This window comes from Rosa chinensis, chromosome 4 (genome assembly GCF_002994745.2).
Source record: "Rosa chinensis cultivar Old Blush chromosome 4, RchiOBHm-V2, whole genome shotgun sequence".
Lineage (NCBI taxonomy): Eukaryota > Viridiplantae > Streptophyta > Magnoliopsida > Rosales > Rosaceae > Rosa > Rosa chinensis.
Genome location: NC_037091.1, coordinates 24,723,497 through 24,795,585, shown reverse-complemented (window position 1 = coordinate 24,795,585; position 72,089 = coordinate 24,723,497). Strand labels below are relative to the sequence as shown.

The window sequence follows — 72,089 nt, the reverse complement described above, 5'->3', positions numbered from 1 at the left end:
GTTTATTGCTTGAGAGAGAGAGAGAGAGAGAGAGAGAGAGTTTAATAGAATAAAAAAACTTTGTGGCTGTTGTTAGTTAGGAGAGAGAGAGAGAGAGATAGGATGCTAAGCCCAACAAGAAGCATAATTGCATGCTGGCGTGCTGCTTCTGTTTTTTGTTGGATAATTGAATACTTTTTTTTTTAAAAAAAGCTTCTCAGACATATGAATGGATAATTGAATACTAGTTCAACACTATCTCTATTTAATTAAAAAAAAAAACTTAATTATATATATATATATATATATAGTTAAATGTTATAAAAATAAAAAAAATACAAAACCGCCTAGGCGCCGTCTAGGCACCCGCCTAGGCGTCTGGGCGCTAGTCTCCTATCTACCGCCCGACTAGCGCCTAGCGTTTTTTCGAACCTTGATATATATATATATATATATATATATATATATATATGTACGTGAAATATATATCTTGGTGGAATTGTGTGTGTAGTTCACTATCGTTGTGCAATATGATGTTGAGGGAAATAAATGATTTTGGAATGAAAAGATGGTTTGTCGGCATTGAGGTTTGAAAGAAGTAGGTATGATTTTGGTTATGGTTTTGAGTCGAGGAAACAATAATTGGAAAATGATTTCGTTATTGTTTTGAGATTGTTGGAGATGAGGAAACAATTTTATGTAACAACCTGTGTGGTGATATGTGTGACGATCTGTGAGATTATTTGAGTGATGATTTTGTGTAAATGATGTGGGTTGTTGTTGAGTGATTGATGTTGTGGTGATTGGTGATATCAATGGATGATTTTGTATTGTTTCTAGTTTATTTCTATTATTGACTTGTTTGTTTTCTTTCATAATCTCATGAACTAAATTATATGCAGGGATTACTGTTTTCTGAATTGATTAGTTTTAATGTAGTCTCCTGAATTAAACTATATGCAGGGATTACTATGATTTTGGATTGTGTGCTTTTGGTGATCTCCTGAACTAATTTTCTAAGCAGGGATTATTGGTTTTAGTTTTATTTGTGAGTGCAGTTGTGGATGAGACTCGTAATGAGTCGAGAAATGTTTTATCATATCATTGTAGTGATAAATGCTTCCTATCGAGAGGAAATGAGTGATTTCTTTGATTTGTTGTTAAGCTTTCAAATGATTTGGTTTGTCATGGTGGTGACTTGTGTTTTCCTTAAAAAGAAAAAGATTTTGCTTTTGGAAAATAATCATGGTGTTGGTTTGTTGTTTTTGAGTTGGAAATGTGTTTTGTGGTTATTAGGGTTTACTCACACAATCTTGCAAAAGCTTACCGGGTTTGTCTTTTCAACCCAGTGCACTATTCCATAGTGTAGGGGTTATTGTGCAGGTCAGAGTAACGAGTAACTTTCGTCGAAGCTGAGGCCTTGTTGCTGTCGTAGCGTGGACGTAGAAGTGTACTTTTGTTTTAGTCTTCCGCAATGTGGTAAGTGTGGTGGTGTGTTTACTTATTGAATTGTTGTTCAGTTTAATTGTAAACTTTCTTTAATGTAATACGTGACTCTAAAGAATGAGTCGGTATTGACATTGTGAGCTTGGTTTGTTTTGTTGCTTAGTTTAAATAAAAAAATTTCTAAGTGTTTTTTTGTGCTTGTTAAGTTATCGCGTTTCGGGTTCGAATTTCTTATTCGAAATTCGGGGTATGACACAGAATTTAGTCCTTACACACACACACATGAGATGCCTAAAGTAATATTTACATTTTTTTTTTGGAATCAAACTCGAAGGCATATAGCAATATATACATATTTTTTACTTCTAAATCTGGAAATTAATAGAAATATATATCTAATTAGTAACCAATTTACAATTAAAAATATTTTTACCAACAATTCTCAATCTGAAATAATCTTTATTACTAAAAACAAGAATATTTTCATCACACAATTCATTTTCTGTAACTTCATGCTTCACACTAGATATATTTCTTATACTTTTATTTTAGTAATACAAAATTAGGTATACCATTTTTTTTTTGTGAATAAATGGTATACTATTATTTAATATTACTAAGTATTTGGTTTTTATACTCTATTTTGTTGATTTGAATTAATCATATCTACTTTTCCATCTAGTATAAAAAAAGAATTGAGAATATTGAGTTGAATTTTATGAAATGTCAAACGATTTAGCATATACTAATTCATCTTATATTACTATAAGTCAATATGTTACAATGTTTATTCAACATTTTCTTTTGAAATATAGTAGAGAATTGATTAAATAACATTACCAAAAGTCTTATTTAAAATTTTCGGGTTTTTATCTAAATTTTCATCATTTTTCTCGAATATTTATCGATATTGATATTTCCTCGATATTTTCATCGAAATTTCCATTTTTTGAAATTTCGGACTGTCGATATATCCTCATATTCGATATTTTAGTCATTGCACCGTATGCAACGGCGCCATACTGTCATACTTTTGCAATACCACTGATGCTTGGTTAAATCTCCATGGTCCCCCACGAAGGACCTTGTTGCGATCCCTAAGGAGATCAAAAGCCAGAACGAACATACTGTGTTCACATTTTTGAATCTTGAAGCCTTTATCAAGAATCCATTATCCATACCCTTCTGAAGAAACGCCTCAGATCATTTAGAGAGGCCGGTTATTTTGTCAAAGATTTGGCTAGCAGATCTAACTATCGGGGACGACGTTGTATTCCCCCTCCGCTCGCCGTGAGAGATCAATGATCTCGTTTCCGACCAGTGCCAGTGATGCAGCAAATGACGTAGCAACATCCTCAATGGAAGCCATGATGCTTGTGCATAGGAGGAAGATGGCCGGAGGCCGTCAACAGTGTTTACGGTTTAGGTGCGTACAGAGAGGCACGTCTGCCTTTCTCGATTATAATCATCAATTCAACTAGTCTTCCCTAATTTAAAATAGTTAATCTGAAAGTAGAAAAAACAATGCAATGCATTATGAGCATTTACCGTATATTGAAGTATATCACAAATATTTGTGAACTTCTCATATTTTGGAGTCCTATCCAATGAAAAAAGAAGAAAAGGCAGGGAAAATATATGATGGCCCAGGTTCCAGAATAAGGGGGTCGGTCGGGACATAAAAGAAGAGAAAGTGCATTCGATAATGCCGAACCACTCACAGTATCTAACATTTTGATTTCCTTAAATACCTAACATTTTGATTTCCTTAAATAAATAGCTAATCAAACCCAACTATCATGGAATCATTGATTAGTACATTGTCACACTTAATCATAAGCATGCAGTCTGCAAAAAGATACCTACTTTCTCCAGCTATATATTCAATATAACAGCGTGTATACAAGTATGACTTAGAGAAATTCGTACCAAAATTAGCAACATCCATGTGCGATGTGTGTTTAGGCATTTGTAGTGAGAATATGGGATTCTCATATTCTCCAACGTTTTTCTAAAAAAATTCACTGTGCGAATTAAACGAGGCATAAGAGAATGAGAACTTAATGAATTGAAGGCAAAAAAAAAAAACATAGAAGGATGCAACAATATATCTTGTAAAGCCATAGAGTATCTCATCAACTCCCTGTTTTTCTTCTCAATCGAAAAAAAACTCCTTTTTCTTAGTTCTAGTTCATGGGCCGACTGTAGACTTATTCAACTAGATTGTCAGGATTCTATAGCTTAGGGGGCAGTAATGTTAGAATGTTTAAAGAAAGAGTTTTTCTATTGGAACCTCCAAATTTACTCACTTGACCTCTATGCTTTTTACACCTCCTATCAAATTTTCAAATACTAAATTTACTCATTAAACCTCACTAAAGTTCCTCAAATAACCTCACTCATATAATTAATTTACAAACAACGAAGATCTTTATAATAAAAAAATTTAGTCATTTCAATGATTTAATTACTCTATAAATCTTAATTACATCTCCATTCTTTAATCAGACAACATAAATCTCTTATTCAATAAAAAAAAAAAATCAAACACAAGGTATTGAGTTTTAAAAATTAATAAAAATAAAATAACATGAACTATTATGTGATTTTTTTTATTTACTTTTTCTTTTTTAGCTGTTCAAAAAAAAAAAAGATTAATAATTTTTCTCAATGTTTCTCTATTTTCTGTACCTCATGATTAATTATTTAAATATTTTTTTTTACTTATTTTTATTTGCTAGCTCTTTTTTTTTCTTCTTCTTCTTTTTACAAATATAATGGATAGATTTAGGTTTAGGGCATAATACAATTTATTTTGTTCTCCCTGACCAATATGCATTCAATATGCATAATTGCATATCATACATTTTTATCTTAATCATAGTTTTATTTCTTAATAAATATATATATATATATATATATAAATGCTTTAATGAGTATGTAGTGAAATTGGAAAATGAAAATAGATAGGGAAAATAATAAAGAATGCAATCTAATATTATTGAATTGGAAAGTCTAGAGAAAATAAATATAACCATTTTTTATACCAAATTATTGTCCCTAATAATCATTTTATAGTAGGTTATATATGTCATTTAATAATTCATAATAGAGTGAGGTCAAGTGAGCGGATTTGGAGATCTCAATAGAAACTCTCTTAAAAAAATGGTTAACTTTAGGATATGTATTGATAAAGGCGACTAGTGTTCCAACTTGTGCGAGTTTTGACACTTCCAAAGGTATAAGGAAGGGAAGATTAATCTGGTAACTCCAAAAGAGTGAATTAATCTTGGGTTTTGCCTCACCAAATTTTCTTCATGATCAATCATTTTAAGGACTAATGCTAACTTGAAAACATAGGCGAAGAATGTTTGTTAGGGCCGTCTATTTAGTTTTCTCTATTGTGACAACCTCGGGTTTAATTGACAAATAGGATGTAAAGAGGAATGGGTACCCCTGACAACTTTAAGAATCATAAGCTACTTGAGGTTTTTAAATGGTTTCGTACCCTAGATTTTTGATACTTCCCAAGGTTTAAGGAAGGGAAACAATATCTGTTAACTCCAAAATAGTGAATCTTGGGTTTTGCCTCACTAAATTTTGCTCATAAAATGATTTATCGATCATTTTAAGGACTAATGCTAACTTAAAAACAAAGGCGAAGAATGTTTGTTGGGGTTGTCTATTTAGTTTTCTCTATTGTGACCAACTCGGGTTTAATAGACAATTAGGATGGTAAAGACCTACCCTGACAACTTTAAAAATCATATGGTACTTGGGGATTTCTAAATGGTTTTGTCGATAAGTAGAACAATAACTTGAAGAAGAGAAGGTTGAATTAGCATATCTTCTCGCCTCCTAGAGTGTCGATTCATTTTTCTATTTGGGGAATGCATTTTGTTTGTTTAATAAGGTTTTATTTTGTTTTTATTTTAATTTAATCTTATTTTATAAAAACACATGCCTTTTGGTACGTAGATCATGAATCTCAATAATCACTGACTTTGTTAAGGGTATACTTTCACCTCAGATTACTTGGTCTAATGATCAAGTGAACACCATTATTTGATAATATTTCTAATTACATCGGGTGTTCTCCTTGCTAGGTTTGGAAATTTGGAAAATTTGCTTAAATTAGAATTCGGCTTAAATTTCCTCAACAATTTGATTGTCTACTCACACTCAACATCCGCCATCACTAGACCAGACGAAGTCGACATCCCAAGTTAGGTTTGGCGTCGCTGTATGTCATTAGACCTAGGGTTAGCTTGTTGAATCTAAACGACCAAATGCTTTTGGATTTTAAGTTTTTTTTTTTTTAGGCAGATAGTTGAAGTTCTAAAATAGTAAATTTTATGAATTATTGAAGGTCGGAGTTGAACTGAACTTCATAAATGAATTTATAATGGGTCTGGTTTACAGCAATGAAGAATACATTAACGGGTATTAAGTTGATCAGATATGAAGTTCAGGCCCGACTCAAGAAAGCCCCAGGCTCAATTGCAATTCGGGCTCACATGTTCAAAGAAAAGAATGTCTAAGATAATTTGCTCTTCTCTCTATCTCTGATCCACAATCCATATTTTTGCTTGTTCACCGATTCTGCCGACTTATATTTGTCTTCACTAATTGCGGCTTCCCTCAGTTCAGTTCGCTGCTCGTTTTATCCCTATGTGGATCTTCATGCTCTCTGGTTCGATTTGGTGGTTGTTAGCTCTAGATTTCCCAGTAACAGTAGGAGAGAAGAAGTCGGTGTGTCTTGGTGTTGGAATCTGGGCTTACCAATATGGGTTGCTTGGATCTATTGCGCGCTATGGCGTTTTTTTCTCGTGGTGGCGCTGATCAATTCGGTGGCTTGGGGCTTGGGTTGCCTTTCATATTGGACCTTGCATGTTTCTTTTTGTCTTCTGTGTAGGTATTTGTAGAGGCATATGAAGTAAATCCCTTTGTTCTATTTAATGAATTTTTAAGGAAAATTACATAACATAGTACCCACGGTGCATGTGAAGCATCATGTGCAGCATGACCTGAAAATCAATCTTCTTAGTCTCTGCAAATCTCCGGACTAGAATTTCTGTTTTGTTTTTAGACTTGGACATATTTTGCCGTACTATATTGACATTCAAAACAATAATCAATAGTTTTTTGCATGCCCAAATCGCTTTGGAAACTTTGACAATTAAGGTCAGATGGGACAAAAAAAGTTGTTTAAATTAGTTACCGTAGAAGGTGACTTGTATTAGTCATGCATCATGGACGTGATATAGATTTCCACATGCAAATATTGTCAACTTCCTTGACATTAAACATCACTTGGTGCTTAAGTTCAACTAGCTTTTCGGTTTTGGTTGCTCATTTTAGTCTGGCATGTACTTGCTACATAGTTAAATCAGTTTCATTCAACAACTATGAGAGAAATGTACTCGCTACATACTTAAATAGTTTCATTCAACAACTATGATAGAAAACAGGTCTCGAGGGTTTCTGCTTCAAATTAATGTTTTTAATTTTGATAGATTAGCTCTTGGTTGTACAAGATGAATTTTCTTGTAAATTTCTTTTTCTGTCGAAAGAAAACAACAATGATTGAAAACGTGTATTTCTCCATCCTTTTGCTTAAATGGGTAGGCAAAATAATGGGCACCGGAGGGCAACAAAAAGTCTTTACCTTAGTTTGTTAAGCTGTAATATATCAACTATGGACGATGACTTTCTTCAAGATTTTCGATGGCACCATTGAGTTCCTGTATTCTCTAGCCGAGATCTCGTCTATTTCTCTTCTTAGTAGTTTCCGTCGAGATTTGTCTTCCTTTGAGGTTTGCTTGACCTTGTGATTTATCTTACCGTCATAGGGTTCCGATCTACATTCTGGCATTGGGTTGTGGTGTTATGGTTTAGGTTTTTGTCCAATTAAATATATTAAGGGGAGGAAGTGGTGGCAACCTCGGTGGAAAGGAGATATCTCTGACTAGAGAGTTGAGACCCTACGGGTAGATTTGATTTCGACAGTATGGATGGAGGATTGATTGCCTTGGTTGGTTATGGTGGTAACAGCTCTGCTGCTTTTTGGGTGGTGGTTTCTTTTATTCTTTACTTTAATCGGTACATATTCTGGTAAAGTTTTGTACTTGTATGTTTAGAATCTGTTTTGGTGTATTTGACCAAGAAGCAACCTAGAGATCACTTCATAGTGCCGACGCTCCCTCTTTCGGAAATTGATGACCCCGTCACATAAACTACGATTCTAGTCTCCAATTAGATTGCTGAAAATGCGTTTACATTTTAATCTATAGAATCTATTCTCATAACTTAAAATTTTATACCATTTTCATTTTACAAAGAACTTATTTGAAAAATCATTGTGTGAAACATCATAAAATAGGATTATTTTCTTTGCTTTTTAGTTTTTGGTAAAAACGTTAAAAAAAAAAAATTACGAAGAAATTGACTGTGATTTGCGGCCTGTTGATTTAAAAAAAAAAAAAATTCATATTACGAAAGTCTCATATTTAAATCTCACTCCCATAGAGTAGCTAAAAAAAAAAAAAAAAGCGTAGGTAACTTGAAGAAAATCACCCTAAATAATCGAAGAGTCTTAGCCTAAGACACATGCATTGAAGTTGAAAAATGGAAAAGTTTCGTCAATCCTATCTTGATATGCATGCATTCTCGTAGGATACCAATTTTCGTTGCGCAAATCCCCGAATACGATCAGAGAACTTTTCCATCACAATGATCCCAGTCTAGCATGGTCCCCAAAGAAACAATATTTATGTCAACTCCCTTTCAATAGTTGTTCTTACTCATTAGTTCTAGGTTCACAAGGAAGTTCTGATAGTAGGTAAACATAAATCAATTAATCGCAGTCAATAATGTTTACAATGTGTCGATTTACACGTTTAATAGTTTAGGGGCTCAATGTCTTCAATTTCGATTCCCCGGCTTTGGTTTTCATGACAAATATTATGAATGAATAGGAGTATAAGACAATGACCTGGATTCACCTGTTAATACAAAAATATATTTGAGATTAAGCTTTAAAACTTAAAAGACAATAATATATTCAGTGGCGTAGCCAGAAACATGAACCGGGAAGGTTAGGATTCATATTTTAATTAAAAAAAATTTCATCAAATAACATAAAATTTATACACTAATTGTTATAAAAAAAAATTCCTATTTAAGTTTATATTGTTTAAGGATATCTCTATTTGTGTTTGGCCCAAACTCTAGGTTACTTGACCTAGTGGTAATAGGGTTAAATTAGAAGGATCTAGATTCCTATTCAATGTACGATTACTTTCCTTGTACGATTGCGATTCTATGTATTGTAATCCTCTATATAAAGAGGCCCCTATTATCAATGAGAATATACAGCAAATTCCTCTCAAATTCAGTTTCTCTAAAACACGTTATCAGCACGAAGCCCTAACCCTGAAAACCCTAATTTCGTAACCTCCAAAATCCTGCAACCACCGCCCCACATATCGAAGCCCTACTCCCAAGGAGCCCAGAACCGGCGGCGGAACCACCGGAACCGGCCGGAAAACCCCTGAACCGGCCGTCGGAAAAATCGAACAGGCCCCTGCCTTGTGCCTGCCCCTGCGAGCCCTGCCGAGCAGCTGCCGAGATCTGCCGAGCCTTGTGCCTGCATCTGCCGAGACCTGCCGACAGCCCCTGCAAGCCTCCTGCCGAGAGTTGCTGAGACACCTGCCGAACCCTGCGCACCCCTGTGCCTGCCCCTGTCGACATCTGCCGAAAGCTCCGCATAGCCCCCGCCGACACCTGCCGAGACCTGCGCACCCTTGTGCCTGCATCTGCCGACAGCTGCCTAGCACCTGCCGAGCATCTGCCTGCCAGCCCTGCACAGCCCTTGCACAGCCTCCGCACACCTCCTGCACAGCCCCTGTAGCAACCCTGCCTAGCTCCGGCCACCAGTTTCCGGCCACTTTTCCGGCGACCTCCGACCACCATTTTCCGGCCACTTTTTCGGCCATCTTCAACGACTTTTCCGGTCAAGGTTTTCGGCTATTTTTCAAGGTAAACTTTTCTAAAAGTTCCCGTGTTTGAAGTTTTTTTAAATTTCTTCTTCTTTTCTCGGGGACTTCCAACATCCCTTCTTCTACCCCCCTTTCTTCTTCATAGGGGAGACCAATAGCCGAACTGTGGGGGTTCGTGCTCACTCCAAGCTTGGAGCTTGTAGAGTCCTCCAAACTTAGAGTTTGTTGAGAAGAAAACGATCGACCACATACATCGTCGTTTCGATCTAATCCAAAACCCTTCTTGGAATCGGATTTTCTTGGAAGCGACTACGCTCAGAAAAATCCCTAATTTCTTGGAAGCGACTACGCTCAGAAATTATATAGTTTTTCGTGGTAGCCTTCTTCGCTCCGAAACTAACCCTATTTTCTTGTTGTTTTTCAGGATGAATAACCTGAACAAGTTGAGCTTCGCTCCACTAGAGACAACAGGCGCAGGATACCACAAGTGGGTCCGTGATGTGCGCCAGCATCTTAAGGCTGATGGGATCCTAAGTACGATCCAAGAGCCAAGTTAGGACGTACGTACTCCTCAACAAGCTGCTGCTTTTGAAGCAAATAGAGCTACGAGAGAGGCGAATGAAGCTAAAGCCATCATTCTCATGACAAGGCACATGAATGACGCGCTCCAAAATGAGTACTTCAATGAGGAAGACCCAAGAAAACTATGGGTGGAACTCGAGCAGCATTTTGGCAACGTCCGTGATTCCCTGCTTCCAGACTTAGAAGTGAGATGGCATAGCCTCCGCTTCTGTGATTTCAAGTCTGTACTTGACTACAATTCAGAAGCACTTCGTATCAAGTCTATGATGGAATTCTGTGGGCAGAACATCACTGATACGATGTTGATCGAGAAGACTCTCTCCACCTTCCCCGTCTCTGCATTGATGATAGCCAAAAACTATCGAATTGATGTCAATGCTAGACGCATCACAAGATTTCATGAGCTAATTGGCGCCATGAACGTAGCTGAAAAGCACGACAACATACTTGTGAAGAACTATAACTCTAGACCCGTGGGAACCAAGTCAATTCCGGAGTCTAATTATAGTCGCGCCCCCAAGGGAGGATGCAAGGAGCGAAACCCTAAGAGTAGGGATAATTCTGGACGTTCTGGTCCATATTCTCGCCCTAAAGAGGAAGGAAATCGCCAAGATAGGCGTACACGGAACCGTGGAGGTAAACGTGTAAAGAGAGAGAGAGGCCAAGCCTCCGGTTATGGTGGTAACGCCACCAAAGGCAATAACCGTCTACAAAACGCCCCCAGAGCACCTCGATCAAGGGAATCTGACCATAATGATGCTTGTCTCAGATGTGGATTAAGTGGACATTGGGCAAAGAAGTGTACTGCATCCCAGAATGTTGCAAACGCATACAAGATGTATCGTGAAGCAAGGGAGGCACATTACATGGAACAAGAAGGTCAAGATGGAGATCTCGATCTAAGGGTGGAAGACTGCAAGGATCAAGACCCAGAAACTGGCGATTTTGATTAAGTCTTTCTATTTCCAAGAGATGTAGGCAATTGCCATATTATTTTTGTAGTAGATGCCAATGCTATTAGTCTTTCTTCAAAGTAGGCGCATGCAATGTGAGTGTGATGTCTAGGAAGGTTTTGAGATCAGTGGTACTTAAGTGAGCCTCGCTCCACCGACATCTCTCTACTCACCTGGTCACATTTACATTGGAATTACCGAAAGGAGTTAGACGACTACCATTGTTTTGCATTAACTAGTTTATTGGATTAGATTTCCTTTGGTTAAAGAAACGATGATGTAATTCCGTTTGGCTTATTAATAAAAGTTGAGTTCTTTTCTTTATGACTCCTTTTTTAATTACGAGCTTTTCTTTTAGGAATGGATGAACTTCAATGTCTTGCGGATAGTGCGACTACGCACACCATTCTACGACATAGGCAATTATTCTTGGAGATGTTGCCTACATATTCATCTGTGACTACGATGGCTGGGCCATCAAGTTTAGTTCAAGGACATGGAATTGCCCAATTCCTTTTGCCCAATGGCACCTTGATTAAAGTCACTGAAGCTCTCTACGCTCCTAAGGCGAATCGAACCTTATTGATCTTTAAAGATATTAGAGCTAACGGATTCCATGCGGAAACGCATAGTGAGAACGGAATAGAATTCCTTTGCATTACCTCTAATGATTGCGGAAGAAAGCGCATCTTAGAGAAGCTTATGTGTCAATCTAGTGGACTTTATGTCACTACAATTCGACCTATTGAATCCAATAATGTCATAAGAGAAGATCTCTTGGATTCAGACACATATTGGCTTTGGCATGACAGACTAGGACATCCTGGTCGTGATATGATGCTCCGTATACTAAAGACTTCACACGGACATCCATTCTTTAGAGTGAGAAGAAGCAAGAATCGAAAATTGATTCCAGGACTTAGCAAGACCGCAACAATTGCAGCATCTGGAGCTGCAGCCGTCTTGGGGTGCCATAGGGCCGCCCAAGTCCCATGTGGTGACGCCATTAATGGCGCCAACCATGAGCATAATGCCATGGTTGTTCCTCCTAGTGGCCATGACGCCACACACACCAATTTCCATGGCTCTAACGCCATAATGGGAGATGTAGTCACACACTTTGCTTCTAGTAGCGCTACAGACGCTCAGGCCAAACCAAAATCCTCATTGGTTGCTTCTAAGGCCCCTCGCTCTTTCTGCAAAGCCTGTTCCTTCGAGAAATTAGGACCGAGACCGTCCTACGCAAAGGATCCCAAAATACTCATTCCGTTCTTACAGAGGATCCAAGGGGATATCTGTGGACCAATTCAACCACCATGCGGACCTTTTAAATACTTTATGGTATTGGTTGATGTATCGACACGCTGGTCACATGTCGCGCTACTGTCCACTCGAAATGCTGCTTATGCTAAACTCCTCGCCCAGATTATCCGTCTACGGGCTCACTACCCTGACCATCCTATTAAGTCAATTCGACTTGATAATGCTGGGGAGTTTACATCGAAGACATTCGATGACTATTGCATGTCACTGGGGATTGATGTAGAGCATCCAGTTCCCCATGTTCATACCCAAAATGGTCTCGCAGAAGCCGCTATCAAACAACTACAGATGATAGCACGGACATTGGTTATGCGCACCAATCTCCCTGTTTCTGCTTGGGGATATGCAATATTGCATGCAGCGACGCTAATTCGTCTACGACCCACTGCCACCCAATCTTACTATGCGTTACAGCCAGTGACTGGATACGAGCCTGATATCTCGCACTTACGCATCTTTGGGTGTGCCATTTATGTGCCTATTACGCCGCCACAGCGTACTAAGATGGGTCCACAACGACGAATGGGCATTTACGTTGGATATGAATCTCCAGCGATAGTCCGCTACCTTGAACCCTTGACAGGCGATCTCTTTACCGCTAGATTTGCGGATTGTCACTTTGATGAGACAGTCTTCCCATCGTTAGGGGGAGATAAGAACACATATATTCAACAGGAACGACAGGAATTGTCGTGGTCTGTCCCCACTATGTCTCATCTCGATCCCCGTACCGCACAGTCCGAACTTGAAGTGCGAAGAATAATCGAGCTCCAGAACGTAGCAGACACTCTGCCTGATGCGTTTTCTGATATTGCCAAAGTGACGAGATCACACATACCTGCTGCAAACGTGCCTGCAAGGATCGATGTCCCAAATACTGGACATCACGCCTCTCTTGTGACACCAGGAGATGGCGCCATTGCCCAACATAGCAATGATGTGGCATCTATGGCTGCAGGTCCCGCAAGAAAGCGCGGTAGACCGATTGGTTCGAAGGATACTCGCCCTAGAAAGAGAGCGAACGAGGCACAAACAAATCCTTTGATCATCGATACTCAAAATCCGTCCCATGACAATGTTCCGGATTATGGTTATGTCCAAGAGACATCTTTGGGGGACGCCTCATTGTCAGAACCTATCCCTGAGAACGTAGAGATCTCTGTTAATTACACTAGTGTACATGGGACGTGGGAAAGAAACTCCATCATCATTGATGATGTATTCGCATATTCAGTGGCGCGTGAGATTATTGAGACCGATGACATCGAACCACGCTCCGTCGATGAATGTCAACGTAGAGCCGATTGGCCAAAGTGGAAAGATGCGATCCAGGCAGAACTTGATTCTTTAGCGAAAAGAAAGGTATTCGGACCAGTTGTGCCAATACCGCCCAACACCAAACCAGTTGGTCACAAATGGGTATTCGTTAGAAAGCGTAATGAGAAAAACGAGATTGTAAAGTACAAAGCTCGCCTTGTGGCGCAAGGTTTCTCACAACGCCCTGGAATCGACTACGAGGAATAACGTTCCGCTACCTTGTCAGTTTGGTGGTTTCCGAAAAACTGAACATGCAGCTTATGGATGTGGTTACTGCGTATCTATATGGGGATCTAGATACAGAGATATACATGAAGATTCCAGACGGAATTCAGTTACCCAAATCAAGTGGCTCTAAACCACGGAGCGCGTTTGCAATTAGATTGAAACGCTCACTATATGGATTGAAACAATCCGGACGGATGTGGTATAACCGTCTAAGTGACTACTTGATTGGAAAGGGATATGTCAACAATGAACTATGCCCATGTGTGTTCATAAAAGGGACAAGTTCCGGATTTGCAATAGTAGCAGTTTATGTCGATGACATGAACATAATTGGCACCCTTAAAGAGTTAAGGGAAACCGCTGAACACTTGAAATCTGAGTTTGAGATGAAAGATCTTGGGACAACACGGTTTTGCCTCGGTTTAGAACTTGAGCACCGTAGAGATGGTATCCTGATTCATCAATCAGCTTATACCCAAAAGATGCTTAGGCGTTTCAACACTGATAAGATTAAGCCTTCAAGCACCCCAATGGTCGTCCGTAGTCTTGATCCAAAGAAAGATCAATTTCGTCCAAAAGATGACGATGAAGAAGTGCTAGAGGCAGAAGTGCCCTACCTAAGTGCAATAGGCGCATTATTGTACTTAGCACAATGCACAAGACCGGATATCTCATTCGCTGTGAACTTGCTAGCTAGATATAGCTCTGCGCCTACACGACGCCATTGGACTGGTGTTAAAGATATCTTTCGATACCTAAGTGGTACGATCGATATGGGCTTGTTCTATCCCTTCAGAGAGAAGATGGATTCGGACCCATCAAGTGCCAGGGACGCCACACATGGTGGACTGCGTTCCCTCTCCCCATCCCAAAACGATATAAGTGTTTTGGAAGGTTTTGCTGATGCTGGGTACCTCTCTGACCCACACAAAGGTCGCTCCCAAACTGGTTATATTTTCACCATGGGAAAAACCGCGATATCTTGGAGGTCTACAAAGCAGACCTTAGTCGCCACCTCTTCGAATCATGCAGAGATTATTGCTCTTCACGAAGCAGTTCGTGAATGTATATGGCTTCGATCCATAGTTACGCATATTCGAAGTAATTGTGGTTTGAAGTCTACCACAGATGAGCCAACGAGCATTTATGAGGATAATGCTGCTTGCATTGAACAAATGAAGCAAGGCTACATCAAAGGCGACAACACCAAGCATATATCGCCTAAATTCTTCTACAATCAGCAACAACAGAAGCTCCTCAAGATCAAAGTAAACCAGGTTCAATCTGAGGACAATGAGGCGGACTTGTTTACTAAGTCATTGCCCAAATCCACGTTCGAGAAACATGTGGCAAGAATTGGCTTACGGAAATTATCTGAACTCCCATGATCGTAGTCATCAGGGGGAGGCGCAGACATCAGGGGGAGATGTCTACATGTTCAGCTCGAAACGTGAAGGGTGTGTTGTGCTCTTTTTCTCCTTCGACCGAGGTTATTTTTGTCCCACTGGGTTTTTGTTACTCGGCAAGGTTTTTAACGAGGCAACGAGAGAAGCACCACGTTTGGACAACACAAGGGGGAGTGTTTAAGAATATCTCTATTTGTGTTTGGCCCAAACTCTAGGTTACTTGACCTAGTGGTAATAGGGTTAAATTAGAAGGATCTAGATTCCTATTCAATGTACGATTACTTTCCTTGTACGATTGAGATTCTATGTATTGTAATCCTCTATATAAAGAGGCCCCTATTATCAATGAGAATACACAACAAATTCCTCTCAAATTCAGTTTCTCTAAAACATATATATCATTATTTTGATATAAGAAAAATCACAAATCATTACAATACTTAAACAATCCAATTGTTTAAGGAAAACAGAAATTGAGAGATAATTGAGTCGTGTTTTCATTGATAATATGGGCCTCTTTATATAAAGGATTACAAACACAGAGATAGAGTTGTACATGGAAACATAATCTTACATTGATTGGATATCTCCTAAGATTCTCCTAGAATATCTCTAATATAAACCCCCTTGTGTCTGAGTTTGGGCCAGACACATATTCTGGATTTACTTGAACACCCCCCTTGTGTCGCCCAAACATGCTGCTCCTCTCGTTGCCTCATTAAAAACCTTGCCGAGTAACAAAAACCCAGTGGGACAAAAAATAACCTCGGTCGAAGGAGAAAAAGAGCACAACACACCCTTCACGTTTCTAGACCACACATGTAGATATCTCCCCCTAATGTCTGCATCTCCCCCTGATGACTACGGTCATGGGAGTTCAGATAACTTCCGCAAATGTTGCTTCCAACATGTTTCCCGAAAGTGGAATTTAGGCAATGACCTAGTGAGCAAGCCTGCCGCACTGTCCTCAAATTGAACCTAGTTCACTTTAATCTTGAGGAGAGTCTGTTGTTGCTTATTATTCTTGGTGTGGTCGCTTTTGATGTAGCCTTGCTTCATTTGTTCAAAACAAGCAGCATTATCCTAAATGCTCGTAGGCTCATCTGTGGTAGACTTGAAACCACAATTGTTTGAACATGCGTAATTATAGATCCAATCCATATACATTCACGAACCACTTCGTGAAGAGCAATGATCTCTACATTGTTCGAAGATATAACGACTAGGGTCTATTCTGTAGACCTCCAAGATATCATGGTCTTTACCCATGATGAACACTTAACCAGTTTAGGAATGACCTTTGTCTGGGTCAGAGAGATACTCAATATCAGCAAAACCTTCCAAAATGCTTATCGTTTTGGGATGGGGATAGTGGACGCAGGCTAGTGTTGGCGGTGTTCCTGGTGTGTGATGAGTCCGAATCCATCATCTCTTTGTAGAGATAGAATAAGCCCATATCAGTCGTACATCTCAAGTATCGATAGATATCTTTTACACCAATCTAATGGCGTCGCTTTGGCGCAAAGCTATACTCTAGATAACAAGTTCACTGCAAATGAGATGTCCGGTCTTGTGCATTGAGCTAAGTACAATAATGTGCCTATTTTACTCAAGTAAGGCACTTCTGCCTCTAGCACATCTTCGTCATCATCCTTCAGACGAAACGAAGAGGATCATTTTCAGGATCAAGACTACGGACGATCATGGGGGTGCTTGAAGGTTTGACCTTGTCAAAATACCTAAGCATCTATCAACACGATGCTCAAGTTCCAAACCGAGACACAATGGTGTTCTCCCAAAATTCTTCATCTCAAACTTGGATTTCAAGTGTTCAGCGGTTTCCCTTAACTCTTTAAGGGCTTCTAATAAAGATCATGTCCAACATGAACCGCGCGATAGGGAAATGCGTGGGCATATCCCTTCTCAATCAAGTAGTCACTTTAGTGAGTGTTTCAACCTTATTGTAAACGCGCTCCGTGGTCTAGAGCCACTTGATTTGGGTAAATGAAATTCACTATGAACTTTCATGTATATTCCGTATCTAGATCCCCATAGAGATACGTAGTGACTACATTTGTAAGCTGCATGTTCAGTTATTCGGAAACTACCAAACTGACAGGGTAGTGGAGTGCAGTGACATCCATTACGAGAGAATATGTCTCATCGTAGTCGATTCCAGGGCGTTTTATGAGAGCCTTGCGCCATAAGGCGAGTACCATTTTTTTCTCATCAGGCTTTCTAATGAAGACCTATTAGTTAACAGGTTTTATGTCAGGAGGTGTTGGCATTACTGGCTCAAAAACTTTTCTCTTCATTAGAGAATCCAACTTAACCTGGATCGCATCTTTCCATTTAGGCCAAATCTCTCTACGTTGGCATTCATTCATTAACGGAGCGTGGTTTGATATCATCGGACTCAACAAACTCATGTGCAATGAAATGCGCAACTACATCATCAATTATGATGGAGTTTCTATCCCACGTCTCATGTACACTAGTGTAATTTTCAAAAAGAGCTCTATATTCTCAGGAATAGGTTCTGACGTTGAGGCGTCCCCCAACGGTAACCTTAATCCAGAAGATTCTCATGAGATGGAGTTTGAGTCTTGATGATCAAAGGATTGGAATGTGCCAAAGTATCATTCAACCCACGGGCCTCCCACGCATCTTAGCTAGGGTCATGGCCTATAACGCCAGAGTGCCACTTTTTTTGGCATTGGCGCCATACCTACGTCCGTGTAGGATGGCGCTACATCCTTTCGTAAAGACGTCCTTCCTTGTAGGCATGTTTGCAGCATATTTGTGTGATCTCGTCACTTTAACAGGGATCGAGATGAGACATAGTGGGGACAGGCCACGACAATTCCTGTCGTTCCTGCTGAACATCCGTGTTCTTATCTCCCCCTAACGACGGGAAGATTGTCTCATCAAAGTGACAACATGCAAATCTAGGGGTAAGGAGATTGCCTTGTAAGGGCATTAAGTGGCGGACGATTGTAGGAGTCTCAAATTCAACATAGTTGCCCATTCGTCTGTAAGGACCTGTCATAGTGCGTTGTGGCGGTGCAATTGGCACATAAATGGCTCACTCAAATGTGCTATCACGCCCCTGATTTTAAACAAAAAAAAAATCGATATATAATCCCATAATTATATATGCGTGATCGTTCAGCCATCAATACAAAATACCTGAAACTTTTCCCTTTTAAACCAAGTACAAATTGATGCCCTGAACCCACTATGTCAATATTGACCCGCTTCACAGAGTCATATATTACAATGCTTACGAATTAAATTGTCAATAACAAAATAAAACGTAAATGCTCCTTAGAGCTGACTATACAATGGAAGTCTTAACAACGGTAAAGTCACAAAATTGTCTTCCTACTGTAATGCTGCCAGCACGCAACCTCAGCTTCAGCCACGATTATCCTGACCTGCAGGATTAACCCTACACTAATGAATAGTGCCCCGGGTTGCCACACAACAAACCCGGTAAGCTTATGAAACTCTGAATGAGTAAACTCAAAACCACAAAGCAGAAATACATTCTTAAGTTACCTCAACCTAAACACGATATGCACATATCTCACATCTATAGTCATCAATTCCATATCCTTCCACATTGTGCCTACATAAGTCAACTGGTGCCTAAAGCCTCATGCTCAGATTCTTAACGTAGCATCCAATTACACAAATTTCAGTCAAACAAGATTTCCTCAAGCAATGTTTGACTCCATTCTAACGCCCTATGGCGCATTCCAAATCACACTCATTCCCTCCCCACTAGGAGCCTTTGTCATCAACATGACATCAAAGGTGAAAATCAATGAATCACCTTCCTATCCTCACCATAGAGTACAATTCGTCACCACTATGGCTCTTAAGATAAATCAAACCATCAATCAATACAATCAAGAAGAAACATGTCAATCACATTTCAAAACAAGCAAAACAATTCATGGTAACCCCTGCATATAGTTTAGTTCAGGAGGTCACATTAAGTCAAGCAATTCAAGTCATAGTAGTCATCGTAACCCCACACTCTGACGTCCGTAGGTAACCCCGACCATCACAGCAGTCTTCTCGATCATTGTTAACTTAATAACATTTAAGGTCCACTACCGAGCAGTCATCACACTGATCATTACACAGATTCCACCGGTCATCACATAGATATCCATCATCGTACTGATCATCACACAGATTCTGAGGGTCATCACACAGATAGCAATCATTATAAAGATTCATCACACTGATTTCATTACACAAATATTCCTACACAAGCTACCATATCTTAAATCACCAATTAAGATGGTCGTATTAGACCCATGGTATCTCAACAAATGAAATTCTTTTATCACGATTAAATACTTAATTTCACCATTTCCAACGATACTGAACTACGTCTTATGCTGCCCATATCACAACAATTGCACCAATACATATATATTTCACGTAAATATATATATATGTAGTCATCACTAGTACAAAAATTGAATCAGACGATGGCTAAAAACTGTCGTCTGATGCAGAGCTGGCTGTCGTATATCTCGCTGCCGTATGATGAAATATGATTTAGAGAACTGTCGTTTGAAGAACTTGACATCCATGTCGACAGGCTGTCGATAGCTTGTCGACATCATTAACTGTCGTGTGAACGTCACACTTAGACAACGGGCAACTTAAGAACCCGTTGTGTGACTGTGATTCAGAAGTCATTTTTTTTTATAACTGTTGTGTGACTGTCATTCACACAACTAAAACATTGATAGCATCCGTGATCTGTATTACTCTCACACAACAGTTTTTATTGTATGGCTGTTGTGAACATTTTGTACGTACAACAGAAAATGAAATAAAAAATCACCAAATGAACAGTAATTACCAATATATATCTAATATTGTTATAATCCACATAATTGTACTGAAATGTATTAGACAATATTGCCAAAAAGGAGCACTATACTACTCCAACACCAAAATATGGAGCACATCTAGGAGGATCAAATCGACTGATTCTATTTCCTCTATAACATTCTTCACTGCATCAACATGCAGCTGATTCTTCCCGACGTTATCTTCATCTTCAAGTTCTCCAATTGTTGCTTCAAAGTCAATGTTGGACTGCTTGACCTTTAAAGTACAGCAACACATGGCACCTAGATAGATGAAAATGACAATAGGAATGGTTAGATGAGAAACCTTAAATGAACTCAGCTTAAACAAGACTGAGTAACCTTTCCATTACTGGTTGAGATACAATTACAAGTTTGTCAGTTTTGAACAATGTTAAAGATCTATTATATGCCATTGATAGGTTAATTTATAATAGAATGGATGCTTAGGGGTGGGTTTGGTACGGTACCGGACTTTGAAGCCCAATACCACCTACCGTACCAAACTAAGTTGGTACACAAAATAGCCTACCATTACCGGCCATAGAAGTCGGTATACTGAGATCTTGGTTGGTTTCGATTGGTTGGGCCTCATACCGAGTTTAAGAATGGGGTAGATTTCAGCTCCGGCCCAACTAAAATTTTAAAAGCCCAAACCTGTCAGCATATGAAAACTGCAATCCTCACATGAATTTAAACGTCCAACCTGCAAATGAAAAATAAGCTAAAAACTCTCATACCTCAACTTCACTACTTGAGTTCATCACTTCAATTCATCCCCTTCACCACTCCATAGTTCATACAAATTTTAAGTCAATAATTCAAAGTTCACACTTCACACTTCACACAAATGAATCAAAATATCAAATGATACAATAACTAATTAAGTGCAATAGTTGAAAACTGCCGTGCTCCTATGTTGCTCCAGGTTTAATGAGGCCTTGATTAGTTGATTCCTTGAATTGTTGAGATTAGGAACAACACCTGAAAATTTATAATAAGAGATGACTTCAACCTATAACAAATTGAAACAAAAATTGGAACAATAATAGATGACTTGAACCGATAACAAATTGGAACAAAAATTGGGTCACCATAAAAAGCTTTATTGTAAACTGCTGCTTTTGAAAGAAAGCTTTTGATAATTATGCAACAGTACAAGAAACAACAGAACCAAGATTTTGGATTAGAAACTCCAAATAGAGCATGTTAGACCAAACAAGAAAAGCAACATATAAAGTAGGGAAACTCATACCAAAATGAAATTGTCCCAAAAGTGGAGAATTTTTTTAAAATGTTGTGGTGCATGTAAAATTGTAAATGAGTCTTGTGTTTTCATTTTCTAATTCATTTGTATTCCATTTAAAATGCTCTGCAACTCTTACTCAGATAAAAGCTCTTATAAAGAGAACAACACATAGTCATGAAAATTCAAACAGAGAATTATGCATATATCGAATTATACCTTCAATTGAATAGAGTCTTGCTTACAATTTAGAGTTCCACCATTGAGAGCCACAAACTTAGTCCATCAATTGATTTGACTTTGCCTTCTTCTCCCTTAAACGTCAAACTTAGTCCTCGGTGCTCCTGCTCCAAGCACAAAAGAAAAACCATGAAAACCCATAACAAATTGGTAAATCTCAAGATAATATATAACATATCCAAGATCAAATTACTAAAATTGGGTAGATCGAACCTCAACTCAACAATCGAAAGCTTCTAATCCAAAACAATTAAAGGTCGTACTCACCAGCAGTACTACAGTAATTGTTCGACTGATGTGAATCGAATCGATTTGGCATGAGATGAAATAGAATGGGTCGAAAGATTCAATTCTTCGAAGAGTTTGAGAGGCTCAAAACCTCGCACGGGTTCGAGAGAGAGAGAGAGACTGAGGGAGTGAGGGATTAGGGTTTGGAAAGTTTTAATCTAATGGTTGTTAGTTAATATGCAATAAAACTGAAGAAAATCAACGGCTATGATTGATTATATAAGAAATATTTAAAATATTTAAATATTATATTAAATATGTGGTACGGTATACCGTATTTTTGGTGTATTCAATACCGCTACCGTACCAACTGCACCCTCTTGGTTCGGTAACCGAGATTGTTGGTAACCGACAACCTTGGTTCGGGACGGATTCGGTTAGCTGGTTTGGATCGGTTGAATTTGCCAGCCCTATGGATGCTTGTGTGGCGAAAATACACGCACCTTCAACTTTGAAAACATGCGAACTCCTTTTGCGACATCAATAAACGGTAGCTTTTGTGGTGTGGTAACAATAACAACAACAGTAAATGGAACTACCTGAAAATCCAATACTTTGTCCAAATAAAAAAGTAGAAATATTGAATACAAAAAGATTTGGGTAAAATATCTACATATAACATACTAGATATAAAATAATGGTTAATCACACAAATATAGAGGAGAATGCATAATTTGATTAATGGAATTCGTAACATACAGAACTCAACAGAGAAAGCAAGAGAAGTTGCAATTGCAAAACAAAGTAATTCAATTCAAACATAAAACAATAACATTCTTCTACTTCAACTAAAATCTGATTACCCAAAACACTAACACTTCTTTCATTATTCATGCATCTGTTCTAAACAATAAAACTCACTATAAATTTTCTCTCAAGATAAAAAAAAAAAAAAAAAAAAAATACTTACAGTTGTAGGCAATGTGGAAAGATGTCGGATATATATTCAACAGTTGGCAAATCAGCATCTCTCTAGGCAAAAGAACCAACTTCATCATTTTCAAGTTGCTCTCCTTGTAAGTATACAAGACTCGGCTTATACGATTCAAGCAATTTACGGAACTTCTGTTTGCGGTTAGTCAGAGTTTGAACCTACATTCAAAGAGTCAAGACATTGTAAAATTAGAAACTAAACTAAAACATCCAATTCACTTAATAAGCTGAGAACAAAAACGTGCTTCTAATAACATTCAAGGAAGAAGAACACTACAAGTTCCCTGATAATGAAACATTGTTTCCCTGAAGACCCCCAACAGAGTTGGCGCGTAACAGCAAAGAAGCTCAAGCTCCTCACACAAAACTTAAAAGCCCAAAAACCATCACATCCCCTATTTTACAACACTGAGATAGGCCTCAATTTCCAACTTCCTGATAAAAAATTCCAACTCTAATCCACCTAGTAGCTAACATTCAAGGAAGAAAAACCAAATCTACTGAGAATGATCAACTCCCAGAACCAAAATCTCTCCAGAAACCCAGCATGTAGTATCAACAAGATCTAGAACCCAAAACAAAAGAGACCCAAAAAAGGAAGAATTTACCAACTTTGTGTCACTGAAACAAGCAATTGAGGAAAAAGCCCCCAACTTTGAATCCCAGAAAACTTGAAATTGAGAAAACAAGGAGACCCAGATGAGAAAACGTGGAAAAATCAAGGAAGCTGAGAGAAAACTCACCAGCCCAGAAGATTGAAGAACAGAAAAAATTGAATGAGACCCAGATGAGGAAATCTAGGAACTTGAACAATCCAGAAGAGAATGGCGACAAAGAATCACAAATATTAAGAGAGAAGAACACCATGAAAAGTAAACAAGCTGAGAAGCAACTATCTAATTTCCTCATAACCTAACCATATCAATTTATCAAGCAAACAGAAATTGATCGACTGCAAAGCCTTAATACATGCTCACCCAGAAACCTTCTTAGACCGAATTTCGATATTTTTGCCTTCAATCCCAAATCCACAACTCCAATGTTCGAATCCAATATTGAAACCACAAAATTCAAATCTTAGTGACCCATAACTGAATTTCAAATCCAATACCGAAAAGTCGTCTCAACCTGAATCGCGATCAAAATCTTGAAGCCTCTCGAAAATAGACGCAAATCCCTAACCCTAATTAATCCGACTCCAATTTCAAAGTCCTGGAAATCTAAGGTCTCCAATCTCTGATTCAATTTCTTCAATTTTAGGTCTCAGAGACAAAACAAGAAGATGATGAAGAACAGGCTTCAGAAATTGCAAGAGCGAGAGAGAGGAAGGGTTTTTATCGGTGAGGTTGTTGGATTTGAAATTGGCCTAAGCGCGGTCGGAGTAGAACTCGGAGTTGTTGGGGTCGATGATGATGGCCTGGGTGTAGAGGTCAGTGGTGAGCTCAAAGTGGTCGTCGATGAAGGCCTTTGCTATTTCCCAGATCGAATAACCCATTAGGTTTGGTCGGGGCTTGTCGAAGAGAGAGAGTGCTTGGGTTGGGGTTTGTCAAAGAAGAGATAGGGTTTGTGTCGAGAGAGAGTGAGGCGCAGGGCGTTATCGAGAGTGAGGAGTGAAGGTTTTGGATTCTGGGTTGATCTGTTGTTATTTTTGTTATTTTTTTTTACTTTAAGTGTAGGGTTTCAAACTTTCAAGCCCTGCTCTATGAATTTGGACAAGCCCTGAAAAGACTCACACAACAGAATTTTATAAAAATGTGGTTTGAATACATGAGTTTTAAATTTGAAATTTGTCTCCTATCAATTTGACTTCCCTCGTTGGGGAGTTGGAGAAAAATGATGGTGGGAAATCTCCTTCCTTTCTGCCAAACATATTAATCAGACCACAGTTTTATCATTTCTCATCATATGATTAATACATGTTGGGGGAAAATTTGGGGTTTGAGATGAGGTTTGGCACCACAGACATGGTGGGAAACTTGCCGCTCAGTTTTTTTAGGGTCATACAACAGTTTTATCCTTAAACGTCTTGTGAACTAGTTCATAATTCCATATCAGACGATGAGTTTTATAAAAACGACGTACAAAAAAATAAAAATCAATCAGATGACGGAAAACTTTGATGCGTCGTTTGATTGAATTTTTGTAGTAGTGCATTCACTCAGGAATGCCACTAATACCAACTATAGTTATAGTTAACCTAATAACTCAAAAACAATAGGGAAATCTTGCTCATAACGAATATTGGTCATGCTCATAACAAATATCATGAGATTTACTCACCTCAGAATCCCGCTATGTCTTCACACATTAACCAAAGCAAGCACAATCGCCGCAATCCATTCAACAAGTCCAACAAGCACCTGAACATATAGGGTCTCAATTGAGTGCACGAATCACAAAGTGATTAAAGTTCGAAACCCCCATTTTGAACTAAAACCCCCAAAGTAACGCCAATCGAGGCCGAACCACATCCGAGACCTCCCTAAGTCTCCAGAACACTTCTACGATCGATGTGACAAAACCACAAGTCGATCAGATAGTCGGATCCTCAAGGATCGAAATTGTAAAAACCCTAACATGCTCATACGATCTCTAAAAATTAAGTGTTGTATATTGAAATGCTCGTATCAACGAGTAGATCAAAATCAGGGACAGAAACTATCCCAAAGGTGGCCGAAAACAGCCGGAAAACACCACCACAGTGGCTGCGCCACCGCAGGCTCAAAGTCAGGATTTGGCAAAACCCCCAACACAAAAGTTCTTTATCTCAACTCCAATTACAACTTTCATAACTAGCACAAAGTCTGAATCAAAGCCATATGACCGGAATTTACCTCAAAAGTTTTGAATTCCGATGAACCCTAGAATCCCAAATTCCAAAATTCGATCTCCACAAGTTAAATCGATGCAAACCACCTTAAGAGAAAGCTTCTACGTCCTCTGATCTCTAAAAGCCCCCAAGAATCACCGGCAAAGGTGGCCGGAATCGCCAAGTCTGATTAAGGCGATTTCAGCTCCACCGTGGCTTCTTCTCGACCTTGTAGCGCGTACCACAGCTCGACCTACGCTCGATGGCTTCCATAGACGTGTAGAGGAGGATGTGGTGAAGAGAACCCACTTTGAATCGTGTCCAAAGGTGGCCGAATGAGGGAGAATGACGCCGGCGAAGTGGAGAGGCGACACGGGCTCGGGAGAGAAGAGAGAGAAAATATTTCCCAAATTGGAAACTCTGATTTTTTTGATATTTTTCCGGAAAAATCTCATATATACGAAAATGGAAACTTTTTCCAACGACCATAATTTCTTCATACGAACTTCGATTTTCGCGTTCCGCATATCCACGAACTCGTATCGATACGTTCCACAACTTTCGTGAAGGAAGTTTTCAGAGAAACCCAATGTATAAAAAGTCAACCTTTGCAACCCCCATAAAACCATATTCTTCGACTAATAATTCGTCCGAAACACTTCCGCTCCGTCCACGAGCCACGAAACAGTCCAATAACCACAATTTAGATTCTGAAAAATCCTCAGAAAATAATAACGAATTTCTGGGGTACTACATGTGTGTAAGTACGATACTTGTACCCAATCACTAGGTGTAATGTGGAGGTAGATTGAGTGGCGATAGGTCGTAGACGAATTAGCATAGCTGCATACGATATTGCATCACCCCAAGCGGATATAAGGAGATTGGTGCGCATTACCAATGTCCTGACTACCATCGTAATTTTTTTCGCGAGACCATTTGGGTGTGTTCATAAGAATATGACGTCCAATATCAGTCTCATTGCAATATCCATCGAAAGTCTTTGATGTAAACTCTCTAGCATCGTCAAGTCTAATTGACGGAATATGATGATCTGGGGAGTGAGCCAATTGTCATATGATATTTGCTAGGAGTGTAGCATAAGCAGCATTACAAGTGGACAATGGCACAACACGTGACCAACGTGTTTGCGTGTCAACCAATTATCATGAGATATTTAAACGTCCGCAAGTTGGTTGAATCAGTCCACAGAATCCCCATGGATTCTATGTAAGAACAGAATGAGTATTTTCATATCATTTTCATTTCCCTAAGGAACGAGCTTTGTAAAACGAGCGAGAGTCTTTAGAAGCAACCAATGAGGATTTTGGTTGGGCATATGCGTCTGAAACGCTATTTGAAGCAAGTTAGTGATTGCAGCATCACCTGGGGCACCATCACCATGATGTCATGGATAGAGACTATGCCAGCACTAGGCTGGTGGTAGACGGCGGCGGTGCCAGAGGTAGCGGCGGCGGTTACACTTAGTCCAAGAATCAACCTTTGATTCATGCTTCGTTTCGCTCGAGAGAATGGATGTTCGTGTGAAGTCTTTAGTAGACGGATCATCATATCAGGATCAGGATGACCTATTCTATCGTGACAAAGCCAATATGTGTCTAAATCCAAGAGATCTTTTCTCATAACTTCATTGGATTTAATAGCTCGAATAGTGACATAGAGTCCACTAGAGAGACACATAAATTTCTCTAATATATGTCTTTGTTCGCAATTATTAGAGGTATTGTAAAGGAGCACATTTATGTTCTTTACATGCATTTTCGCATGGAATCCGTTGGCTATTCATAGGTGCGATTTGCCCTATGAGCGTAGAGAGTTTTTGTGATAGTAATCAAGGTGCCATTTGGCAAGGGGAACTTGGGCTATTCCATGTCCTAGAATTAATATTAATGGCCCAGCCATCGTAGTCACAAAGTCATATGCTCAGAATCAAAATGGAGTCATAATGAAAAGAACTCAAAATTTTATTCATAAGCCAACGGAGTTACATCATTGTCTCTTTGACCAAAGAAAATCTAATCCAAAATGCTAGCTCATGCAAAACAATGGTAGTCGTCTACCTTCTTTTGGTAATTCGAAAATAAATGTGACCAGGTGAGTAGAGAGATGTCGGTGGAGCAAGGCTCGCTTAAGTACCACTAATCTCAGAATCTTCCTAGACATCACACTTACTTTGGGTGAGCCTTCTTTGAAGAAAGACTAAACCATTAGCATTTACTACAAAAATATATGGCAATTGCCTATTACATCTCTTGATAAAATAAACACTTAAACAGAATTGGCGATTTATTGATCCCAGCCACATTTGTAGTCTTTAACCCTTAACTCTAGATCATCATCTTGATCTTCTTGTTTCACACCGTGAGCTTCTCCTGCTTCACAATATGCTTTGTAGGCGGTGACAATTTCTTCACGAGCTCTACAAATGTGTGCCCAATGACTAGATACTCCACTTCGAGAACATACATCTCTTTGCTCAAACTCTATTGATTGAGGTGCTTTGAAAGCGTCATTTAGATGGCTCTTAGTGTTGGTGGCGCCACCAACATGGCTAGAGGCATTGCCTCCCTTTCTCTTTCCACGTTGATCTCTTCGGTTCCGTGTTAGCTTATTTTGGCGGTTAGCTTCCTAAGTAGAGCAATTATATGGACCAGAATGTCCAGAAATATCCCTAAGATTAGGGTTTTGCTCTTGGCGCCCTCTCTTAGGGGCGCGACTATAATTGGATTTTGGAATATGCTCTGTTTCCACGGATCTCGAATTATAGTTCTTCACAAGGATGTTGTCATGCTTTTCAGGGACATTCATAGCTCCAATGAGCTCATGAAACCTAGTGATCAATCCTGCAGTAACATCGATTCGATAGTTCTTAGCAACCATCAATGCAGAGATGGGGAAGGTAGAGAGAGTCTTCTCAATCAACATCGCATATGTGATCTCTTTACCACAAAATTTTATTATGGATTTAATGCGAAGTGCTTCCGAGTTGTAGTCAAGAACTGACTTGAAATCACAGAAGTGGAGGCTATGCCATCTCACTTCTAGGTCAGGAAGTAGGGAGTGACAGACATTGTCAAATCTTTATTCGAGTGAGATCCACAGCCTTTTGGGTTCTTCTTCATTCATACACTCGTACTGGAATGAATCATCCATATGATGAGTCATTAGGATGATGGCTTTCGCCTTATTTACCTCTAAGGCTGCTCTATTTGCTTCCAAAGCTTAAGCTTGCTCAACAGTTAGCACGTCCTGGCTAGGCTCGGGAATCGTATCCAGGATTCCATTGGCCTTGAGATGCTAGAGGACATCACAAACCCACCTGTGATATCTAGAGCCAGTTGTTCCCAATGGAGCAAAGTCCAATTTGTTCAGGTTACTCATCCTGAAAGAGAACAAAAAAAAGGGTTAGTTTCGGAGCAAAAAAGCTACCACGAAAACATATAAAATTCCTGAGCGTAATCGCTTCCAAGAAATTAGAAATTTCTAAGCGTAATCGCCTCCAAGAAATTAAATTCCAAGAGGTATTGAATTAGATCGAAACAATGATGTAAATGGTCGATCATAAATTCTCTACCAACTCTAAGTTTGGAGATCTCAACAAGCTCCAAGCTTGGAGTGAGCACGAACCCCCACAGTTCGGCTTAATTAGGTCTCCCCTATGATGAAGAAAGAGGGGTAGAAGAAGGGAGTTTGCAAGTCCCCGAGAAAAAGAAGAGAAAAGAAATGAAAATTTCAAAAAGGGGAATTTTTAGTAAAAATACCTCGAAATAGGTCTCCGGAAAATTTGACAGGAAAAAGTCACCAGAAAAGTCGCCTGAAAGTTGACCGGAAATGGTCAACCGATGTTTACCGGTGCTGACGTGGGGCTGGGGTCCGCTGCTGACGTGGAAGTGGGTGAGTTGGCGTGCTGATGTGGGATGAAGGTGAGCTGACGTCAGTGGGCTGTGGCTTGGGCTGCACCTTAGGCTGCGGCTTTAGGCTCAAGCTTGGTGGCTTGGTGGGCTTCTGTCAGCAATTGGGCAGCGAGTCTTTCTCCTTTTTTTTTTTCCTTCTGCTTCTGCCTGTTTTTCTGGAAGATTTTCAGTCGGCCAGTTCAGTAACTTTTGTATCGTTTTTTGTGGTATTTCTTCCGGTTCTTGAATCTTCAAATCTAGGGGTTTCTGCAGACAAAATTTGGTGGAAATTGGAGGTCCAGAAGATGGTGAACCGGTGGGATATTTGCTACGGGTTGTATGGAGCTTCCGGTGGCCGGTTCGGTAGGTTTCCAGCTTGTTCTAGTGGTTCTGCAGCCGGTTTTGGATTCCTGGGGTAGAGGGCTTCAAGTTGTGTGGCGAAGGCAGAAAAGGGTTCAAAGTTTTGTATTCGGATTTAAGGTTTTAGCTTCTTGAATTAGGGTTTTGCTATTTGTTTTAGGGTAGGGCTTCATGCTGATAACGTATTTAAGGAAAATAGAAATTGGGAGAGAATTGAGTCGTGCTTTCATTGATAAAAGGGGTCTCTTTATATAGAGGATTACAAGCATAGAGATAGAGTGGTACATGGAAACATAATCGTACATTGATTGGATATCTCCTAAGATTCTCCGAGAATATCTCTAATATAAACCCTATTTCAACTAGAGCAAGTAATCTCAAGTTTGGGCCAGACACATATTCTGGATTTACTTGAACTCAATATATGTAATCAGGCATTCATCCACATATCTCACATTTGGTTTCGCAAATCATTTTCTGTGATCTTTATGGAAGAATAAATTAAATTCATTAGTCTCCATAAATTTCTGAACTATGCAGAAAGTTAAAGGAATTCTTTAATTGAATTTGAAGTTATTAACAATTTAAAATAAAGCTTACTCTCTAGTTATATCAAAGTCTTTGCCGAAAATTAGAAAAGACATGATGAACTCTTTGATCATATAAAGAGATGCAAGCGTGGAAAAATGATTAGGAGATAAACAAAAAAGAAGAAGTTAAAAATCTAAACATATACGGGATAATAACTGATTAGTTGATCAATGAATAAAATATAGTTTGAAATTAAAAAAAATGGTTAGGTTGTGCAGTTGTCCAAGCTGTGGACCAAAACTGTTTGACATTGTTTTGTCTTCTCTGTCAGAAGGGTCAAACAACATAATTAAATATAATATTATGTGAAAGTCTATAGCATTCCAACCAATCGGGGACCATTTCAAAATACTGAGAAGGGTCAAATGACCCTTCTCGCCCTAATGTGTCTACGCGATTGAATATATTCACAATACATTTCAAAACATTTATACTCTCAAAATTTATGGTCACTAGCAATGTTAATTTTAGACAAAGTAGCACAAATGCTTTTCACTTTGAAATTATAGTTGCATTAGTTCTCTATGTTTTAGTTAGTTTTGAGTTTAGATTATTTTTAAATAAAGTGTACTTATAAATTACACAAAAACAAAATAAAATGTTTTAAATTTATAAAAATAATAGAGAATCACCTCTCATTCTCTATAATTCTAAGCCACATACCTAAAACCTATAATAGAAAGCCACTTAGAAGGCTGGTGGAATTCCTAAAATAGCCCAAATGCTTTTTTGAAGGAAAGGAGGTCAAGTTTTATTGAGACTATATAAGCAATTATACATTACAACTATTAGCTGCTATTGCAGCTTGAAGAAAAGAAGGTGCTGAAAGTGAAAGATTTCTTCAGAACACGAGCTGGAGTGGGTTGCCAAAAGATGGGCAGCCCTATGAAATACTTTTCCATTAGCCTCCACTGATGGAAAAGTATTGTAGACCAACGTCTTGTTCCAGTCTCCAGTAGCACAAATTAGATAATTCACAAGTTGAATATCTTGTGACACAACCTGGTTATGACTAGATTTAAAGTCTGGTACACCTGGAAGCCAGGAGTCACCCCAAACATTCACATCACGACCATTTCCAATTTTCCAGTAAGTACCCTTACGTAACATATCTCTAGTTGAGAAGATGCTTCTCCATGAGTAAGATGGAGAAGCATGAGGTTCCACAGTCCAAAAAGAATCCTCTTGAAAGTACAGAGCCTTGAAAATCTGAGCACTCAAAGATAGAGGATTATTAACCACCCTCTAGGCCTGCTTAGCAAGCATGGCATTGTTAAAATTAGTCAGGCTCCGAAATCCCAAACCCCCTTCTCCTTACGGTTACTCAGAGCCTTCTAATTTTTCCAATGGATTTTCGCTTATCCATTGAACTTCCCCACCAAAACTGAGCACACATCTGCTTCAAGTCTTCGCAAAAGCTCTTTGTTAACTGAAAAACACTCATAGCATATGTAGGGAGAGCTTGAGCTACTACCCTAATAAGAATGTCTTTTCCTGCTCCACTCAAAAGTTTATCTTGCCAATTGGATACCTTCTTAGCCAAATTCTCTTTGATGTATTGAAAAGTAGCTGTTTTTTTTTTCTTCCAACATAAGTAGGCAATCCCAAATATTTCTCATGAGATGCAACAATTTCAACACCCAAGAGACTAGAGACATTCTCTTGCATACTTTCCGGAACATTTTTACTGAAAACCATAGAACTTTTCTCAAAATTAACTAACTGACCTGAAGCTCGCCTATAGGTTTTAATGACATCTTGTATCTGATGGCAGTCTTCTAATGAGGCATTAGCATAAAGCATGCTATCATCCACAAACAATAAACGGTTAACAGAGGGAGCTCCACTACAAATTTCAACACCCTATAAAAGACCTACTGCGTGCTTTTGTTGAAGTAAAGTAGAGAAACCTTCAGCTCCAATAAGGAATAAATATGGAGTTAAAGTCACCTTGCCTCAACCAACGACTAGGTATCACCAATCTTCTAGGTACCATGAACTAAGAAAGAGTACCTGACAGAGCTAACACATTGCATTACCATCTCAATCCATGCATTGGCAGAACCAAACCTCTCCATCACCTTCCTCAAAAACACCCATTCCATTCTATCATAGGCCTTACTAAAAGCAAGTTTGAGTGCCATGTAACCTGCACTACCGTCTCGTTTATTATGGACAAAGTGTGCTAATTCATTGGCCACAAGAATGTTATTAGTAATCAATCTGCTAGGGACAAAAGTACTCTAGAATGGGGAGATCAAATCCAGTAATATTAGCTTAATCAATCTGCTAGGGACAAAAGCACTCTAGAATGGGGAGATCAAATCCAGTAATATTAGCTTAAGCTCGTTCGCAATAACTTTGGAACATATTTTGTAAATAACATTACACAAAGAAATAGGTAGTAGGTCTGACATACACTCCGGATTAGTGACTTTTGGAGTGAGACAGATATGTGTGAAGTTGATTTGTCACAGGAGCTGACTTGTACTTAAACAATCTTGCATTGCTACAATAATGTCTTCACCAATCGTGTCCCAATGCTGTTGGAAGAACAAAGGAGGCATACTATTTGGCCCTGAAGACTTAGTAGGGTACATCTGAAATAGAGCATTCCTAATCTCCTCAGGAGAATATTATGCACAAAGCTTCTCATTTATAGACAAAGAAACACATGGTTGTATGGCCTCCAAAGTGACATTCGCAACTTCATAATCTAAGTCCAAGGCTATAAACATCTTAGAGAAATACATGGAGACCACACGCTCCACATCCTTATTATCTTCACACCAATTCCTGGCTTCATCAAACAAACCTGGCAAATAATTCTTCATTTTCTGTTCACTATTTTCCTATGGAAATACCCTGTGTTCCAATCTCCCTCTTTCAGCCAAGTAACCTTGGATCGCTGCTTCCAAAAAATATCCTCCTGTGACAGTAACACCTGTAGGACTCCATCAAATGCCTTTTCTCATTCTGAATATTTTCAGATAAAGGGACATCCAACAATTCTTCAAGACGTGACCTACTTCCCAACATCTAATGCTATCATGCCTTGAAAGCTTGTTTCTGCCACCTATCCAAAGCCAATCTGGAATGCGTAATTTTTTTGCTAACTTGAAACATTGGAAGACCTACCATATCCGTATTCCATGCTTCTGTCACAATCCCCTTGCACTCTCCACGTTGAAGCCAATACGCTTCAAATTTGAAGTGATGGTATCATGGTCTCTTGGCTAATGGCACTGAACTAGCATGCAACAAGAGAGGGACATGGTTTGAATCACTTAGTGGGAGATGCCGCAACATAGCATGAGAATACAGATCGCACCACGAAGGAGTGCATACTGCCCTATCCAAACGCAGTTGCATCTTGGAATTCCGCCGTGTTGACTGAAGACCTGGGAACCCTAGATCGTGGAGCTCACAGCAGCATCAGACTTTCCTAAAGCCCCTCATTTGCCGCTCAGGTCGCACCTAGCCATCAATCTTCTCTGAACTATTGAGGATTTCATTGAAATCCCCTATGATCAACCACAACAGTGCATCCAAATCCCTTAGCTAACGAAGAAGCTGCTAAGAGCCATCTCTATCAGCCGTCTTAGAATACCCATAAAAACCAATAAGCCTCAATCTAGGGTTTCTAGCACCCCCATCAATGAAGATGTCAATATGGTGGTCGGAAACTGTGCCCACCTGCACCTGCACTTCGTCAGTCCTAAACATCCCCAAACCTCTGTGTTCTCCGTTTGATTTTGGATACTCGTCAGCGGGTACGTACATGTATGTTGTTTGTTGTTTGAGTTCTCTTCTACGATTGAATCGGAGATTACTTTGATTTATGAGAAAGTGAAAGGGTTTTGTCGAGATTGTGGACTCTTTCAACATGATGTGTTGGGCTGTGATGGTTTTCTCATGAAAGAGAAGGAAGAGTTGCTGCAAAAGCCGCCAGAGGTGGTGATGGCAGGACTGTCATTGGAGGGTCAGGGACGGAACTTGGGAACTGGCTCTATTTTGAGGGAGCCTTTGGTGCAGATTGGGGGGGGAGGGGGGGGGGAATGATGTAGGTATGGAGATGGTGGTGGTTCCTGACAATGGGACAATGCAAGTGGCTACTGAGATGCAGGATGGGCTGCATGGGTTAGTGGAAGCTCATGCGTCACATCATGACGCAAGGTCTGTCCTTCCTTTAATTCCTGGTGCTTCTCCTTGCATCGATCAAATTATGGCTGGACTGCAAGTGGAGAATTGCTTCACGAATTGGGATTTAATGGTGCCGTCCAATCTGGTGCCTCGAATGGTTGGCCTGGATACTAAGAAGGTTGAAAAGAAACTGATTTCGAGTGTGAAGGTTTTGGACACGGTGCTGTTAAGTTTGAAACGTAAAGCAGCTTTTGAGCTTACTAAGATTAGGAAACATGATCTCGCCCTTCCCACTCCTGAGTTACAGGTGGAAGAGAATATCACTCTGATGTTACAACACAAGGATGGTAAGATTATTATGACTCCCAAGAAGAAAAAGCTTGGTCGTCCTCAAGGAAGTAAAAATAAACCCAAGGCGGCTCGGGTTCTTGAGTTGGAAGGGCAAGTGAAAAGGCCTAGGAAATGCAAGAGTAGGGGGGAGAAGGCCGATGCAGCTGGGGTGGGTGCTGCACCGGTGCTTTCTGAGGTGGAGAATGTGATGAAGAAAGGTGGCATGGAAGGGGAGTCTCCTTCCCCACTGTCCGCTGCTATTTAATTTTATTTTAGGTCGCAAAGATCAATTCCTCTGAGGATCCATTTTACTTCTCTTGCTTCGGGGGTCTATGATGTTTGTTTGGAATAATGGTGTGTATTTGCTTCAAAAAATGGGTGTACTGGGGTTTTCCTGGGTCTTATTCTAGTTTGGAATAGGTTTTTAGGGTTCCCTAGGGAATGATTCTTTCTGTCGACCCCATAGGGGTGTTTCGTTTTTGTACTGCTTGCTGAATTTTATATAATGGGCTGACCTCTTTTCATCAAAAAAAAAAAAATAATAATAATAAAAACAATACAAGATTGTACATTATATCAGAAAATAAACCCAAAAAACGTACAAATGAATGCAAAAAAGCATGTATTAAATATCTTTTGTGTATGATTGAAGCATTTCAATAATGGTTTATGTTTAAAGTGGTCCAATTATGTCACAATAACATTTATTAGATATTTTCTATTGAAAGACGCTTTCCAGTAGAGAAATGGTGTACGCAATATCCTTTGTAGTAGTTAGCTCTCAAATAACCACCATAACTAGAATCAGTTAACCTCATTCTCTTGATATATTGCTCTTTTACCTACTGTAAAACTTGTGGACCATGTAAATTAATTTGATTCATGCATTTTGAAAAGTTTTACAAAATTGGATTCGTTTAGGGTAAACATTTAACATATAATGTTTTTGGGTTTCATGAAATCTATGTAGGAAAGATAATTTGCTCTTATACCTTTCTAATCTTTTAACGCTTACAGTTTCTATGTTAGCCTCAAATAAATCAAATTGAAAGTTAAGGAAAAAAGAAGAAGAAGAAGATGGAAAAAGAGATCTTTGTTAAATGAAATATCTTCCTCGGCAAGCAATCTCATCTCCAGCCGATAGATTTGTCACTATCAGAGAGAAAGAAAGAGGTCTTCATTTTTTTTTTTTTGAAGGTAAATTTCATTAAAACATTAGTGATTATAATCACTTAGAAGGGCATCCCGTATAAATTCGGGAGCAACAACAAACCACACTTGACTTTCTAACGCTTGACAAGCATGTTTTGCAAGCTTATGTGCTACTACATTAGCTTCACGAGGTGTATAGCAAACCTTAAACTCCAGATTATTGCGTAACAAGTCTCTGACTTCTCCAAGCAGCAAACCCAAGGTAGATATGTCAGGTTCGTCGTTGGCTAAAGCTTGTATCAAAAGCAAACAATCAGATTCAAATATGACATTCTTATAATGAAGAGTTTCGGCAAGACGCATGCTCTCCAACATAGCCATTACTTCCGTGTGAAAAGGAGACGACATTTGCCTCAAAGGGGCAGCTGCAGCTGCCAGAAAGTTCCCAGTCTCATTACGGAAAACCAGACCATAGGCTGCCCTTCTTGAATGTGCCACAAAAGCTCCATCAGCATTGCATTTCAAAACTCCCGATACTGGCGCAGACCAGCGTTTTGATTGTTGATGTTGAGGTTGTGGAGCATTCACATTGGCAGACTGGTATTCTTGCAACCAACCCAAACTGAAAACTGCAGCATCAGTAGGCTGTTGCAATTTATCATCCCACAGTTGCATATTCCTGTTCTTCCAAATGGACCACAACACAACTAAGGTTTTTGCAAATTGTTCTTTAGTCTGGGTACAAACTAACCTCAACAACAACTCTAGGAATTCTGCAACTCCATTGAGCTCCATCTGAATGTCGGCTTCAAACCACACACTATTTGCATACGGGCATTCGACGAACAAGTGAAGTGAGTCTTCACAAGTAGAGGGGCATAACAAACAGCCTAGATCCCCAACATACCCTTTTCTGCTCAAGGCCGATCTCGTAGGCAAGATACTAATACAACACTTCCATGCATGTATGGCTACTTTGCCAGGTACTGTAGCCCCCCATATCGCTTTCCATAAAGGCCGGAATGGATCAAGGGGTGTAGCCGGGGCAAGAACATTACCCAGTTCAATATCCCTGGCAACAAAATAAGCACTATTGGTAGTGAACATACCTTTCTTATTAAAATGCCATATGAGTCTATCTTGCGACAATCTTCTACCCAGAGGAATAGATGTAATTAGCTCCACATCGGCATGTGAAAACAAGGCTTCCAACTTCACTCTGTCCCAACAAAGTAGAACGGGGTCAATCAACTCCGCCACCCGCTGCGGTGCTCCATGAGGAGGGGGGACGAAGGGCATCTAGGATACGTATCAGGAATCCACCTATCTTTCCACATGTCAATATGCTCACCATTACCGACCCTCCATCGCAGGCCTTGGGATAACACAACTCTAGCATCCACGATACTTCGCCAAGAGAAAGATGGAGAAGAACCCAATTGAGCATGTAAAAAATCACCATCAGGAAAATACAAAGCTTTAAATAATCGAGCAATCAAAGAGTCCGGATTTTGTATTATCCTCCATCCCTGCTTGGCCAACATCGCCATATTAAAGCTATGTAGATCCTTATACCCCATACCTCCCTCCTGTTTAGGAATACACAAGCGCTCCCAAGACCGCCAATGGATCTTGTTCTTTTCCTCCGTGTCACCCCACCAAAAGCCCGCACAAAGTTGGTGTAAGTCATTGCACAACCCAATAGGCAGCATATAGCAATTCATCACATAATTAGGTACTGTCTGAGCCACAGACTTAATAAGTATCTCCTTACCTGCACCACTCAACAGTTTTGCCCTCCAGCTGACAAGTTTCTTAGTAAGCTTCTCTTTTAAATAACTGAACGCTGCAGTTTTACTCCTTCCCACATGAGTGGGTAATCCCAGATATCTGTCATGATTATCAACCCTTTGCACCCAAAATATGTGCCAAAGCTACCTGTTTATCCATAGACAGGTGACGACTAAAAGCCACACTACTTTTCTGTAAATTAATCCGCTGACCGGAGGCAATCTCATAAGTGTATAAAATGTTCCTCATTTGTTGACACTCCTCCTCATCTGCAGAGCCAAATAAAAAACTATCATCTGCGAAAAGTAGGTGATGTAATACCGGAGCTACCGAGTTTATTTTCATCCCTTTAATCCAACGCTGAGTGACAAAATGCTGAATAAGAGAGGATAGTCCTTCAGCACAGAGAATGAAAATATAAGGTGATAACGGATCACCCTGTCTAATTCCTCTAGATGGCTTCACATATCCACAAACCTCCCCATTAACCAGAAAGGAGTAACTCACGGTAGTAATACTAGTCATCACCAAGTCTACCCAATTGTCAGCAAAACCCAACTTCAGAAGCATACTCCTGATAAAACCCCATTCCAGCCTGTCATACGCTTTATTAATATCAAGCTTAACAGAAAAATGTGCTTCATCTCCACGTCTATTAGTGTGTAAAAAATGTGCCACTTCAGTAGCTATCAGTGTATTGTTTGAGATCAACCTACCTGGAACAAACGCACTCTGGAGGGGGGATACAATGTCATTAAGAATTCGTTTAAGCCTGTTGGCTATCACTTTTGAACAAATCCTGTACAGCACATTACATAAAGCTATAGGCCGTAACTCAGTCATACTCTGAGGATCCGGTACCTTAGGAATTAATGTCACATGTGTAAAGTTAACTTCCGTAGGCAAGACCCCTGAAGATAAGAAGGACTTGACTGTTGTACTCACATCCGGTCCGACGACGTGCCAATACTTCTGGAAGAAAAAAGGGGACATCCCATCAGGTCCCGGAGCTTTAGAAAGGTGCATGTGGAATAACGCCACTCTGATTTGTTCATCAGAATATGCTGCCATTAACTCTTGATTCATAGCTTGAGTCACACGAGGTTGAACGGTGTTGAGAATAATGTTCAAAGCGGGCCCATGAACTCCCTCACAAGTATAAAGCCCTTTATAATAATCTGTGACCACTATCTCAACATCTTTTATCTTAGACACCCATATACCTTCAGCATTAGTCAACCCTTTGATAGCATTTCGAGCATGTCTATTAGAAGCCTTGCAATGAAAGAAGGCAGTATTACGATCTCCTGCCTTCAACCACAAAGCTTTGGACCGCTGGATCCAGAAAGTTTCTTCTTGAGTAAGTAACTCTTGGAATCGAACATTGAGGGCTTGCTTCTCCGCATTATGCATAGGATCGAAAGAGGTCTTCATGATCATTCAGTATATCATGTAATTAGACAAATATCTTAGCGTATTTACTCTTTTTTTTTATTTTTATTTTTATTTTTTATAAATTTTGGATGTCAGTGTAACTCCTTACTCCACCCCATTTTTTATGTTAATGAGATTTGAACTTATGACTTTTAGGGTATTACACTTCATTATCCACGCAAACTAAAAAACATTTGATTTCCTACAATTTTCTTGATAAATACAAACCCTACAATAAGCTGGGATTAGTTACAGCTACTCTTGGCACGGGTATGCTCAACATCATTCCAGCTTTTAGTCTTTTACTTTTGTATTTTCAGTTATCTTCAGGTCATGCCACACTCTTGGCCGGGGATTAAGGTAAGAGAGTTTTTATTTTATATTTCCAATATTTATTTTTGTCTCTTGTGAGGGGTACGATATGATTCAAAGAAAAACAAAACTGAAGGGATGTCACATTAAGTAAATATGAAGGTTCTGATAGAATTAATCTTTTGGCAATGTTAACAGATGACTTTTTAACATTTTAACTTGACGAAGTGGTGTTAGCTCAGTGGTTAGAGCACTCACTACTTATGTACGAAGTCATGGGTTCGAGTCATTATAGGGATATGAGTGAAACTCTTTGATCAATTTTTTTAAAAAAAGAAGGAAAAAAAAAACATTTTAACTTATTATGTGCGCATTATTACCTTCTAATCTTCGCTTATGTCATGGTAGTAAAACTTGTAGCTAGAAACACTCGCTACAGGATACAAGCTAGATGTCTTGTGATGCAAAAAAGGGTGTTTGAATAGTCTATGTTATACATCAAAGAAAGAAAGAAAGGAAAAAAAAAACCAAAAAAAAAAAAACACTCATATTGGTTTAGTCTTGTTACTATTGCAGAATTTGGTATTTGTAGCTAACTATCTAGATACCATTTTCAACAAGAAGAAATTAGATCTCTTCCATGCAACCATATCTACCTAATTCCTAACCATAGGAGAAAGACGTATCTAGATTTGACTTGTATTGATATAAAAATACACTAGTTCCGGTAGAGATCGATGTTGGATTCTATAAGCTTAAGGCAACCATGAGGCAACAACACTTTTAGGTGTTTCACATGTTTAGGACCATGAGGGGTACGTTAGCATCTATTACCTACCAAAATTCAACACCTTGGCTATGTGTATAAATGTTGCTGCGGTCCTGACTAGTACCACTCTCTTATCACTTTCTTGGTACATTATATTAATGTGCCCAAATTACTTGGAGTTATTTATGAAGTTCAACAATATAAGATTCACTTATAACCACTTATGTATTCTATTTTTTCAAGATTCATCCAAATAACAATTTTTTTAAAATATCTCAAAATCTCTGTAAAGCGAGGTTGACAGTTCATCAAATTTTGCAATACTAGGATTGGGTCTAAACATACTCATCAAAATTTAAAATACTAAAATTGCTCTTAAAGCTAAACTTTAAATGAATGCATGGAAATTACAAGAAAACAACTTGATATTTACTGTTGGTATGCATTGTTGCCCTTAAAATAAATAAATGGGTTCTAAATCAGAAAAGTCCACTAAAGCTGCATTCTTACCCCAGCAAATCAGCTGCACATATCTCTAGCTAGCCTATATGAAACAATTTGTTCTCTATTTGTCAAAGATGTGTTAGATCGGCCAAAGATTCTACCCTTGAAAGGTAAGAATCTCATGTCTGAAAATCAATTCCTTTCGGTAGCTTCACAAAAACCCTTCGGACTTTAGTTTGATATAAAATTCTATGGTTTCTCCAAGCACAATACGAACTCTTTATAATCTACCTTTCAAACTTTTATGTTTTTTTTTTAATGTTATTTACCAAAAAAAAAAAAAAAACTTTCAAACGATACAAGCACAACAATTAGCCTTCGTTTCTTTGCCTATGGCACCAAATTCGATTCCAAGAACCAGAGTCATTAAACCTCAAAACCATCCGTGTGTTGTGACTTGTGATCGAGTAAACAGAAAGTGGGAAAGACCCTTGTATGTGGGTGTTTGTTTCCATCAGTGGCTTAACTTTGCACGGCACAAAAGCTACTCGCACAAAATCCATGAAGAAAAAGTTAAACACTAAGTGTCACACTTGCGTTCCCTTGCCCTTGCCCTTTCCCTTTCCCTTTCCCTTTCCCTTTCCCTTTGCTTCTGTTGGGTCCAGTCAACTCCCAGACTTTTCCTAATATCACAAATATACACACTCTCCTTTGTCATATTACCAATTACGTATTACTGTCCATTTCCCTCTCTCTCTCTCTCTCTTCTGACTTTCTGACCTTTTTCACCTTGCATTATCTTGTCGTCATGGTACCAGACTTTCAGCTCTGAGATAGGAAATCGAATTCGAATGGAAGAATTGGAAAGAGTGTGAATCAGAATGACAAGGATATTTAAGTATTAACCCAGAAAAAGAAAACCCCATTTTACAGGGTTCACATTCCCATATCAATTATTAAAGCTGTAATTTTCTCAAGACTCGCAGCATTATTTTAGTTTTAGTTTAACGTCTACTAAAGAAGTGGGCATTGGGTCTGCTGCAAAAGGTTTGGCTTTGAAGTCAACCAGAGCCCTGCATTTGATGAAATCTTCATCATAATACAGTTAAGTCAAGCTGTTCTCATATTTTTAAAATTTAGGGGATTAATAACTTATTACCTAATGAGACCTAATATCATTTATTAATGTTGCAGGGCGGTAGATTTATTGGCTTTCTATTTTTTCAAATCTCACCTGTGTCACCATTTATTTCCATCTTTTAAAACCCCATTCAATTTCTTCTCTCTCTCTGAGTTTGCAGCTTCTTCCTCTATTGTAGTTGAGTCTCTATCAGAAATCCTGCTTATAATCTATTACAACTACATTTGAAGTTTTGGACTTGGTGGCCCATCAGATGGGATTTTTGTTCAGAAAGCTTCAATCTTGGTGAGTTTTCTCAATCCTTCCTTGGAAAAACTCTGAAAAAATGGTGGGGGCTCTGCTTGAAATCAAAGAAGCAGGCTTTTCTGCTCCACCACCTCCAATTTCCAATCTTGAATCAGATAGTTTCAGTTTTGGGAGCAAGGTCAGTCCAAGCATATTGCTCATAATCATAATCCTAGCCATTATTTTCTTTGTTTCTGGTTTCCTTCACCTGCTTGTTAGATTCCTTTTAAGACCTCCAAGCAGAGACACAGATGACTTGGAGAGTGTGACTGTTCTTCAAGGCCAGTTACAGCAACTGTTCCATCTCCATGATGCTGGAGTTGATCAGTCCTTCATAGACACCCTTCCTGTCTTTAATTACAAAGCCATTATTGGATTAAAAAATCCATTTGATTGTGCTGTTTGTCTATGTGAGTTTGAGCCTGAAGACAAGCTTAGATTGTTGCCAAAATGTAGCCATGCATTTCATATGGAGTGTATAGACACTTGGCTCTTGTCTCACTCCACCTGCCCTTTGTGTAGATCCAGTTTGCTTCCTGAAAACTCTCAAAGTAATACTTGTTCTCCCATTGTTCTTGTTCTTGAATCGGGAAGTGTCGAAAACTCGAGAGAAATCAATGTTTCTGGTAGAGACCATCTGGCTGCTGTTGGCAGAACCGGTTCTGTTTTGGGTCCCAATTCCCATCTGGGTTTGCACGGAGACATGGAATTGGGCTTGTCTCAACATAAATCTTGCGAAATTGTGACGAAAGATGAAGGGAATCCGAATCCGGCAGTTGCAGTGGATCAAGAGGAAAAGGTAGTGCAAGTGAAGCTTGGCAAGTTTAGGAATGTAGATGGTGGTGAAGGGAGTAGTAATAGAAATGTGGATGCAAGAAGGTGTTTTTCAATGGGGTCTTTTGCTTATGTAATGGATGAGAGTTCTTCATTGCAAGTACCCATTAGAAGCTCGACGAAAAAGCAATCTCGCAAGAAGCCAAGTTTGCCTTTAGAACCAGGCCATAGGCAAGCAATGTCTGAATGCGATTGCGAGTCCAGAAGAGAGTTCAAGTTCAATGGGGCCGAAGCAATTGGAAGCCTTGAAACTCAAGGGACTAATAGTGCTAGCATTACTAGTGGCAATGGCATTGGGAGGAGCAAGAGGGAGAGCTACTCTATATCAAAGATTTGGCTCAGGGGGAAGAAAGAAAAGCCGAATGTGGTTGGCGCTGATCTGTCTAGGCGGGCCTTTTCTTTCCGGTTTCCAGGGCACAGGGCAGGGGCAGATGAAAGCAAGGCCAAGAACGGTGGTGGGAGTAGGAGGACTATTTCCGAGATTGACATTGGAAGGTGGGAAAATGGAGGGAATGAGGTGAATTTCAGCGGCAACAGTTTGGATTCTCAATCAAATCCACCATCTTTTGCAAGAAGGACTCTGCTTTGGCTTATGGGAAGACAGAACAAAGTTGTTCATTCATCTTTAGATCCCACTGTGTAGTTTGTTTTTCCTTGTTCCTATATTTTCTTTTTGTTTGATTTTAATTCTTTACTAGAAAGATATAATTATCTTCTTGGAATGAAAAACAAAGGAGCAAACGATCTGGTCATCATCCAACTTTAGTATCAATTCAAATTCCGGCCAGCTCTGGTTTTTTCGATGGCAAATATCGCAGAAAAATAACATTAAATGATAGAGTAGCTAGTTGTTAGATCCCTTTCATTAGTAGTAAATGCAAAATGGAAATTCAATTCAGTTCAAATTGAAATGCAAGACTTCAAATTGGAAGCAGATATAACCCAAGCAAGCAAGGAGGTCCTTCAGTCCTTCCTTGTGGTTCCAGGCTGTTGCATTAAAGAGAGTCAATTATCAAATGCAAGGATGGCTTGGACGGACTGGAGTCACTGGACATTAAAGTCTGATGCAAATTGCAAAGAAGCTCACGGTAAGCAGTTGGAGACCATTGTGTGGTAGAGTAATATGTGCCACCTACCCAAGAAGCCATCATCAAATCATCGTATGGAAACCATATGCACTTAAGAGTATAAGCTACAAATCTTGACAACCTCCCCCAAGTTTTGATCTCAGGCAACAAAGATGAAAACAAATGATCTATGCAAATATTTTGCGAATAGGCAATACAAACAAACAATTAGATTAACGAACTTTAACTATATGTGAGCATATGTGAAAACAATCACTTATTGGGGCGGGTAAGCGATATATGTGAGGCAGGCTATAGTTTCTCATCGCTTGATGTACAAATTAAAATACTTATAAATAGTGTCGGTTTTGAGGGCATGCAACTGTGTGTCTGCTCTCGGAGGGTTCCAAAAAATATATACATAGAAAAAATAGGCTAGTAAAATTAAGAATAATGCTAAGTGAACCACATTTTTAGATACCACATACATATCACATTATGTAAGATGCGGGTGGTATCCAAAAAGTCGGTTCACCAAACATTACTCTAAATTAATTTTTCTACTACAGACCAATATTAAAAATAAATATAACAGCCAACTCATAATCAAGTTCTAGATAGGCCAAAAAATGAATATTTGGTTTCAAAAATAAGAACGCCGCTCTCTCTCTATCTCTCTACGGTTAGGGTTTTGACGTTCTGTCCAAGTTTCAACTACCTCATCATGAGTTCCGTTGATGCCATGGCTGCCCGACTCGCCTCCTCTCTTGCACTGGCAGAGGGAAAGAAGAAGGTAGATCTCCGTCCATCACAAGGTAAGGGCTAGTGGCAATTTGAAGTCTTTATGGTTCGGAAACTTCTCACTGCTAGGGAGTTCAAGGTTCGTTCCTTCCTAGGTATGTTCCGATCTGCTTGTAGGGTCAATGAGACGCTGCAAGTTGAAGAAGCTGAAGGAGGTAGGGTTTTGTTCATTGTTTCGGATCCTACAGACCGGGCTAGGGTGTGGAGGGGTGCGCCATGGGGGTTTTACTGTGCCCCCGTGGCTTTGGCTAAGTATGATGGGGTTATGCCAATTGAGAAGGTGCCTTTGGTGAAGTCCTCCTATTGGATCACTCTGCAGGGTATTCCACCTGCGTTTAGATCTGAAAGGATGAGGACAATGATCGGATATACTTTGGGAGATTTTCAGGAGATTGATAAGCAGGGGAAGAAGGTTGGCAAGTACTGGATTAGGGTTGAGATTCCTCTGATCATGCCATTGTCCTTTCAATGCTGGTATTGAGTGGAAGACATGGTGGAGTTTTTGTGCAAATTCAAGTATGATAAGTTGTTTGGGAGGTGTGGAGTGTGTGGGTTGATCACCCATGTTGGGTTACAATGCTCGGGGCCGGCGTTGAACGAAGAGGATGATGCTGCAGAGCGCACGGTACTAGGGCCATCGACGGTGGAGCAGGGTAGTTCCAGGCAGGTCGGAATCGGAGGCTTGAATACGGGGTCGGGTTCTGAAGGTTGCAGCCAAGCAGTTGCGTTCACTCCTAGGGTTTCTTTCAATGGACACAGTTTGATCTTCAAGACTCAACTCCCTAGGATGATCCCGGAACAACTCTTGTGCAACCCTACATATTTGGTGCAAAAACAGCGTCGTAAGGTAAGCATTAGAGAGATAGATGAGTCTGATTGTATGGTGGAGTCAATAACAGGCAAGCGTCACTCTAGGGTTGAGGCTGAGCTCACCATCTCTCCAAAGAAACTCAAATTGAGTTTGGTAGTGGGTAAAAAAACTCTAGAGCCTGCTGATATGGGGCTGGTCTTATTGCCACAGAATGATCAAGGCATGGTGAAGAAGAAAAGAGGGAGGCCGGTGGGAAGCAAAAATAAACTCCCATCTGGTACCGCGGGAAAGATGAAGGACTTGAAGGTAGATGGTACTGGGAAGCGGAAGTCTACGAAGAGGAGTTTGTTGACCAACTTGAATGGTGCAGATGCTACTTCAAGCTCTAATCCGAAAGGAAAGGAGCTAGTTGTGGCATAGATCTTCATTGACTACGGTTTCAAGCCTGTGTGAGCTGGGAGAGCTTCTATAAGTCTTCTAAGACGTTTCTAGTTATTTGCTTGTACCACAATTGCATGATTGGCAGGTAGGGACTAGTTGAATGATTTCTTTCCTTAGAAGACGAGGTAATCCTTTCTTGTGTAGGCTTGCAAAAAGCGAGCACTTTTAGAACTTAATTGTTTGCATTTTCTTAGATAGGTTGTACCAGTTGTTACTTGCCGGGGTTCTTATTTGAGGGTTTGTGGACTTTGGCCTTTTCATGGCTATTGATTCTAATGATATCAATTTCTATTCAAAAAAAATTTCTAGATAGGCCAATAATTAAGTCCATTAAAAATAAGGATTACCCGTTATCCATTACCAATACATAGACACATCTCCAAATCTTAATTTCTTCGGCGTCCCTAAACCAAAGAAGACATGATTTCAAAAGGAAGTGGCAAATATGGTGATAGAGGAGGAGGTGGGGGCACTGACTTCAACTGAGGAACAACACGAGGCAGTGGAGTCTCCTATGGTGGAGGAGGCTATACAAAGTGCTAATTGTACATACATGGTACTATGGAGCATAATCAGCTAGGACTTGGGGCTGTCTCCATATGTCCAACAAGTCTCAATGGTGTGACCTCCGGGAACATGCACCAGAAGGTAGGCTTTCACTTGAGCTCCGGCTCAGGCAGAAAGCTTCCTTGATGCTCCTCCACTCGCCACATCAACATAGCCTCCTAGAGAGGCTCCAAGGCACGTAATCGAAGTATATCAGTCCTACATCGGAAACAAAGTGAAAGTCATTCCTCACTTCACCTATAAAAGATCTCTCATTCTCTCCTTATTGAATACGCATTTGTTACTTACCTGACATGACTCTGTCAACATAAATATATTGATTGACTTGGGCATCAAAGGAGCTAATACAGCCAACCGTGGTCTCTCTCTTGACACTAGTATATTTTATTTGACAGGTGACGCTGAAGCACTCTCTCCCCATATCAGCCGAATCTCCGAACCTATGTCCGCATTAACAAGATCAGACTACCCCTTAGTCTCGAGCATTAACACTAATCTCTGCCTTGAGATGACACCCAACTTAATCCAGGGTTGATGAATATCGCCAGGGTTCCTTACATTTTGCTTTTTTATTCTTTCTTAGATAGGGTTAGGTGTTTTTCTGGATGTGCTTAAGCTTAATTGTTAGCCTGAGACGGTCAAATTGTTTCGGTAATGACTCTATCTGACAATTCTTATGAGCGGGTTATTATGTGTAATTTTGCTAAACTTTAATACAGTTGACTATTCATCTTAAAAAAAAAAAACACATGTATAGAACCTCATTATTGGTATACTAAAAAGTGTAGTAGGAAATTAACATTCCATTCTATTCTAACTAGCGATTGTACCCGCGCTTTGCTGCGGGATTTGTTGTTACTAATAATTTATAATAATGACATATACTAATGAAAAGGACTTCACTCTTGATCAAAGTGAAAAAATAAAAGAGAAAGTTTCATCTCTCTAAAATTGTTTGAGTTTGCATTATTGCAATTTACCGTAACATTCGATCAAAGCATTCTATCACAATATCAAGTATTGCAGGGAGCAGGGAATGCTACAGTAAATGAATAGAAATGTTTAGCAACTGCCCCAAGAGCCAAGTAAACAAATTTCCGAGACTATAATCTTCAAGTCTGCACCTTTCCGTACCAATTTTAAAGAAAAATTCCAGATCTACCAACGATAACCGAAAAAAATAAATTGAGCCTAGTTTGAAACTCGAGGAGAAAATTTGAACTTCTTTTTTTGACAGAGAACGTATAGAAACTGAGATATGTCAATTAATATATACATACATTAAATATTAAACTTTATACTTCCATTTATAGACCAAAGCCCTCAATCAATCTTCTCTCCAATATACACACAGAATACCAACCTTGGAACACAATCCTTAAACTCCCAAACCTCTGCCTCTAGGAGTTTAAAAAACCTGGTCTTCACGGCTTCTTGAATATATGCAACTTTTGAGCTCCAACTACACAAAGAACAGCAAATCAAATTTTCAATAACAAAGACAGATAAAGAAAAAAGAAACAGCAACAACAATTCTAAACAAAATAAACCAAATATACAGAAATCAGAACTATTTCACTCAACACATTCTTCTGTTGTTTTTAAAGAAGGCACACTTAATCAAACTACACCCAAGAACCCATCCATTGAAAAACATCATGCAGCCGTTTTTTCAAAACATGTATGATAGAAAAGAAAAACAAACAAATATTCACACAAAGAATAGAAACATCTGAGAACTTCCTCCCCAAATCCAAACCCAATAACCCCTTAATAAGTTTTTGTTAAGTTAGAACTTCAGCTACTTGCGACAACAACAATGAAAAAGAAAAAAACAAAAAACAAAAAAAAGGCAGCTAATCATACGCAGAAAATAGTGGTACCTTTTGTATATAATAATGCATAAGCTGCAAGAATACTAAATGCATATATTCTTTTGTAATTGACTATATCCAGTTTATGCATATACTAATGCATCATTGGTATGAGTATGCTTTAAAAATATAATCAAGAGGCATTAAATTTAGGGATAGCTAAAGTTAGAGAGACTGCAAGGGCTGGATGATCATACAAAAGCCATTTAATCCAAAAACCAACATAATCAAATCCAATAGCTTCTCTGAAGTAAAGTAATCACTATAAACAGCAAAAGAATACAGATTCAAAAATGTAATCAACCACCTTTGAAGAAGTCGTACAACCACATTTATAGTAAATTCAATAAGATGCAATGGGTATGGAAAAGCATAATTGGGCGAAAGGAAACTTGAGTAAATAATTTGTGAATCTATTTGCCTAGTGTCATAATTGCGTCAAAGAAATCTGCATTCCATAACTCAGGACAAAGGCTGATGCACTCTGGACAAATATGGTTATCAAAGCAAAGGACATTAATCTTATCTAGGCCAAAAGTTAGTATCAATTTCAGCCTTATCACACAAAAAGAGTCAAGCTAGTAAAAGTTGCACCCCTTCCTGCAACCCTATGCTGAAGTAAACTGCAAGGAATTCTTAAGTCATAAAAACCTTGATCTTCTACTTCAAGGGAAAGATGGGGGAAACTGCAGTGACCAAAAAAAAAAAAAAAAGGAAAAAAAAAACTCATATAACGCAGCAAAAATTGCTAGATTTCTATCAATAATGCATTGAATTTATTCTGAGACCACTACATGCAGAAAAGTAGATCATCTCATCTCATTTCAAGCAGAACGGTAGATCCTAAGTAGACCACTTTCAAGAAAGCAGTATATCATCTCATCTCATTTCAACAATTACCAATAACAGACTATCTCATCTCATTAACAACAAATTTAGAAACTCAATTAACAGTTAACATTAACAATAACAGTAGGTCATCTCATATCAATTCACATTAATTTAGAAATACAATGTTAAAAATACAACAATCAAATGCCTATATTTAATCTTTTATCAATACTCTTCCCACTGTGAACAATATGGTTTACTTCTAATCTAAACTAACTTCAGAGTAAACCATCAATTTCATGTTCAAAACAAAAAGTGCTAATTGCTAAATAACCAATATATATAAACACAACGGGGAAGAGTAATCTAGCTGCTAGAACTTCTGCTATGGATTGTCATATAAATCTTGTGGGAAGATAGGTTGATACAGAGGAGCAGAGTGTAACTTTGGTGTTATTTGATTTGAATAATGACACTGAAAAATGGGTGTTTAGTATTTTTTTATTGTTGTTTGAAGTAATAAAACAGTATGACGCAGTCCAAATGCCAAGTCCTTTAAGCCGTCCAATTTACGACTGTCAGTCAGAAACTTCTTTGGGTTTTTGTTTATAGTTCTTTGGATAAGTAAAGTTGCACGCCTGATTCCGACTTCGAATATTCTGGTATATGAGCCTTAGCAAATGAATCTAGAGCTCTAATGGGCAATAAGACATTACTTTAGTCTATTGCCTTTATTGATGAAGCCATTCGATTAATGTCATACAACCAAGTTTTTATACTAATTGATGCAAGACCAGAAGTTCTTTTATCTATAAGTTTTTTGTAACATAACTTATTCCCAGCTCCCGGTCTTCCATATTAATTATTAACAAACATGACTCATACGAAGAATGATATGGCATTTAAATGTTCATAGCAAAGAAGAAGAAGAAGAAGAAGAAGAAGAAGAAGAAGAAGGATATGGCATTTAAATGTTCATAGCAAACCTCTATCTGCAATCAAATGCCTCAGAAGAACCAAACTTTCGAATCAAATAGTGGACACCCAAAACCTAATCGAACCAATCAACCCCCCACTCTCTGTCAATTCAGCTTAGAAATCAAAGAAGCCGATCAAATTAAACATACCCAGAACAAAAGTTTAGAGTGATCAGATTTTTCAGAAAAGCCCAAGAAGGTAAAAGCTCTAAAGGATCAAAAGTTTCCTGGAAGTTTGCTTCTGCTGAAAATAAAAAAGATAAGAAATTTATGTGAACTGGAAAAAGGAAGGGAGTGAAGCAATTGACCTGAAAACTGAGGGAGAGATGAATTGGCCGTCGCTGTGTGACTGAGCAGCTAACGACGCAAGCAGGGACCTGAGATCTTCAAGCTCAGTATGAGTGAAAGCTCTACAATCAGTTCGAGATCAAAGTTAATTTGTGTGTGAGATTGGTTAAGGGGCTGTATGGATATAGTTGGAGGGAGGGAGAGAGAGAGAGAGAGGGACCTGGAGAGGTGAGCGAAAATGGAGCAACCTCGAGAGTTTTCCGAAGAGTTCAAGGGGAGAGCAGAGAGAAAAGCCAACAAAAGAGCAAAAATGAAGGGAAAACAGAAGGGCAAAACCGTCACTCCACTTTGTGCACAGTAATGAACAGTGATGAACAGGAAACCGGGCAACTGAGCTTTAGTATTATTCTAATTTCCAATCAATAGTCATTTTTCACCTATGTATACTACTTTATTATGTTTTTTGTATTAACTTATCAACTTCCCTAAATTATGTTGATAAGGATTTTTCACCTCATTATTTGTACTAAGAGCAACTCCAACAGGTTCTCTATAATTTCTGTATTATAGGGAAGCAAAAGTCAAAGCTTTAGCCTTTTTTTCTTCTCCAACTCCAACAGATTCCCTATTGAGTTTTTCTATTGGAACCTCCAAATTTACTCAGTTGACCTCTATGCTTTTTACACCTCTTATCAAATTTTCAAATACTAAATTTACTCACTAAACCTCAATAAACTTCCTCAAATAACCTTACTCATATAATTTGTAAACAAATTATTATCTTTAAAATAAAAAATTTAGTCATTTCAATAATTTAATCATTCTATAAATCTTAACTAAATATACATTTCTTAATCAAACTTGAGTTTCAAAAATTAATGTCTAATCAATAAGAAAATGCCATGAACTATTATTTTAAAAAAAAAATTTCTATTTTAGCTGTGCAAAAAAAAAAATCATCTGTTTTTATTCTTAAAAAAAAATATATATTCATTCGTTTTTTAATGTTTATTTTTTTCTATATTTTTTGTACCACATGATTAATTATTTAAATCCTTTTTTTTTTTTTTTGCAAATATAATGGATTGTTTTAGATTTAGGTCATAAATCATAAAAGGATTTATTTTGTTTTCTCTCACCAATATGTGTTCAACATATATATCATATATTTTTATGTCACATGATCTTAATCATATTTTTAATTCTTATTAAATATATATGAATGTTTTAATGAGTATGTAGTGAAATTGGAAAATGCTAATAGATAAGGAAAATAATAAGGAATACAATCTAATATTATTGAATAATTGAAAAGTCTACATAAAATAAATATAAAATTTTTTTGGTATAATCATTGTCCTTAATAGTCATTTTATAGTAGGTTATATATGTCATTTAATAATTCATAACAGAGTGAGATCAAGTGAGCAGATTTGGAGGTCCTAATAGAAACTCTCTTCCCTATTTTACAGCAATCTCTAAAATCTCCATATTATTCCTTAAAGTTTTAGAGATTGCTGTAAATATAGGGAATTTGGTTTTCTCTTTCCTCACTTTCCCTAAAATAGGGATAGTTATAGGGAGTCTGTTAGAGCAAAAGAGGCTAATTTTTCCCTAAAATAGAGAAAAATCAAAATATAGGGAAGCTGTTAGAGTTGCTCTAACTACTTTATAATGTTTATTTCCCTAAATTATGCTATGGTTTTCTCTTTATTAGATAATATTTATGTTTGTTTTATTTTAATCGGTTTTTCTTAGAGCAAAGAGAAAATTAAGAAGATAAATCAACAGTCATTTTTCACCTATGTATATATACTACTTTATTATTTTTTGTATTAACTTATCAACTTCCCTAAATTATGTTGATAAGGATTTTTCACCTCATTATTTGTACTAACTACTTTATAATGTTTATTTCCCTAAATTATGTTATGGTTTTCTCTTTATTAGATAATATTTATGTTTGTTTTATTTTAGTAGGTTTTTCTTAGAGCAAAGGAGAAAATTAAGAAGATAAGCATGTGGAGTGCCTTTATCAACTCCAAAATTAGCGTGATGATGTCGAAGCACCAAGCCATAGTTGTCGCCGCAAAGCACCCATTTTGTATTCAATGACAAAAAACCATCGATTGTTCCTCCCACTAGACGATCGGATGACAACCTCATAGGATAAGATCGGCAAGAAAAGTCGCCTGTTGGTGACGAAAAATTCCGTATAGAATTTTGACTCACCAATGAATGCGGACTGGAGCAGGAGCTGACCAGGAACGATCTAGACGCTTCCTTGGAGTGTGGACTCAGAAGTTTGACCGTTGGCTCGTAGAGGGGGGGGGGGGGGTACCTGTAGAAGACCCTCCGATGCCTAAGTCAGTACGTTTCTTAGTTGAGTCAAGTAAGAGGAATCAAAATGGGATGGTTTACCTTGATGTTGGGCCGCCTTTATATAGGCGATGACTTACTTGGAGGACATGCTGCCATTACTCCCGCTTTTATGGTCGCATTTATTTTCACACTTATGATGACAATTATCGCTGTATTAATAACGGTTAATCATTGCGTATTTATGACAGTCATTCCTTGCACATTTACGATGATCATTCATTGTGCACTTATAATCGTAATAATTGCGCGTTTATTACCGTACTTAAGGCCGTAATCTTTGTTGCTTTCATGACCGATATTTATCTCCAAAATAATGACCGAGTTAATTGCCCTAATAAGGGATCCAAAAATAGTTGACCACCACACATCGCCATTTAAGACCTACGCCAATGCGGCTAGGGTTGATTAAGAGCAAAACAATTTTTTATTTTATTTTTATTTTTATTTTTTTCGGGATTTAACAAGATGTTGCTTTAACCGGATGTTTGAGACTATTTGTTGTTGTTGTTTTTATTTATTTAATTTTTTTGTTTACTGGGAGTTGTTGAGTATGTAGAAGAGGGCTCCAGTTAACTTTTGCCGAGGACATCGAAAATTTCAGGGATGGGACTTTTTGTTGTATTGATTCGTGATTTAACGATGGCTTTCTTTAGTCTCGGACCAATTGAGTACACACCTCATGTAAAGGACTCGCCCATCCATTTTTGTTTCCTACTCCAGATTCTTTCTCTATGAAACTTCTGTTTACCATAAATTTTAAGAAGAGGGAAGAGGGATATTTAAAAGAATTATTTGATAATCAAAGGGGAGAACTAAACTGAAACTGTGGGTAAACTGGGCTATAGCCTAGGTATTGTTGAGGTAGAGAGAAGTTTAACTTTATTAGCTACCTTATATTCAGCTTAATTATCCTAACTTTATTAGCTACCTTATATTTAGCTTAATTATCCTATATTTTTTTACTAGACGACTGCATTCAAGATTTCTAGCTCCAGCCCTTGGTGCGTTGTGAATTGAACTGAGATATGCATTTCCATTGCAGCACTTAATTTCTTGTGTCTGTAAAGATGTCATTGATTATTTGCCTGTCACATAGATGATAAGTACGTGCAGGCAATTGTCGATCACTAGGAAAGAGTAACGGCCATCGATCTTTATTTAATCACAAGTGAACACATATGGTAACATCAGCTAGCTTCTGAAATGTGAAACATAGAGCTTCAATACACTGCGTGCTGCTTATTTTGATCACAAGTGGCCTTTGATAGACATTATAATGATGGCTTAGAGAACTAGCTTCAAACCCTACACAGAAAAAGAAAAACGTATAAAAGACAGATAAATGATATAGACGTACTTAACCAAATTAAAAAAGAAATGGATTAATTGGGAGAGAGAGAGAGTGTGTGTGTGCGCGCGCGCTCTTACTCAGTGAACTCAATATTGATTTTGCCAGCATCAGGGTTAGCGATTGCAGCAAAGGCTTCTTGAGAGAGATCGATGGTTCCATGGCATCCAGGAGGACAGAAATCCACGATTTTAACCACAACGTACGCTGTTACCTTTGCAAGGTTTTGGCACACCTTGGTTTGTGGCTCCAGTGCATTTTACTCTATACCTTCTTCCACAAGCACCTTTATTGTCCCAAATGGCATTGCTTGCTGCAGCTATCATCACACCGTCGTTTTTATACCCATTGCATGCAGAGGCTGCAAGTCAACTAACAATTCACATATTGCTCGATTGAGTTTATATTAATTGATTCCAGTCGATAGTATGTTCAGTATTTTGATTTCCGTACTAGCATCATATAGAGAAGAACGCCAAACGGTAGTAAGGGATAAAGTTCAGTTTGCATTAAAAGGTGGTTTTCTCACCCAAACCCTTATAAACCCATAAGCAAAGTTATATTTTTCCAATGTGGGAGTTATATTTTATCACATTCTCAACAGGCAGTGGTTAATCACTTATCTAGAGATCATTAAGTACCATTTAAGGTCAATCATTCCTAAGCATATATGCCTACAACTAAACAACTCGATCACTTCGTTCACCAGAGATAAATATTAGAAACGTACACTCGATGTCTATATTTGCCACTGGATGACTTCGAGTGGTATATATTGCTTCAAGTTTCTGTTGTTTATAAAATCTTTTTCAGGTAAGAATGGCCGAAGAGACATTTTGTAAATAATGATTAACTTTCTCGAGTAATAGTTGACAGCATGCCAACAAGGAGCCGGATCATCTTTGTTACTCTAGCTGTATTATTGACAGTTGTATTTTTATTAGTCAGTAATTAAGTTTAGATTCTAATTAAGCTAGCTGGTAGTTATGCTACTTAATTACTAGCTAGCTTCTATAAATATATAAGCTAAAAAAATTCTCTGTAATCATTAGTACTCGATACATAATCAAAATTTCAGAGAGAAAATCCTTTTTGTTATGGCTTCATCGCCAACCTTGAGTGCTCATTGATTGTGATCGATCAATTTTACTAGGCCATTCAATATATTAATTCAGACCCTAAACCCTAAGCCATGTTCTCAATACATATGCGCTGGGAGTATGTGAGGAAAGTGATGGTAAAACTGGACATTACATATATTGATCACTTAGCGTATGAGAAATATTCAAAATGGAGAAATTCAAATACTTACGAACGTAAGGAGGTGTATAAAATGTTGCAGTTCCGTGTTCCGCGTACGCGGCTAAGGGAAGGCATACAACCATGGCCACCACCACAAACAGCACCTGCATTACAAGTCCCATATTTTTACTTAGGCTGATGTTCTGCAATATTTTGTATGCAGCAAACTGACTCGCTCCTCCCATTTTATAGTGGAAGCTAGCTTACTAAACTAGCAAGTCTTCCCCTACGTACTGTAGTTTTCACATGCTGTACTCAACTATCTCGTTCTGGCCCGCTTCATAATGTAGTTCCAAAACTATCGATTTGGGATATTCTTCAATCCAGCATACAAGTAGCAGAGGTGTAATTGAATTATTGTTTTAGCTAATCTCTATGATTTTCTCTTGGGAAGAAACAACTAATGCCAAAGTTTGTCACACATTTGCACGTCAAGGGTTTTTGTTTATAATTTTTGCAGATCTTCCTAAACACATAATGTTAAGAAAGAGGGAAATTCTAGTGTAGTGGTGGGTATCTCATACCCACATTTATAAAAATGAGAACAAATTTTGTTGTCAAAGTTGTAATTTGAGTCATACTTTGTGTAATCTTAGTTCTAATAATGGTAATTACACATCTTACGACATTTTACAAGTTTTTGAACAAATTCGTTGTCAATGTTGTAATCTTAGTTCTAATAATGGTAATTACACCTCTTACGACATTTTTACAAGCTTTTGAACAAATTCGTTGTCAATGTTGTAATTTTTGTTTAACTATATGTAAATAGTGTAAATGAATATGGTAACTTTTGTTCTCAATGTTGTAATTTTGGTTCAAATACTTGTAAATTTTTGTTCAAATAGTTGTAAATGAGGGTATCTCATACCCACTAGTACACTAGCTAGCTTGTCTCTAAGAAAGAAGAAGTTACTTCGGCACAAGAAGCCAGATCTTGATATATCAAAACAAAAATAACCAGCGCAGAGCCGTATCAGCTAGAAGAACCAAATTAAAATTGCTAAATCTGTTGGAGCATAAGATAACTGCCACTAACTACTGCCATTAACTGGCAAACATCCTGTCAATTCTCTACTGACGCTCTGACCGTAACCTTCAAATTTTGCAGAAAACTAGTTGCAAATGTTAACCATATTCCTAAACCCACAAGATCAAAACACACAATTCTTACGTACAAATACATAGACATATGCTTATTGAATGAGTATAAATCAAGAACAAGTTATAGTGCTAAAGAGATCACAACGAGTCTTCTGCACCGCTCTCTGTATTCTCTTTAGCAGACTTTCTATTTTGGCTCTTCTGCAATTTTGGAGAGCATATTTAACTTTTTATCAATTTTAGCAGTTGCACCAGTATCATAAATGGCTCTCCATTTTAACATTTAGCTATCTCGCTCCTACATATAGAAAGTGAGATGAGCCTCTCTATTATTTTTCTAAATTTAACTTTGATGCTTATAATTATGGGTAATAAGTAATTTCTTTGTTGGGGGTTAGGGTTGTGTGCCCTAGCCCAAATTTTATATAAAGGATGCTTATTTTATTGTAATGATGCAATTAAGTATGATGGATGCTTATATCAATTTTTGTTGGGCTAAAATGCATGTTTAGGAGTCTAGTCAACTCTAGCACTATACCAAAAATCATATCAGACAACGGCAGAAAACCTTTGTAGGATTTGGAGACCCACCGTTGTAGAGTGAGCCGTTGTCTGATGAAAAATTAGACAACGGTGGAACACAGTTGTGTGAGAAACACACAGATAACAAGTATGTGTTATAACTGCTGTGTGATAGCTCGGCAGATGGCTCGGCAGATGCCAAGCGCAGCTGCGCAGCAGTTGAGGTGCTGTCTTCAGACAACAGTGCCAGTTTTAAGCTGTTGTATGTTAAGCGTGTCAGACAACATTTTTTTATTTTGTCTGTTGTCTAATTGATCTTCAAACTTCAGTTCTTGGACTATATCTGTTGTGTGATTAACTTTAGGACAACATAGTTCAATTAGTTCCATTGTGTGATTAACTTTTACGACAACATAGTTCAATTAATTATGTTGTCTGAGTATAAATCAGAAGACACTAATTCGTTAAAAACTGATGTGTGATATGATTGATTACAATGTGTTTTTGTCCCATTTTTGGCCATTCAGACAACAGGCAGTGATCATTGTATCTAATCTGTTGTGTGCTCATTTGAACATCCCATTTCTGAATTAGATTGTGCATTCATTTGGTCCATTTACCAAATGAACAGTACTCTATCAAATACAAACATTGCAAACCATCAAATGATTCATATAACCAATACTTTAAACTTCAAAAGCAAAAGGGGTGCATTTCCCAATCATTGAAACCAACATTTTACACAAAAAAAGCATTCTAGTGCATGCCTATCTACTTGGGACATCAAAAAGCTGATACACATATATATTGTTCCAAAACATGCCACACATGGTGCATGAAAATGTACCAGCAGAGAAGCACAAGTTCCAGTTACTTCCCTCATGCTTGCAAGTCGCCTAACATCTTTTCCCAACATAAATGTCTTGCGAGAATATCCAAACACTTCAGGCTCCATGTAGAAGCTGATTGTATGCCCATCTTTGAATGCATCCTCACTCCACAAAATTTATAGCTGTTGCCTATATATGTTTGAAATAGTAACAGATTTAAATCTATTCCACAAACATACTCATAAGAATTCTAAGAGTAACAATAAGCTGCAAGCTTGACACAGTTTCAAAAAACTAGTAACAAGAAAGAAAAATTCACCAACTATTCTTTTAGTGATTTCAAGCACAACTTTCCAGATTTCAAGTAGACATACAAAGCTACTATTTCGCAGAGTTTCATGTTATACGTAGTTCAAAACTTAAAATGGATGGTCAATCAAGAATCTAAAGTGATAGAATTGCTGAATTCTGCAGAAATCCTGAAACAGTGTAATAACTTTAAATAGAATAAGTATCTCATTTTAACACCGTTTTTCACGAAACCAAGTTCAAAATGATCATTGAAGAGTCCCCTTTAGGATATCAAATACTGAGAGGAAAACAAGAAGTATAGGTTTTTCGAAAATCATGAAATGCCCTACTGGTTCAGCAATTCAGCTTGGGTGTCAAAAACATGGTGTGCAATAATCGAACTTTGATCGCTGAGCATCTGTTATACCCCTTTTAAGTGTTAGGAAATTATTGATTTTTCCCTACATTCTCAATCAAACATGATATGCTATGAGAACTTCAACAATAATTACAATATAAAAAGAGAAGAACCTGTGGCCAACAAGCACAATTTTAGGAGGGGAAATATAGTTCAGAGTGCATATGATGGCAATCTGTTGGGTGTGGTGTGAATGGAATAAATGAGAGAAGAGGGAGCTAGGGGTGAGTAAATAGATCACTTGTAGGACAGAGTACAGTACTTGGCTTTGCTCTGGCATCAGGTTCTCCCTAGTTTAGCTCTTTGGATGCCTTGTCCACTACTATATATTTTGCTATGTTGATAAATATTTTTTTCTTATCTTCTTATCCAAAAAAAAAAAAAAAAAAAAAACCCCACTATTGTATATGCTTTATACAGCTAGAACCTTTATTGATCTTTCATCTTTGACTTGCTTCTACAACATTTTTCTTAAAATGTATAAACTCTCTTACCAATAGAAAGACGTCTTAGAATTATAGATCCACAAGATCAAACCATGAAAAAAGAAGCAAAGAGAATGAGTCTTTACCTTTCCTTCTAGATCATCTGTAGTTAACTGACCAAGAGCTTCTGCTTGGGATTCTAGTGCTAAGACTATAAATATGAAAAAGAATTCAAAAATTAATATGCATGCACAGGAGTGTGTGTGTATAACATATAACATATCTTATACTCTGCAGATTTTCACCAATTAATGATAGACTATTTACATGCAACTGACATAAAGGTTAAAGACAATCAATTTTGTGCAAACAGAAGTGTGTGTATATATATGTTATATATAACATATAACATATATTGATTTGGTATACTCTGTAAATTTTCACCAATTAATGATAGACTATTTACATGCAACCAACATAAAGGTTAAAGTCAATCAATTTTGTGCAAACAGAAGTTGTACACAGCAGAGACACAATACAAGTAACTTCACTAATAAGCTAGGGACCCAAGACATTATTACCCCTTAATTCAGCTGATTAATCGAATAGCTATTTTGATAGGTACAAATAATTTTACTATTACAATAAAAACATGTACAAAAGTAAGCCCACAATGTGATTAGACTGAAACATCCACATTGACTCAAATATTATTTCAACCAAAACCTATGATAATGGAAGACAACATACTGAACATAGCCATCAGCCTACTTCTGCAGTAATTAAGATTTTTAAAAGAGTCAACCCCTCTTTGTTCACACATAATGGGACTCCAGAAGCATGTGTACCAATGAATAGTTTACTATATTTTCTAAAACACATTATTGCATCAAAACAATCTTTAACTAACTGCAGCAACAAAACTACAACAGCATAAATTCAACGAAAAGGGTGATATTTAATCTAAAGATTAGTATGTAATGGACATATGAAGTTTTTGATAGACCAAAGTGAGCTTGACTAGAATCATGAAGTGGTTCCAAACACACAACTGCCTTACCTTTCTCTTCCATCTTTTCAAAAGCGGAAAGGGCACTACTTGTATTAACATTCCCCACCATCTCACTTACTTTATTAGCAGTCCTGAAACAATAGAATAGTGGCCATTAACAACAATATTAAGGATACAAACAGTCCCTTGACCTTATCTCTTTTTATTAAGAAAATGGAGATTAACTATGTAGATGAGGAGAGTAAGAAATGATAGTATAAACATACTTTGTAGACTGAGCGCGTGCTTTGAGGGTATCTTTTTTTTGACCTTGCTTCTTGTATCTTGTTCTCTAAAAGCTACGCAAAATGTATACAATAGTAACTATTGCATTCATATGAATCATATCTATATGATTATAGTTATCAGAAATAGTTACTGCCAGTTTTTGACCACATTTGCAGACACAGCAAGCACTACTAACAGTTAAGCTTACCATCACATGCAAGCACATTTGCAGACATAGCAAATTTGATTTTCAAGCTTACCATCACATGCTAAGCTTTATAGTCAAACATGCAAAAATGATGGAAAATGCATATACAAGCCAACATTTTTGTTCTTCAATATAATGTGATTAACGCAACAACTTTAATAATAAATAGAGCTGGTCACCAAAGAATTCAATGATCTGAAAATAATATGAGCTAGCTTACCTTTGTATTAGAGACAAGATTATCAACAACACCTTTTTGTTGATCAAGTTGAGTTTTCAAAGAATTAGCATTATCCTGAAAAAAAATAAAGACATAATAATTCATTTATACAATAAATCTTTGGCAGCCTGATGTGACAAAAACTAGTTTGACAGGAAGGAGAACTGGATCGATTCATGCTGATCAATTTGGCAATTCTTTTCATGTCAACTTGAGCTAAGCAATTCAAATATATGCTCGTGCAGGAACAATGTTGAATGACGCAGATTTCTCAAAATTAAAAACATGAAAGAAAAACTAAGCAAACAAGTGAAAAATAACTTATAAGATTCATTAAACTTGCCGCAAAAGATTTACGCCTCTTCAGAATAAGACAATAAATTAAGCTGATGCTATTTCCTTTTTTCTCAAAGAAAATAAATAAGCTGATACATTCTAACATATATACAATAGGACTCAAAATACATAAAACCAAAAAGGAGGGGAAAAAAAAAGACCATGGAATTTCACCTCTCCTTGACTAGCACCCTTCACAAGGCCAGCAATATCCACAAGCTCCAAAGATGTCGGGACTATGCGCTGAGACTTGCTGAGATCAGAAAGTACATTCAAGCGCGGATCCGGAACTGCAACAATCCCTACGTTTGGTTCTATCGTACAAAACAGAAATTTGGCAGCTTGAGCCTTCCCATTCTCAACCTACAGCCATAATACCATGTTCATATCAACACTATACATCGCTCACAAGTTACAACAGTATACGAAAACCGAAACACTGAACCACATTAGAAATTCCATCCCACATTATGGTCCATCAAATTAACCCAAAGTCAAACTTTGGTTAAGAAAAAAAAAACGAAAAGGGTCCATAACTACTGATGCAAACTGTTGCCCTGGATTAAAAAGTATTAATCTTTTATCCCTAAAAGTCTAAAACCAGTTTAAATTTCAGTTCTGGAATCAAAATAGAGACTTAATAAGTAGTTAAACATATCAAGTTCAAATAAAGAGAGAGGGGTTGGTAGGGCATACGACGGAGTTGAAAAGCGTGGACTTTCTGACATTAGGGAGGTCGACGATGCCAACTTTGAGGCTCATGCTAATCTTGGGTGAGGAAGAAGCAAAGAAGCACTATTAATATACCCAAACCCCAAGCTTTTTAAATTGTCTGCTCACAAGGTCAACTCAAAGAAGATGTTATTTTCATAATGTTGTTTTCATATCTACAATTGAAGTTTCATGATCAGCTAAAGGAACAATGAAATGCAGGAAAATATAAGCAATAAAAATAGGGTGGTAGACACCAAACGAGCACACCTGCTAGAGTTACTACTTGTTTGTCTTCTGAATGATAAATGGCTATTGCTCTGCTCAGTCCATATCGAAACTATATAATCTGAACTAATCTGCACTTCAAACCCAACAAAGAGACTGATAACTATTAACAATCTGAACATACGATAGAATTCATATTGCAACAATTTTTAATGGGGGAATCTAGAAATGTTACAATACCTCAAATACATATTCACCAATAATTTCAATCGGCATCATCAGAACAATTCAATCTACAACCAAGCAAAAACAAAAAGAAAACAATCCAAAACATATATCAGAGCAGTGAAACATACAACCCAAAAAAATTGAAGCTTTAACAAGCTTGAAAGGTCGAGAGAAAGAACAATAATGCCTAAATAAAAAGCCCAGTCTTGAAACCCAAATGCAATCATATAAACCCTACGCAAACTGAATTGAAACAAACCAAATTATGCCCAGAAATCAAGGTAAAACAACAAGATCTATTAATGAACTAGAATATGAAGCAGAGATGGAGGCCGTCGAGTTTGGTGTCAAGGCCGATTCAGAGATCAAATTCACATAAAATCAAACACAGATTAAACCCCCTTTTCGAAACCCCAAAACCCGATACAGATTTATAGATTTGAAAATGAACAGATGAAAGAGAGAGCTTACCAGTGAGTGTTACACCCAGACCCAAATTCGAGCGAAGACTTCCACTGAGTGCTCCGACAAAGACTCTTTTAGGGTTAAGTTGGGGTTTGGAGATGGGTGGGCTTTTAAGAACCACAGACGATGGGGGATTATGGGGTTTTGGCTAGGGTTTTGATTGCATTTGGTGGAAGAAGGTGTTGGAGCCATTAAGTGGAGTTAAAGATTGAAGATTTAGAGTTGATTTGCAGAGAGAGAAGCAAATTTGGGGATGAGAGAGAGAGAGAGAGAGAGAGAGAGAGAGAGAGAGAGAGAGAGAGCCAAAGCGAGATGTTTAAGGGATGTTGAGAAGAGAGCTGCTCGACGAGAGGAAACGGCTGTTTTGACAAAGTGTTGACGCTCTGGGAGACAGGAAATCCAATAAACCTAGCTATTAAGTTATCAAAGGCGGGTTTTTAATTTTTTCTTTATGAATCAGACAACATAAAGATGAAGTTTTGTTGTCTGATTGTAAAAATTAAATCTCAGCTAAGGTTCCAAAGAGGGAAAAGTTCCCCCTATAATATGCAACCAAAGTAACATGCTAGGCAATGCTCATTTACACAACGGAAACAACTCATTTGGTTGTGGGATGATCAATCTGGTGCTATATTTCAATCAAAACTTGGAGGTTTTTGGGGGGCTTAAGTGCCATTTTGGGCCAAATAAAGGCACATCCAAATATTTCCCACTTTATCACACAACAAAAAGTAAAAAACCATTGTATCATGTTTTGCATGCTACTCTCATACAACAGATATAACTATACTGTTGTACTATGTAGTACCAATTTGGAGCCAAATTTGAGTCGATCTGGGAGGGAAATCTGCCGCTATTTTTTTTATGATTCACAAAACAGATTATTCTTGTAACCGTTGTGCAATGACCTTCTAAACAAAAATTTCAGAATTTTAACCACCTTATACAACGTAAGTTTACTAAACATGTTGTGTGATTCATTTTTCTTCATCACACAACACTTTTTTTTTTCCGTTGTGCAAAAAGTGTTGTGTGTTAACGTTTTTGGTGTAGTGTAGGTTGTGTATTAACATATCTAGAATGGAGTTAGAGGCTTGACCCCCTCTAATTTTCAAGCTAGAACCCTCAATTTCAAATTGTAGGGGTTATGAGCATGGTGATCTACAGCCGTTATATGACTGTACGGCCGAATTTCTTAGTAGTCTAATTCCCAAGCTTTACGCTGATTAGAGTGAGTTAGTGACCCTTGAACCAATTCTATCCCTCTCCAATTGAGTTAGTGTGACCCTTGAACCGGCACATTAGTATTGTAATTGAGAATATCTGGTCATTGAGCCTTGAACCACCTTGGATAAGACTACCGCCTAATCGTAGAGTTTTCATTTACATTAGATTAGCATCTAGAGCATTGAATTTGGGTGAAGGAGCCATCCTAGCACCCTAACATTTCCACTTATATAATCTTTTCGTTTTTGTTATTATCGCATTTTATTTTATTTACTATCGGTTAATTAGGATATCAAATTATGATTTTCAATGACAATTTCTAACTCATTGTAAATAACCACCATTAGGCTTTTAGTTTTGATTAGGTTTTGGTGAAAACCAAAACCGAGCATTGCTAAGGTTTGGTGCCCAAGATTAGCGTTTTTATTTATTTATTTTTATTTTTCTTTTGTTTGCTTAGTGACTCTAATTCCGACTACCAAAAGATTGTGGGTTAGCCACTAATACCCGTGGTATGATAATTTGGGCACAATATTTCTCTATCTTGATAGCTATACGTACACTTGCGTAAATGTGTATCAAGTCAGTCCTCATTATTCTCGTTGTAGGGTATAGTGATCTCCCTCACCTTAGTCACTTGGATGATTCTAAAGCAAATGGTTTAGTAATAATGAATATAATACCTATAATAATATTTGTGAAAAATTGTGTATTGTCTTTTCTTTTCATTATTTTAATGGAGGTCTAGATATCAAATGTGGAAGTTTGAATATAAGCATTCTTATTTTAATGGTGTGTCTATTATATGATCCAACATAAATTATAAGCACAAATATTCATGATTAATAAAAAATTATATGATCCAACATAAATTACTTCATGTACCAAATAGTCCTTTGTTATACATTAGGTACCAAGTTATTTAAGTGGTGATACTCCAGGTACCATAGAAGGTATTTACTCTTTTTTTTATCCAAAATACTCTTTATAACATACTACATCAAAAATGAGCCAAGATAACTACAAAGACATGTTGTAGAAGCTTGGTCTTTCATCCAAATGGATTAATATGGCAATGAGTTTTGCCACTTTAGTTAGGTATGCTATTCTTGTACGTGTTGAATCTTCTGATAAACTATACCCAACTAGAGATATCAGACAGGGAGACCCTTTATCACCATACCTATTGATTACACAAATGAAAATGTGTATAATTATATCTAAAACACTATGAATGAGCTAACTCTCAAGTAAATGAATATGTAATTAACATATTTTTATTTATTTTGTAGAAAATCAGCGGAGTTGTAAGAAACGAGATAAAATAAGGTGAAATTTGTGCAAATTGGAGTATTTTGACATAAGGATGAAATAGTCAATGCGGGTAAACTGTGGTCAACTCCATCAAAGGAGCAGAATTTAATTGCCTCTGATAATATTGCAGAAGTGCATTGAGAAGAGAGAAGAGAGAAGAAGAACGAGATGATGTCATCCATATTTAATCATGTTCAGATCATTTTTTTCCTTCACGCATACCCACCTTCTTCCTTTTCTTTCTTCTCCTGTTTAATTTTCCCTCTTCTTTCGTAGTACCCCACAAATTCGTTATTAATTTATGAAGATTTTTCAGAAATTATTAAGTTGATTGTTTAGGATGATTTCATGGTTTGAGGATGGAATGGAAGTGTTTTGAACGAATAATTACTCAAAACGTTTTATTTTAGAGGAGTCAAGAAGTTGATTTTTTATTTGTTGAGTTTCTCCAAAAACTTCCTTCATGAAAGTCATAGAGCGCGTCGATACAAATTCGTGGACATGCGGCACGCGTAAATCAGAATTCGTAAGAGAAAGTTATGGTCACCAGAAAAGCCTACTATTTTTGGAAATTAATATAAATAGGGGTTTCTGATTTTGGAAAAATCACAATTATTATTTTCGGAAAGTTTCCGTTATTTAACCCATTCTCTCTCTTCAAAAACCCTACGATCTGCTAGAAACAGTCCGACCCGACCCGACTTTTCTGCTTTAAAGTTAGGTGGTGGTGGACCCGGTTGGTTCTCGGTGCTCTGGCGACAGCTGAGCACGAAATTGGTCGCGTTTTGCTCCTAGCAGCCTCCTCTTTTGATCCTTGGTGGTAGTGTTGAGCAATTTGTACTAGAGGAGCTTCAACTCTAGGTGAATAGTGTATTTCAGCTTTTGAGCTTGATTCTGGCCGAACCGGACAAAACTCCAGGTATTAAAGTTGATCCTAGCAGTGTAAAGTCCATTTTGGATGGTTGGATTGAGCTGGTATTGAGTTTGGCACGGCGGCGCGTGGGGCTCATGTGCAGCAGCCTGTGGTGGCGTGTCCGGCCATGTTTGGAGTGGTTCCTTTCACCAGTATCATCTACTTGTCGACATGAGGGTTTTGATATATGGTTTGTAACTTTTGAAGATCATTGGAAATGTTAGGGTTTTCCAGTAATTTTGATTATCTCAGTTTTCAATCCGTGAGGATCCGACCATTGGATCGACTTGTCGTTTTGACATATGAATCGTAGGAGTGTTCCAGAGACTTTGGGTGGCCTCGGATGATGCTTCATCTCGATTGACATGGTAATCGGGCTTTAGTTCACGTGATTCGAACTTAGATGCTTTTGTACCTCAAGGGATAGTAAGATGTGACCTTGATGTGATTAGGTACGTGACGAAGTTATCTTGGATGGATTGTTGTGATTGTGTTAGCTCGGTTTTGTAAGAAGACGCAATGAGATTCAGAGGTGAGTAATCTCACAATGTTCATTTATGAATGAAGTTACCTTATCGTTTTGGGAGTTATTTATTTAACTGCAAACTATAGTTGGTATTAATGGCATTCCTGAGTGAATGACTACGTGTGTGTGTGTGTGTGTGTGTGTATATATCTATTTACGTGAAATATATATGTATTGGGGGATTTGTTATGATACGTAGTATTTGTGAATGAGTTCATATTATTGTTTTGGGGTGATCAATTTCAGGGATCCAAAGACCTGAGGGTTGAGGATCAGGGAATCTTTTATTGGATTTTGGTAACATTTTGAGTCCAGTGTGACTCGCTCAATGTTTTGGTATTTATACCGGGGATCTGAAGATTGAGAGTCTGAAGATCGGGGGTCACAGATTGTGATCGGGATTGGTATAACATTTTGTGTCCAGTGCGACTCGCTTAATATTTTGGTATTTATGCCGGGGATCTGAAGATAGAGAGTATGAAGATCGGGGGTCATAGATGGTGACCAAGGCCTGTTATCGGGAACCAAGCCTTGGCCGGGTGATTGTTTAGGATCGATCAGTTAGTGCTCCAGTCTGTCTACCAGGTTATATTGTATCTTATAGGGGTAACAGTGAGGTTTACTCGGGACTCATGGATACTGGTTTTCAAAAGAAAGTCTTGAGTATATTCTTTCTTTTATTGTTCATGAAGGATGAAAGTTTTCATATTTAATTGTCGGGGTTTCAATTCATATGATCTTGTTACGATGTGACATGTGTTTTCCTTGTGAGTAAAGGATGGGAAATTTTGAAAGAAATCATGCCTGAGTTGCTTCCTCAAGTTGAATTGGGTGATTTTCTCATGATTGTGTGGGTTGTTTCCTTAAATGGAATGGGTGATTTTCTCGAGATTGGTGTGAGTTGTTTCGATTGTTGTATCTGGGCTTACTCATACAAGCTTTCATAAGCTTACCGGGTTTGTTTGTTGCAACCCGGTGCACTATTCAATGGTGTAGAGGTTAATCCTGCAGGTTAGGGTAATCGCGGGTGAAGCAGAGATCTAGTGGTAGCTGTACAGGTTGGAAGCTAATTTTGTGGCTTTACTGTTGTTAAGACTTCCGCTGTGTAATAAGCTCTGAGGAGCATTTATTTATTATTTTGTTATGCAACTTAATTCGTAAACTTGTGTAATGTAATATATGACTCTACGGAGCGGGTCTACATTAACATTGTGCGTTCAGGGCATCAATATGTACTTGCTTTAAAAGGAAAAAAATCTCTAGGTATTTTGTATTGATGGTTGAACCATTCACATCCGGTATAATTGTGAGATTATCTTGATTTTTAATTGTTTTAAAAATCGGGGCGTGACAGTTTGGTATCAGAGCGTAAGGTATATACTTGGTGATAATCAGTACTCCTCGAGTGATGGCCTGTCTGTAGCAGACCCCCATCAGATACTATTCGGTATTGGTATAGTCATTGGGTATGTAGGGAGGGTTAGAGTGTTGAGTCGTCAGAGTAGTATCGGCACAGTGATGTACGTGTAGAAGCTTTGGGTAGCTTATTTGAGTTATAGTCTTTTGAGGAATGGGAACCTTCAGATTTAACTCGGGTTTAATGTAGGGGATTGTATTGTGGAGTTGTATCCTCTTACGTTAGTGTGTGGTTGTTTAGGTCATAGTGATTGACTTTTGCTTATGTTTGAGAGTTATACAAGTATTAACCAACCATGTGTTACTATATGCTTTTGAGGTAATGGATCATCTGGGAGGCTAAGCTAGGAGTCGAGGTAGACCTAGAGGTAAGGGTAGGGTCCGAGGTAGGGGTAGGACCCCTCTTGTTGAAAAGATATTCGAGGAAGAGGTGGAGGCATCGCATGTTGTGCAGACTGCTACACCTGTTGTGGATGTTGTAGATGCCACTCGTCTGTCGAGATTGGTGAGGGAGATTGCTAGACTGGTAGATGTCATTTTCCAAGAAAGTACGGATCACATGTTGACGGATCAATGGATCAAGAACATGAAGACCTACTTCTAGATGGTTGTTTGTGACGACATTGAGAAAAGAAAGATAACCTCGTTTATGCTTCAAGGTGATGTACAGGTATGGTGGACCTGCACATAGAGGACTAGGGATGTGTCCACCATGACCTGGGATGGTTTTGTGGAACTCTTCAGGAACAAGCACTTCTGGCTTTAGTGAGGGAGCAATTGGAGAGGAAATTCTATGAATGTGAGGGATTATGTGGCGGAGTTCTCAAGGTTGTATCAGTTTGTGAGGCCAATAGATGCTGAGAGTTTGGCTATGAAGTTTTAGCAGGGACTGAATGCTTTGATCAAGTGCTATGTGGCTCTGCTGGAACTGAAGACTCCAGTTCACCTTGTCTAAGGCTTTGGCCATTAAACAGGAAAACCAGACTCTTTAGGAAGAGTTATTGGATGAGAGGGATTCCTGAAGAAAGGGAAAGGCAATTGCTGAGAGCAGTGATGGGATGGACAGTCAAGGTGGGTCTTGGAAAAGGCAAATGACTCATCAGCAATCGCCAGCTAGGGTAGCAGCTACATCTATTGGGGTTGTACCTGTCGGGCATGTGGCACCTTTGAGATGCTTCAATTGCAATGAAACAGGGCATACTGTCAGATTTTGCACGTAGCTGAGGAACTTGGCATGTTACAATTATGGCTAGTTATGGCATTACTCTAGGGATTGTACCCACGCACAAGAGGGGGGGGGACAAGGGAATCAATAGAGGCAACCACCACAGGGAAGTGCTAGGGTGTTTGCGGTTGGTCAGCAGGGGGCTAGGGAGGAAGGTACTTTATCTAATTCCGCTTACCTTGCTAGTATGACTTAAGCTCGTAGAGTACTTCGATCCGTGGTGTTGTTTTGTTTTGTGTTATGTTGTGTTGTGTTGAGTTTTACCTGATGTCTATAATTAGACTTTTGCATATGACTTCCTATTAGCGACTGTGGTATGTGTTGGTATACATATACCTCCCAGGCACAAGTACTGGAAGCACAAGGCTTGTCTAGCCACCACAAAGCAAGGAAAGAACTCCCAGCCAGGGATCCTGATACCTTTCGAGGCGATATTGAGAACCCCAAACATCCCACATCGAAGGAAATGAAACCAAGCACCCACGAACCTGCTACATTAAGGTCATCTCCAATGACCGAAAGAAGTAACTGTTTACTATCGCTTTCCATTATCATTATCTTGTAACGATATTGACTTAGGCATCGGAGCGTTGAAGGCCGGTACACTCGGTCTTCCTCTGACCTTTGTTTGTCTTACAGATAAGCTAGACCGATACCGATAGTAGCAGACCGAGACATCCTATGATTTAGCTGGATCAAACCCTTCTTGAGACAGCTGAAACATTTGGCTCTAGAAGGAGTCCCCTCGCTCCTTGCTGGCAGAACGACACACTCTTCTAATGGCTACCAGCACTCCCGATACCAATAATGATGATCAGCCCCACGAGGTAGCGAACCGCAAGGTCTAGCGCACGCTTGAATTCTTGAGCCTGAATACCGAGGCGGCCTCAGTCATGTCGACAGATGCAATCACCTTACTAGAGATTGCGATGCGTGACCTCATGGAGACCCATGCACAGGCCGAAAGCGAGCGCGTGGTAGCCTCAGCAGCTCTCAAAGAGATTGAGAACATAACAAACCAGAATTGTATCCTTCGAGAGCCACTCTAGGGCGAGTCGCGAACAATGAGGCATTAGACAGGGTCCGTCGGCAAGAGACCCCGATGCCGGCCATCGGTGGAGTCCCAACACTTGGGGTCATTCTCACCACAGACCCGGGCATGGGCCTCGCTGGCACATTTGTGCCGCCAACAGCAGAAGCTTCTGGAAGACTCACGAGCCCCACTCCAGGTAGCACCAGCACAGGACCACAAGTGATTTATTTGAACTCCCCTCTTTTCCCCAACCATCTCGTCACAGCACCACCACCCAAGCCCATACCAGATATAGCAGGAGCGTCGGGCACCAACGCAGCCGCAACCACCAGCATACCTCCACCCGACCCCAACACCCGGTCGCTACTCCAGATGAGAGAGACCATCGCCGCCCTGCAGGGGCAGATCGAGAGTGTAGAGAACAGGTCCGGTTGGCAACCGATCACTGCAGGATTTCAAGGAAAGATGGGACCATTCACATCCCGGATACAAGCCGAGAAGAGCCCACAGGAGGCAAAACCCTTCAAGATTGAAAAATATAATGGCACCTGAGACCCATACCACCACTTGGAGGTCTTCCAATCCCTCTTGCATGGAACCCGATACACGGATGCAATGGCATACCATGCATTCAAGGAAACCCTGACAGAAGAGGCCTTACGTTGGTTCCTTAACCTCCCTGCTAATTCCATCGACAGTTTCCAAGAGCTCGGGGACAAATTCCGCCGTCGGTTCATTTTGTGCGGCAGTGGTTATTGCACAACGCCTGACCTGATTAGGCTCAAGCAAAGGCCAAATGAGCGATTGCGGGACTTTGTCAGACGATGGCAAAAGCAAGCTACACAATACCGCTCCCTTGACCCAGCCCTAGCAGCGTCAGCATTCAAACAAGCTCTCCAACCGGGATACTTCTTATTGTAAATCAACACTAACCCTCATGCGACATATGATGACCTACTTGACGCCGCCACCGCTTTTGAGCAGGCCGAGTACGACACCTTTGGTCGCGATATCAGTACCAATACACACCCAGTCAACCTTAGTTGTTGCGTGGTGTATCTTTCATCATTGTGGCAATAGAGATTCTCTACAACCTTGATTGCGTATTGTATCTTTCATCATTGTGGCAGTAGAGATTCTCTACAACCTTGATTGCGTGGCTATGCCATGGGATGAGTTATGTATAGGATGATCAAGGCCAGACCTTTTTGTGATTTTGTGTTCTAAGATGGTAGGATACTTATTGAGTTGTGATGCAGATACTGTTGCGAGGACAGGGTTCTGGAAACTCGTGTAGTCGGGGTGTGGTACTGTTGTTTTGCAGAATTGTTGT

General features: G+C 38.6%; 3 protein-coding genes across 3 annotated transcripts; 1 reads left to right on the top strand and 2 right to left on the bottom strand.

The window, feature by feature from the left end:
- Positions 1-36,201: 36,201 nt before the first annotated feature.
- LOC112199038 lies at positions 36,202-37,437 on the bottom strand. The gene has a single exon (XM_024340104.1). It carries the CDS (start codon positions 37,435-37,437, stop codon positions 36,202-36,204), a length of 1,236 nt encoding a protein of 411 aa, XP_024195872.1.
- A 4,427-nt stretch (positions 37,438-41,864) lies between these two features.
- On the top strand, positions 41,865-43,900 carry LOC112198109 (RING-H2 finger protein ATL13). The gene is made up of 2 exons (XM_024339159.2): positions 41,865-41,992; positions 42,083-43,900. The coding sequence occupies exon 2, from the start codon at positions 42,355-42,357 to the stop codon at positions 43,789-43,791; it is 1,437 nt and encodes a 478-aa protein (XP_024194927.1). The 5' UTR covers positions 41,865-41,992; positions 42,083-42,354; the 3' UTR covers positions 43,792-43,900.
- A 4,194-nt stretch (positions 43,901-48,094) lies between these two features.
- On the bottom strand, positions 48,095-51,323 carry LOC112200398. The gene is made up of 5 exons (XM_040518698.1): positions 51,319-51,323; positions 51,026-51,200; positions 50,919-50,927; positions 50,826-50,884; positions 48,095-48,297 (listed from the first exon to the last, which is right to left on the bottom strand). Exons 1-5 carry the CDS (start codon positions 51,321-51,323, stop codon positions 48,159-48,161), a joined length of 387 nt encoding a protein of 128 aa, XP_040374632.1. The 3' UTR covers positions 48,095-48,158.
- Positions 51,324-72,089: the final 20,766 nt, after the last annotated feature.

Bases quoted from the DNA above. Each gene is read 5' to 3' on its own strand.
- LOC112199038 (XM_024340104.1), bottom strand. From the start codon at position 37,437: ATGCCCTTCGTCCCCCCTCCTCATGGAGCACCGCAGCGGGTGGCGGAG.
- LOC112198109 (XM_024339159.2), top strand. From the start codon at position 42,355: ATGGTGGGGGCTCTGCTTGAAATCAAAGAAGCAGGCTTTTCTGCTCCA.
- LOC112200398 (XM_040518698.1), bottom strand. The intron at 48,298-50,825 runs GTCAATTGCTTC...TTCTTTGTGTAG, and splicing joins ATCTCTCCCTCAGTTTTCAG to TTGGAGCTCAAAAGTTGCAT.